The sequence below is a fragment of the Ptychodera flava genome, chromosome 20, assembly GCF_041260155.1.
Source record: "Ptychodera flava strain L36383 chromosome 20, AS_Pfla_20210202, whole genome shotgun sequence".
NCBI classification, from domain to species: Eukaryota; Metazoa; Hemichordata; class Enteropneusta; family Ptychoderidae; genus Ptychodera; species Ptychodera flava.
Genome location: NC_091947.1, coordinates 32,431,538 through 32,489,311, shown reverse-complemented (window position 1 = coordinate 32,489,311; position 57,774 = coordinate 32,431,538). Strand labels below are relative to the sequence as shown.

The 57,774-nt window shown below is 36.8% G+C and overlaps 1 protein-coding gene across 2 annotated transcripts; it reads right to left on the bottom strand.

Annotated features, from left to right (window-relative positions):
• Nucleotides 1-6,516: 6,516 nt before the first annotated feature.
• On the bottom strand, nucleotides 6,517-52,317 carry LOC139120687 (uncharacterized). 2 transcript variants are annotated; one of them, XM_070685218.1, is made up of 28 exons: nucleotides 52,225-52,317; nucleotides 39,923-39,992; nucleotides 38,521-38,681; nucleotides 34,237-34,352; nucleotides 33,771-33,847; nucleotides 33,293-33,457; nucleotides 31,638-31,691; nucleotides 30,981-31,157; nucleotides 29,832-29,923; nucleotides 28,824-28,880; nucleotides 27,874-28,078; nucleotides 27,489-27,563; nucleotides 26,492-26,596; nucleotides 25,704-25,844; nucleotides 21,539-21,604; nucleotides 21,117-21,277; nucleotides 19,013-19,128; nucleotides 17,399-17,469; nucleotides 16,771-16,932; nucleotides 16,337-16,390; nucleotides 15,823-15,996; nucleotides 14,704-14,795; nucleotides 14,100-14,156; nucleotides 13,465-13,666; nucleotides 11,888-11,962; nucleotides 9,834-9,944; nucleotides 9,428-9,556; nucleotides 6,517-7,559 (listed from the first exon to the last, which is right to left on the bottom strand). In XM_070685218.1, exons 2-28 carry the CDS (start codon nucleotides 39,980-39,982, stop codon nucleotides 7,395-7,397), a joined length of 3,120 nt encoding a protein of 1,039 aa, XP_070541319.1. In that variant the 5' UTR covers nucleotides 39,983-39,992; nucleotides 52,225-52,317; the 3' UTR covers nucleotides 6,517-7,394. The 2 variants fall into 2 exon arrangements, with proteins under 2 accessions (XP_070541319.1, XP_070541318.1); XM_070685217.1 differs by lacking the exon at nucleotides 52,225-52,317 and adding an exon at nucleotides 48,058-48,265.
• Between the last annotated feature and the right edge of the window lie 5,457 nt (nucleotides 52,318-57,774).

Sequence of the window (57,774 nt, the reverse complement as noted above, 5' to 3'; positions counted from 1 at the left end):
TACTGCGCCAGGAGAGCACGCTAAAAATATTAAACATCAAGATATCTATGATATATATATATATATATATATATATATATATATATATATATATATATATATATATATATATATATATATATATATATCCCAAGTTCAGAGGTTGCCATAAAGCCATTATGGTGATAACCGGGAGGGCACATTGTATACATTTTGTGTGTTGTATATATATATATATATATAATAGATATATATATATATATATATATATATATATATATATTATATATATCTGCTCATAACATTGTACTCCGTTAACACCCTATTGTCCTTTTTTCACACCTGTACTTTCCCGTTGGCTGTACTTTACCCCTGGATTCTGTTCATCAGTTGGACCTGACGATGCCTTGTGAACAAGGCGAAAGCTTGTCACTGTAAGAACCATATTTTCAACATACAGATATCTCAGATATATATATGTCTGATATATTTAAATTGCACTGGGACGGAGCTCTGAAAAATATGTCTCATTATAATTTAAGTTACGTGCTACGTGCCTGAAGGGCGCGCCGAAAAATGCAACTGAATGATGAAATTTGTGGCTGGCACAATGCATTTTATGCAAGTATGAGCCATGTCGAAATTCAAAAACACACTGACCCACCTACTGGGCATTTAAAAACATGATGACCCCCCTTTCACCAAATTCAAAAGCAGGGTGACCCCCCCCCCCCCCATGAATCTACCGCCCTCCTCGGGCTAAAGAAACTGACCAGTCCCTACTCTTACATAGCATATTTAAGGTGAATGCGCCTCGGGGACCGTCTGACAAATATTCGGATTCTCAATTATCTTTTTCAATATTTTTCTGGTCCTGAACTTGCGGGGGCTCATTTTAAAGCTCTTGGCGTAAGAAAAATTTTCGTCGTCTCAATTTTTTAATAATAGCGTCAATGACACTGTAGCTCCCATCGTGGACTATTTAGTGTTTGTTCTCTGGTCAGATATTTGAACATGTGTGAAAGGGATAAAGTGCATGAAGTGAAAATACTTAATGTAATGTACTGGAGACAGTGAAATATGTTTAATGTATTTATTCAGCATATAAAATGGAAAGAATACAGAATTAGATATATGGAATACTGTGATACAACCATTAACTCAACAAGTCATTTACAATGACATAGTCCCCACTTGTAATAGGAGTATTAGTCTTGATGGGGCAGGAAAATGTGGTCATTAAGAAGTGTCACTGGAGTGTATATGTTGAGATCTATGGGCACATAGGTCTATGTCGTTGTTCCCAATTTGAAACACATGAGGCATGTCTAAGTTATGGTTCTAAATCGGGAAAAAGATCAGACCTCTAGCAGTATTGGCCAGTCAAGAAATACATATGCGCATTATAAATGAGGTACAAGATGTGACATCTTAAGGTCTAATATCCTATCAAAATTGGAGGGTATAGAACTTGTGGTTACTGAGATATGCATATCTATGTATAATCAAGGTCAAAGGTCATCGAGGTCACATGACATTTTAAAAAAAAATTATATTGCTAATTAATCCCTATATGCCAAAAAATCAGATCTCTAGCTCTATTCGCTTGCCCCGAATTAGATGTGTACATAATTAAATGAGGTAAAGTGTGTGTTGTCATAAGGTCTCCCATCCTACTAAATACAATGGACATAGCACTTGTGGTTACTTATTTATTGACATAAACATATATTTTAGGTAAAAGGTCAGCGAGGTCACATGACATTTGGTCAAAAAATTTCTCTCCTATAGTTATCCCTATATACCAAAATCAGACACCCAGCTCTATTGGCGTGCTCAGAATGAGATATGCGCATAATTAATGAGGTACAATATGTGGCGTCATAAGGTGTCCCATCATACCATACATGAAGGGTGTAGCATTTGTGGTTACTGAGTTATGGACAAATATGTATATTTGAGGTCAAAGGTCACCGAAGTCACGTGACATTTTGTCAAAAAAATTGTATTGCTAAGTTATCCCTATATACCAAAAATCAGACCTCTAGCTCTATTGGCTCGCTCAAAATTAGATATGTGCATAATTAATGAGGTACAATATGTGGCGTCATAAGGTGTCCCATCATACCATATATGGAGGGTGGTAGCACTTGTGGTTACTGAGTTATGGACAAATATGTATATTTGAGATCAAAGGTCATCAAGGTCACATGACATTTTGCCAAAATATCTGAGATATCTGCGTGAACGGATGGACTCACGGATGGACGAACAGACGGACATGACCCGATCTATAAGCCAATGGACTTCATCCGTGGGGACTAAAAATTGTGTCACTGCATCCTTTTTGCAATGTGAATACGATGAGAAACTAAATTTTTATTTTTCGTGGCCTTATACATGGGAGTCTATGGAGATCTGCCTTATACATGGGAGTCTATGGACATGTAAACTAAAAATATGCAAATTTCACCACGATTTGCCCAAATTTGGGAAAGGTCACTCCTATGCACTTCCATACCAAGTTTCAAATCAATCGGACTTGTGGTTTCAGAGAAGAAGATTTTTTGACCAAAAATGGGAGAAAATTACAAAAAAAATTCATGAAAAATAGCAAGTCCAAAATACTGACCCAAGATGTGCACAATCATTCATGTCAGCCCAAAGTACTTACATGCTAATTTTTCATGTAATCTGCTCAGTGGTTATTGAGTTTTTTTCAATTTTGACTGTTTTTAGATTTTTTCACTTAGGGACTGGTCAGTTTCTTCAGCCTGGGGGGGGGGGGGGCCGGTGGATTATTTTTTGCCGACGTCAAAAACTGGTTGACCCCCCTATTCCAAATTTTGAAAACAGGGTGACCCCCCTATTCCAAATTTCGAAAACAGGGTGACCCCCCCCCCCCCCCCGGCGCGCGACATAGGTAAAACAAAAGGTGGACATAAAATATATATATTATATATATATATGTATGTATATATTATATTTTACATTTTACATATATTTATATTTTAAATAGTCATTCTATGTTTTAATGAAATTGTTGACATGTCAGTTGTAAGATAGGAATTTCAAAATGTAAATCTTAAAGTTTGAATACAGTACATTTTGAATGAGCTGTATTTTGAATGAGCTGTGAATGTATTTCACACTTTCTATGCTTAACCAGATGTCCTGAACTGTTGTACAGAAATGGATGTCAATCATTAATATCAAAGAGGAAAAAGCAGTGAATCAAAAACTTTTATGGGTGTTAAGACTTGCCAACCATCCAATTAAATCTCCTGAGGAGCCATAGAGAGCTTTTTTAGCCAAATCTGATGTGTACAGTGTCTGAGAGGACCTTTTCTTGTAACATTGAAACCATAAAAGCACAGGTAATAATGACAAAAACTGCCTTTTTTTAACTGTTATTTTGTTCATAAAAAAGCATCTTTCTACAGAAAACCAGTGACACAAAGGAAAATAATTGCATCAATGAGAAGGAAAGATATCTTGTCATTTTTCTATTTCTAAAATAAGTCACTGTATCAAATATATTGTGAAATATTTGTGCATGTTGCTTTCTCATACTGAATTCTCATAGAGAGAACAGAAAAGTATCAGGAATTTGTCATCCTTTTCATATGAAATGCAGATTTCATAATGGTACACTTTCACTTAGCAAACATCAAGATATCTCTGAAATATTAAAGTATGGCGCCCAAAGGGCGCGATGAAAAATGTGAAACATCCTGATATCTATATATATATATGCCTTGTATATTAAAGTCATGCACCTGAAGGGCATGCTGAAAAATGTCTGATATATAAAAGTAATGAGCTTGAAGAGCACGCTGAAAAATATTGAACATACAGATATCTCTGATGTATGTATGCTTGATATGTTAAAGTTGGGCGTGCTGAAAAATATGACTGATTATTAAAGTTATGCGCCCGAAGGGCGCGCCGAAAAATTCAACTGAATGATGAAATTTGTGGCTGACACTAGCATTTTAGGCAATGATGAGCCTGTGTCAAAATTCAAAAACACACTGACCCCCCCTATTGGGCATTTCAAAAACATGGTGACCCCCCCCTATCACCAAAGTCAAAAACAGGGTGACCCCCCCCCCCATGAATCCACCGCCCCCCCCCCAGGCTGAAGAAACTGACCAGTCCCTTAATTTGCATATTTTTGAATGACAACTTCATTTGAACAAATCTCATCTACAGCCCATCATCCATGTACACACCAAATATCAAGATGAATGTTCAGCGGTTTTGGAGTTTTTGATGTTGACGGACAGACATACAGACATACAGACATACATACATACATACAGACATTTCCCTAGCCTATAAGAATAGCTTCCATCGCCATATATACATATGGATATGGGAGCTAAAAATCGAAAATTTAATTTTTCTACACAGCCTTACAGGGATTACCGCCATTTTGAATTTCAAATATCGATAAATGTTCAGTAATCTGTTTCTCTAGTACCAAACTTTACACGGTGACCTCAGATTTTTATTCTCGATTTGGTAAGAGAATGGTTGAAGTTTCACGGAGGAGAAGTTTTCGTGGCGCATAGTACCTCAATAGTAGTACAGACATTGTGATCTCGAATACAGTCACACTATCGGCCAGTGCAGAATGTTCGGGACTTTAATGCTTACAGTCTACATACAATAATTTGCAGCATTATCCATAAAGTGCCATGAAAGGTGACCAAAGGTGTGGGCTATAAAGTTACAAGATTGATTAGAACTGGTGGCTCTGACGACTGCCAGTGGGTATTAATTCATAACTGTTGGGCCTAATCTCCTTCACTGCGGTTTTCCCATCGATCACCAACACGGATCGAGGCTGATCGCCTTGACCAAACAACACGTTAACAGCTCTTTTTGTGTGTACGAATATGAAGCTAGCACGTTTCAAGTGAGAAACCTTCACTGTACTTTCATTGATTTTGGACAAGCTTTGACAGAGTATATGCTTGATAAATGTAAAATAATTATATGCTGCTTTATAACTAGTCTTAAAGGCATCATACTGAGGATATCGTCGTCGTTGATACGAGTTATTACTCCTCAGCGATGAAACCTGTTCACAGCACCTGTCGTCAGATTTTTTTTACGTGCCAATTTGGAGTACAATAAGGAAAAGTGCAGTACTTCATTTTCATTTATTCAATAATGGTATCGTTGATGCACAACGCGAATATGCCGGTGTTCTCAACCAAAACATTATTTTATCTGCTATTCGCAGTTGATCTTGCTACTTCTATCGGAGTGGAATTACAAGTACGGCAATCTGTCTACACATACCAAAAATATTTGAGACTTAAATCGAACACAAGTAAATCGGTAGTTGTAGGTTGTGAACATAGTGGAAGTCTAAAATCCTATCAAATCCTAAGAAAAATAGTATTCGGTCAAAACTAGAGATCATTTGGTTTTACAGCTACTTGGGTTGTTTATTGTCATGTTTTGGTACGAGGAGTCCTACCTACAGGCAAAAATTAACTTGCTTATGTACACCTATGGGGGACCAAGAAGTCTGGCTGTTGTTGTTGGTTGTATTGTTGTTGTTGACCAATAAAATGCAACGAACATAACATGTTGTTTCAAACGTAATGCACATGTCATAAGAAACACTACAAGTATTTGACCCGATGCAAGTCTCTCAAAACTTAAGCTTACACTCTCTTCCTCAACTCAGAGAGAGTGGACATTGGGGAGAATTACATTGGGTCAAATAATGATAGCGTCCTTAGCGTTTCTTATGACATGGGCATTACGTTTGAAACAACAACAACAACAACAACAAAAACACAGTAGATATGTTCGCTGAATTTTTATGGTCAAAAACAACACGACTAATATAAACATAAACAAACAAACAACAACGACTAGATTTCTGGATATTCCTGTAATATTGCCAGTACGGTTTCCATTCACAATTCACGATTTTTTGAGGGTGACGTTATTCGACCGACGGTCAGATTTTTTTCGTGAAAAATGACCTTTTCGAGCGGTACATGCCCGTATATCCGGGACTGATGCATTAGGCAATGAGACATATGACTCAGTCACATGGTAATTCGCCATGTACAGCTTCCGCTTACAATAAACATCGTAAGTCGCTGCCGCAGTCTATGGCTGAGTTTAATGTCTTTTTGTGTTAATGCGAGTTGAATATTCCCACAAACCATTTACTTTTCACTTCCGTGTGTAACATAACTATTAAATTGATGACGTGAATGCAATATGAATGCAATATGTAGTAATTTCATCCTACCATTTTCAAAATGATCATGTAGCGTCCCTGACGACCATCGTTTTAATGCATACATGATCACCGGTTTTACAACAACTACAACACTATATAGAACAAAAACTACGGATTCTGATAAAATAAAAATATGAAAGTCATGCAATAAACATCATCTGTAGAAATTCAATTCAATTCCAGTACGGTGAAAAATAAGCTGACAAACGAACAGAATGACTTAATTGCTGATATTCACCAATAAAGAGCAGACCCTGGCGTGAAGTATTGAAACAATAAGATTATTAGTTTATTTATTTATTAATTAACAATGACTATCGCAGTCGAGGCCATTCATGGAAGAATGTTAATAAAATACAGATACACGGTTTAGAAAGAGACAAAAGAGATGATTTGTAACAATTATTCATAAATAGAAAGTTTTAAAATATCTGTTCAAAGTCACTTTCAGTGAGAAAAAGAGATTGACGTTACTGTTGTCGTACACAGGTTCATGACATTGCCTCGATATTCTGCTAGAAAACCCGTTACGAACACGACTAACTTTAAAAACCGTACACTGAGTTTACAATCTTGCATGAAGACCAAACAAAGAAGTTATAATAATCACATTAATCATCACACGTCTACATCACACATATTCAAAAATTGAATTCAAATGACAATAGCTATAAGTATACTTAATATTTTCATTACTTAATCCATAAAACAAGTATTTCTTTTCATTCCTCCTCCTAAAGAATATTGAAATACAAACTTAGCATGCAAGTCTCAGCAAGCACCACCCGTTATTACTTGGATTTTCCACAAACAAGTGCAGAATTGGAAAGTTGCACTTTGCATTTTGGACATAAATTTGAGAGTAGGACTAGAAATGGTATTCTACAAATCAATAATTACGGCGAATAAATACATCAATAGGTCCAACTATTGAAGCTCATAAAATGTATATCTTGGACATCAAAGTAATCATGCCATGAAATCCCAGTTTTGAATCTTGACTGCACCAGTTAGTTAATTCTTCTAAGCGTACAAATCATAACAACATTATATCAAGTCGATTAAAATTTCTTCCAATATATGGGGTACACACTCTTTCTCATTGACAGAAAATATGGGTTTATTTATCGTTGCGATTTTATTCACTTTCGGAGAACAGTTTCTTCTTGGCGCCTTCAGGTTCGTCATTTTCACCTGGAGGACCACGACGTTTTGAAGGTGGGCGTGGCATACCAGTCTGCGATACTGGAGGTGGGGTGGTCGGCATCATAACATCCTGTGGAGTTTTTGCTGTCCCAACATCCTGTAAATCAGTCAACAAAATGGTAACGATGCTTGATTTCAGCGTCAGGAACCTTACTTAACAATTATGTTACACGTAGTAACGTATCTTTATAAAATAATTTAAACATTTATACTTATTATCTATCAAGTATATAATATTATGAGGTTACTTATCCTTGATGGAAAGAGAAGGGATGTGATGTTTACAATGTGGACGAATTAATCAGCAATGGAATAGCCAAAATCTAAAAAATGATATTTTGCAAAGGTACAGAAAATACTTTTAAATACTTAAATGTCGTTAGTAATTTATTCTATGCACTGCAGGTGAACGTTTTATCCCGTTTTTACATAAACTTACTTCTTCAGAAATATAATTAAATAACACTATGAAACTATAGGTTGAAAAAAGCGTGTTACCGTTAATCCCTTCGCACTCGAATCCTTTTCCCGATAGTGTCAAAACATGCACGAATTTGATGCTCTTTGTTTGTAAATGCCCACCAAATTCATTGATTTCCATGTGATAATTGTAAAGGTATAAAATATACGGAGAGTGTAATAAATGTAGCAAAAACGACGATGATATTATCTGATTTTAAGTGCAATTGAATCAGTGTAAAGGAACTGAAAATAAAGTTTTGACTTTTGATGATACGAAAACATGTGCAAGTTCCATCATCCTTGTTTAAACAAATCAGAGTAAAGTTGTCTCTAGGAAACTGCAAATCAACTGATAAGCTCCTCACGCCAGCATTTTCAGAAAATCTGAGGTGTTGACTGCGATAGCAAAAATTTACTTCTCTGAATTTAATTATCATAAAAATAACCATAAAGAAACCAACGCAAGATAAGTGTGAAGTATATTTTAAAGTCATAAAACCAGCGATTTCAGAGAAGATGTTGTTTTGACAAATTATTAGAAAGGTATGGCTCATAACTACGGCTGAAAATTATCATTAGTAAATCTGAATTGGGTTATCGCCGGAAAGTTAAACCGGAAATTGAAAGCTATCGGTCAAGTTGTTTGAGAAAAGATAGTTTCTGACAAAAAAGTGACGAACTCAATACACATGAATTTAGGATATCCCCGAAAATACGTTAACCAAACAACTAAGAAATTACTTGATATCACAAGCAATTTGAAAATTTCTTTAAAAATCACAACTATGAAAATATCTTTATATGTTAGCCAATACTGCAAAACTCCCCTCACTGCAGCTTCATACACTGTACCCTGACAAATATTGAGCAGTATAGCAACAACGTAAATTGGACTTGTTTTTGGCATATCTAAAGTCAGAAACCAGGAAGCTATATCTATATATATATATATATATATATATATATATATATATATATATATATATATATATATATATATATATATATATATATATATATATATATATATATATATATATATATATATATATATATATACGTACCGTACTCTCTGTGCCCAAGTTCAGAGGTTGCCATAAAGCCATTATGGTGATAACCGGGAGGGCACATTGTATACATTTTGTGTGTGTATATATATATATATATATATATATATATATATATATATATATATATATTATATATATATATATATATATATATATATACAACAAGAACATCATATATATATTGTATACATTTTGTGTATATGTATATATCTATATCTATATATCTATATCTATATCTCTCTATGTCTCTCTCTCTCTCTCTCTCTCTCTCTCTCTCTCTATATTATATGTCATATATCTTTACTATATCTATATAATATATATATATATATTATAATATATTATATATCATGAGATACCCGTTTATCTTATTCAAACAAATACATCATTCCACATCCACAGCATTGTCTGACGGTCAGCAAAATACTCATACCTCATGTACCCATGGTGATTTCATCACCCATTGGTCTATACAGTCGACCGCCACGCTTCTATTTTTTTTGTCCTTTACATAAATAAACAAAAGTCGCTCTTCGAATGTTTTTGGAGCCAGTAGGGACACCTGCAAAATAAGCAACGGTCATTTATTCACGGGATATTCTGTATTTTAAAAGAATATCACATCTCTTTTTTTCAAATCAAAGTGTTACACGATGAACTTATTAAACAATGGTCGAAGTGAGCTGCATCTAACATCAACGAAAGGATCAGTGAATGTGGAACCTATTTACTTAGCAGTACTCCATAAACTACTGTATCACACCACTGAAATCAACATTGGCTAAAATTTTGGTGAGTCCAGAATTATTTGTATGACTCGTGTAAACTGCAATATGTACCTGCTCCTGTAGCTCCGAGAATGATTTTGGTTCATCAGGTTTGTCTTTGCTGAAGAAGAGAACACTGTCTAAAGGGTTTCTGTCCTTCATTCCATAGTCCAGTTCAATAACCTGCATCAGATACATTAAAGTGAATGACCACTTGTGTTACAATCAATTATTGATGATGGTTCTGTAATACTTGAGATGAAGTGTTGAAGACGGATCTAAAGAGATAATCTCAAGCATATGAAAGACGTATTTTCAATAATGTAGGGATATATCTCTTCCCCTTCGGCTTCGTCTGGTTGACTTATTAGCAGTGAGGCACCTAGTACTTGGATAAGTTTTGCCTTGGTTGTATATATTTAAATTAAGAAATCTCGTGTAAATAATGTGTGATGCACATGTGTTATTTACATGCAAATATTCAGTTTGATTCTGGAATCAGTATGGTGAAATGTTCCATTTACCGTCAGTAAATAAAATACAGTTATCAAAACAAACCAACAATTGTATGAAACATAGACAAACATACAGACAGACAGACATACACAGACTGGCACAAAGTGATGACATTGGCCCCTACGTGTGCCTTGGCCCATGGAGAGTGATAAAGATATAACAACAAGCGACCAAGCGGCCGATATAACTCCGCTGTGTTTATGTAGAGAATAACTATTTTTGACACATGTTGATGAAGAAGGTGGAAATCTTTGATAGCTCAATGCAGTGGCCAGAAAAAAGTGGCTAAAATAGCTGCAAAAATACACAATTGAAGATTTCATCATACTTTGCATATATCACATCGGATCATCCTAAGAACATGTCAACCAAAGCTATCTGATGAGTAGTTTTTTGAGAATAAAATTTTCTGACCAAAAATGGCAACAATTGCCCCCGAAAATAAAAATTGCAGATTTCATCATAATTTCATCAATAGAAACCTGTATACCAAATTTCAAAGCTGTTGGACCAGTACATTTTGAGAAATACATTTTTTAACAAAAAATGGAAAAATTGACCCAAAAATACAAAATTATAGATTTCATCAGAAATACAATATATATTACTTAGTTCATTTATAAAAACCTGTATACCAAATTTCAAAACTATCAGACCAGTACTTTTAGAGAAATACATTTTTTGACAAAAAATGGCAAAAATTGCCTTAAAAATGCAAATTTCATATTTCTGCACAATTTGAACAAATCTGAAATAGATCATCCCTGGGGACATATGTACCAAATATCAAAGCTATCTGACTGGTAGTTTTGAAAAAGAAGATTTTTGAAGATTTCTTTACCAAAAATGACAGAAATTGACTTAAAAATACAAATATGCAATTTCACCACGATTTGAATAAACCTGACTGAAGTCACCCTAAGTAAACTGCATATCAAATTTCAAAGCAATCAAACAAGCGGTTTCAAAGAAGAAGATTTTTTTACCAAAAACACCAAAAAATACCCCAAAAATGCAAATATGCAAATTTCACCACGATTTGCCCAAATTTGGGAAAGGTCACTCCTATACATTTCCATACCAAGTTTCAAATCAATCGGACTTGTGGTTTCAGAGAAGGAGATTTTTTGACCAAAGATAGGAGAAAATTCCAAAAAAGTTCATGAAAAATAGCAAGTCCAAGATACTGACCCAAGATGTGCACAATCATTTCAGGTCAGCCCAAAGTACTTAAATGCTAATTTTTCATGTAATCTGCTCAGTGGTTATTGAGTTTTTTCAATTTTGACTGTTTTTACATTTTTTACTTAATTTGCATATTTTTGGCAATGACAACTTCATTTGAACAAAATCTCATTTACAGCCCATCATCCATGTACACACCAAATATCAAGATGAAATGTGCAGCGGTTTTGGAGTTTTTGATGTTGACGGACAGACATACAGACATACAGGCATACAGACATACAGACACACAGACATACATACATACAGACAGTTTCCTAGCCTATAAAAATAGCTTCCATTGCCATATATACATATGGCTATGGGAGCTAAAAAAGTAAAATCACGTAAACAGACACGCAAGAAATAGAATCCTATCTATTTACCTTTACGTAAAGGTCATTGGCTTTAAGGTGGCCTTCATTTGCACTCCCAGCGACGATTTCAGTCCTTATGTCATCCTGTGACATGGAATTAAATGTGCAGTTAGAATACAGATGCCCTGTTCTTGCAAAAACATTTAATGAGGGGCTTAATTTTTGTTCGTCTTGATCTGCTATCCACCACCATTTGAGAGTTTAAGGTAGAATGCGCCTCTAAGCTTACCACTTGTGGGGGTTCATTTGGTGTAAGAAATCTTTTCCCGTGTTACTATAGGAGAATCGAAAATCTTATTTTCCTCCATAGACTTAACATGGAACCGGCAGCTATTTTGAATTTCAAATATCGGTAAATCTTGTTTAATTTGTTTCGGTTAAACCAAAATTTGCATGATGACCCCCGATTTTTATTCTCGACTCTTTGAAAGGGAACGTTTGAAATATTCTTTGAGGAAAGTTTGAACAAAAGTTTCAGTCTTTTATTTTCGAGGCGCATATAACCTTTAAAGTCATAACACACCACATGCTCACTCCGTGCTGTGACTCGCCAGAATAAATCACGTGACAAGAAAATAGCTATGTCTAGTCTCCACTGAATCGACAAAAGTGACGTCAGAGGGTATTTTTGTAAGACTTTCTCTGGGGAAAGTTTTTTACCAAATTTGCAAAAACGTCATCTCCAGCTTTGAAACGATGGCGAGTGACTAGAACGTAATGAGTGACTGGCATGAGCGACTTAAACAGCAAGATTTTCCATTTCAATAGCGTAGGAACTTGACCAGCTCATTAACGAAAAAATTCAAGTGCAACTAAGGGTGTTGCTAAGTATGTTTAGGATATTTTTGTGAAGATATTGGTACTACTGTTACCGCTATGGAGAAAACGCCACAAGTAAACATGTCAAAATGGATTGTACATGTTGCAGTGCATAATATCAAAACACATTAAAAACTACAACACAAAACAACATGAATGTGGTCTTTATTCTGGCTATAGCGCCCGTTCATTACCCCTCGTGGCAATGCTTTACCAGAAACACCTCGCCTCGGGGAAACAAACTGGCGCTACAGCCCTCATGACCAGGCAATAGGTCTTTACTCTACCTTCTTTCTTGTATATATCCTGGAATTAGAAATATGGCTGCAGTATCCTGTGTTCAACATGTACTCTAAATGATTTGCATCACATTGTGGTTCTCATTAATCAACATGACCACATTATTTCATTTTAATGGTGTATGCTGTCGAACAACATAATAACACACAATTTTAAGTGAAATAAACAGGCTGATATCATTTATATTAGAGGTAATTATGGTCACATTAATTCGTTTCTAGTGATTCCACTTTGGTAGAAACCAAGTCACTAAAACTTGAGTAAAAGATAGCGATCATTAGATTATAAACTTCCCGGTACTTGTCGCCATGCATTCTGGAGAGACAGTACCGCAGAAAAGGACATTTAACCTACGGGCAAGGGTCGAAACGTCCCCTACCTTGATTTTAATAATATGGTGTAGGGCAACGCCTTATAACAGAGCACGAACTCAAAAAGCCAATTGGTATATATTCAATGTGTGTTACCTCGTGTTCATTGGCACCTCTCTTCACCGGTATTCGTTTGATACACTTATAGATGTCTCTCCTCTGCATCCTTTCAAGGATTTGTCGTGACTCCTTCAAGTTTTCGTTGGAATATGAATGCAAGATCAAAGTCAAGATGTTGTCATCAAGTTGTCGATAGGCATACATATCTGTGACGGCATCTGGTATCGAAACGGTGGACCTGTAAAGCAGTTCACCATCACGTATATTTATGATAAAATTGTTACTGCGATATCTATTAACATTCAAACTCAACGCCTGGCGCACGACAAACACATATTGTTTTCTACATTCAGCGGATAAAGCTGTTCCAATGTTTAAAAACATTTAATTTATAACTTCTAACCTGATGTAAAACAATCTGGTTTGCAAAGTAGGTTAAAAGAATGCAAGCATCTTGCAAACGAATGGTCATATACCGTAAGTTTCGTTTGCATTTTAATTTTCAATGCGGTGGCGTAAAAGTCACCTTGAGTTTCTTAAAAAATGCAAAACTATACCAAGGTGGTTCTTGCATACAGAATCTACAATTGAATAACATAATCGTCTATTTAAATGTATCATAGTTAATTTCAGACATTATTTATATGTATACAGTGTGTTTTAAGACTTACCCATCCGACTTGGTTAACTTTATGTGGTCTACTGCAGCACTTAACGCATCGGCGATCCTTGAAGTTCAAAAAAACAAAAAAACAAAACACTAAATGAGAATACAAAAAATGAATTTTATCCATAATATCGTATGACGAGGGACCATAGACTTACGATGTCACCCAAACGAATCATCGAAGATTTGAAAATTTCATTCGGTAAATCACAAAGTTTATAGGCTTTTAAATACTTTGATTATCAGGATATAAAGATAGAATATTGATGTCATGAGTCAAAGATTTATATTTGCAAAATTAGATACCAGCCTTCTAACGTCTTTTCCACCGAGAGAACCCGGGTATAACGATATTTTAGAGTAATTGGCTAAGGTGCAAGGTTTAAAGTTTGACATCAAAGACAGTTCAATAATCATATCCATTCAATGTAAAAATATCGGGTCCATGAGAGTTTATTGCTCATAACATAACATTGGACCATCTTTTTCCTTGCACGTTGCAACATCCATATCAATAGGTCGCATGGTTTGGCGGCCAAATTCGTATGTTGCCAGGCATCCTAAGGAATAGGCTGAACACGGAAAGGAAATATTTGAAAAAAACATACATAGCTTCCATGCCAATGGTAACAGGATGATAACGCGCCATACGAAAGAGTTTGTACTTCGTATGAAACATTTCGAGTACACTTGATGCTTCCTGAAAAATACAGAAAAAAAGCAAGCGTACAAAAGAAATCTAAGGACGTGAATCAACCCCCATCGGTAATTGATAGTATGATGAATGTAACTAGTGATTATTGATGATGATTTGTTTGTACATTTTCGGTTAAATCGGCCATTTCAGAAACAAGATGACAATAGTATTTCGTGCAGATTAAGCTAGGTATAAACAGCGAGAAAACAAACTGCACAAAAGCTAAAGTTGTTGTTGGATTACATGCTCGGACAAAATTTACTTGACCGCATATGTCCCTTCCGTATAAAGATTATTCAAGTACAAAGTAATAATAATGTACTTGAAGTAATTTGTGTCATCATTTAGAACACTCTGCTTTTAGCGTACCGTATCGTAAACTAATGTTCTGATGTTTATCGTATCATATCGCAAACTGATGTACACGTACATGTACATCTTGTTAAAACTATATTGCTCGTCCTAAAATAGCGTTAAAACATATATGTGATAACTTAAAGACCAGCTAGAGAAATTAAAGGAAACCCACTGCTTTGATGGACATATATGAATGAATCGCCATTGAAGATACAAAATTATTCGGAGGAAAAGATTGACTGGAAGTCGTAAGGGAATGACTTTAGAAAAATAAGACAATGTGATCGCCTTGAGGCCGTGTCAGTGCACTGTTGCATTATCAAACAAGTCAATTCCACGTACATTTATGTGTACAATAGCAAACTGAAGTACTTATCAAGTTTGAATTAGATAAATAAGGCATGCTAAAGAAATATTGTAATGGATAAGTAATGAGGCAGAACAAGATAATCACCTGGTGACCCAATTCAGGTAACTGCGAAATAACGTTTTTATCTATCCTACTACACTGTTCCTGTGCCATATCATCTTAACTACATACACAGGTATTCGGCGTGTACTGATAAACTAGTGGCAAGACACGTATACAATACATAAAACACGAAATTCTGCTTTGGAAAATCATACATATTATTTTATAAATCCATTAGAGCAAAAAATGTGAGGAACTCACCTTGTCTCTGAAGCCAATATGGGTTTTCTGTTGGTCTTTCCTATCTTTGAGAACCTTTGTAAATTTGAGAAGGCGATCATGTATGAAGCTGCAAGGCACACCAAGGTGATAGCTATCCCTTGCCAAGTGATCCCATTTGTTGACGTCAATTTGATTGATGGAATTTGACACTATCTGAAGAGAAAGATGATCCATTGTTAAGAAATAAATGTATGCATCGTTATGAAAAATTGTCTCTACCTAATTTACTAGCCTAAAGTACAAGAAGAGTCGCAGGAAATACACATGGTTAGGTAACCATGATATAAACTATCCGGTCTGTGCCCGTTCGGCCTGCAGCTTTATGTGTACCGGTACTATTTCTCAAGTTAATGAGTTTGAAAGTACCCTAACACTGTTGGTGATAGACTGTGCAGTACCTAAAATGACGTAAAGCAAAACGTTGCCTGTTGCCTTGACCCGTTCAAAATGAACGCACGAATGGTTCAAAACAGAGTTATACAATTGTAATTACCTCATATAAGAAGTACCGTCTCCTATACTTTGCTTTGTATTTATTGTCAGTTGCCTAGAAAACCAACAAAATTAAAGTGGGGCATTTTAAGACTTTGTATCGGTAGGTTCATGCTGAAACACTCAATAATATCTTACTTAAGAAATGTCAATGGCTAAGAATAAGTAACGAGGTATATAGGATAATTATGAAATACATGATCATTCAAACTTTACTTTACCATCGTTAATTTATATGCTGTTCTTCGTTAAAATGATGTGTAGCAAACGTACAAGAAAGCTTTGTTGCTTGTCATACGAATGCAGCAATATACTAAGAGATATATAACATGAGATTGGGTTTATTTGACGTTGTCATTTTCCAGATTGGAACATTTTCTTGTCTCTATCACTTGTTCATATGCGTAAAATGTATATTTAGCGTACTAAAAGTACCTCATGGTATCCGGAAGTGCCGATCTTCAACGGTCCATATATCATTTCTTTGACAAAATGAATATCAGGATCTTCGAGTTTGTAGCCATGGTCTCTGAAAACCTTTACTAGGCCATACGTATTTACCATGTGGTCAAAGATCTTAATAGACCCCAATTTATGCTGTTATAAAGTAAACCAGAAAAATATAATGTCTTTTAGATGTTACCACAGAAGACAGCTAATATGTCACAGCAGCCCTCAGTAAAGTTCCCCTTTAAGCTTTTTTACAAGTTCCTCCTAATGCAGAATAAACAAAACTGCCTGTTTTGTTCAAATAGTGTATTTTAGATAAGCGTCACACACCGCCTTCTATGTAAGCCTTTTTAATTACAAATCATGGACAACTTTAGTTGCTTAAGATGATAATATCAACTCTGTGTATACCAGTAACCATCATGTATGCTGCCCGGATGTTGCAAAAACGTTGAATTAACAGACCAATGCAATGCTCTTATTGAAAGGCAATTTGATCTTGCAAGCCCTGCCGATAAGAATACACAGAAAGTCCTCCATATATAAACAGATATGACCTGTTAAATCAACATTTCGGTACGTAAAATTGTACAAGATCAGTGAGTGTAATTACCGACCAATTCCCGTCTTCTTCTGGTTGAAGTCGAGAACATTGGTTAAATACATTTGAGAATGGTCTGCAGCCTTCAGGTATAAAAACATAATTAAATTAGAGCGATTTTCTGTGGAATAAAGCTACTGACGATTCCAATTTCGTTCACTTTTCTTTATGGGAGACTCTCGATAAAAAAATAATTTCACAATGATTCCTACCAGCCAATATATTTCCACTGTTTCTGTCACTGTCTTTGGATACTTTGTTGTAAATGTAGGCATATTCAGTGGTCCTGACAACCGGCTAAAGGTATTGGATATTACTGCCAGCTGAAAATGTTTGCAATTATGAATAAGAGATTGTGTACCATCGGGATCATAAACATGGGGTCAAAGTCCCTGAAGCTACTATAGACATGGATACAAAATTAAGTATTTCCTGACTGTATGAAATTCTCTCACTAAGGTCATCCTAGCGACCTGTAAACCAGATATTAAAGCTGTCTGACCAGCGGTTTTGAAAAAAACAAGCGACCCAACAGTCGACAGAGCTGTGCTGTGTTATGTAGAGAATAACTTTTTTTAACATGTATTGATGAAGAAGGTGGATATCTTTGATACCAAATATCAAAGCTATAAGATGAGTAACTTTTGAGAAAAATATTTTAACCAAAAATGGCAAAAATGTCATCCAATTTCAATATATCACACTAAGACAACTCTTAGAAACCTGTATACCAAATATCAAAGACATCAGACAAGTTGTTTTTGAGAAACACAATTTTTGACCAAAAATGGCTAAAATTGCACCAAAAATACAAAATTGCAGATTTCATCATATATTCACTGTATCATAGTTAGTTTATCTGCAGGAACCTGTATACCAAATATCAAAGCTGTCAGACGAGCGGTTTTGATGAAATAAAGTTTCCACCAAAAATGACCGAAAAAATCCTTAAAAATACTGATTTGCATATTTCTTCACAATTTGAACAAATCTAAGTTGGGTTATCCCTAGGGACCTGTATACCAAATAACAAAGCTGTCTGACCAGCGGTTATGAAGATGAAGATTTTTTACCAAAATCACTTTTTTGGCACTAATTTGCATATTTTCAAGAATATCAAAAAATTAAAAAAAAAATTTCTAATAATCATATTTTCTATCTACACAACAAATATCAAATCAGTAAGTACTGCGGTTCTCAAGATATTTAAGTGGACGGACGCCTCACAAACGGACATACATACATACATACATACATACATACATACATACATACATCATACTGACGCCGGACGCCGGACGGATACCCATCCCAAGTCTATAGTAGCTAAAATCATAATTTATTTGTGCTAGGAGGTCAAAGTTGGTAAATGTAACGTTTGTAATTTGAATAGGAGGGAATAGTGTGCAGGTTGAAGCCGAGGTATATATGTAAATGGAGGTTTTTGGGTAAGGAAAGGGGAGAGGCTGCTAGATGTAGGCGATACTTTGCAGAACATCTGCGAAAATATTTCCTTACATCCATTTTTATGTCCTGGGAACTGTTTATGCACACCTCTGGGTACTCATTGATAGCTTGTTTTGTTTAAAATCTTGTTTTGGTTCACATTAATAAAATACCATTTACCTAGATCATGACAAAGTGCCGCCAATGATACACAGAAAATCTCTTCTTTAGTTATTCCTAGGTGTGGCTGTGTTTCATCGAGATGCCGAACCAGTCTCAGAGCTATATGACACGTTCTATGGACAAAAGTGACCAGGCGGGCCATTGTCAAAATTAATGGTTCGCATGGACTGTAATAACGCTGCAATAGCTATCGTTTGCTAAAATCCACCCTACTCATCTGGTGTTGGTAAGTCACAATAAGTTAATGGCCGTCTTATTATCACAGACTTGGCCTAATACACATTGGCCAGGTTTAATCATTCATATTCTCTTCAACGGGCAAGCTCGTTTTAAAATCAGGTAAGTCAACAATTGTTTTGAATGACTTGCTGTACTTTAAACAACTGTTTTGAACGACTTGCCCTACTTTGTGTATGTTTCCAAAGAACACATGCTTTGTTATATATTTTTGTTCAATGTACGTCTTATACCTTGACTCAAAACAAACAGTGATCAAAATATTTTAGTATGTCGATTATTTGTTTTCTAAGTTAATGTTTGCATTTTCTAACAAACAACATGTCGTAAATAACAAGGTTCTGATACCATACAAAAGGTTGTCAGTAGAATTTGTCCAGGCTGATACGCTAAATCCTGAAGTGATAGATTCATCAGTATTACAAATACAAATATTTCAAACCTATGAACACCTTAACTGAGTCTTCTCGAACGAGCTGTCTCAACCTGAGATAACAGCTAAGCTTATGCGGCAAATACAAATTACATTGTAATGTGAACCTTTACAGATCCGACAAATTTCTATCAGCAGTGTTTCTCATGCATAATAAGATCACAGATTTGATACGAGTTGTGTTAGCCCATTCATGTATTTACCATCTGTATTGTAGATAAATCTTGGCTGAGTTTGTGCTGGGAATAGAGTAACAGGATGAGATTATTGAAAAGAGTGTCCCCTCGCCACTTCTCTGACAGTGCACGAAAAGTTTTGCTTCAATATTTTCACTCATTAACAATGGACCAGTGTGGTGAATGGTTAGAGGTACTCAAAGCAAGAGGCAAATCGGAACGGGTGTCCAAGGTTATGTCGCTGACATCATTAATGCAAAAGACACTGGGGAGATCGTCATTCAGCACCTCTCCCTGTTCTGATTTAATCTCTAGTGCATCAGCTTGATCGTGCATTCCAACAGTGATGAACTATCGATGTTTGTAGGCAAGCCATTTCATCATTCATCCACCACTAGAGGGATATAAAGAAGCTAGTCTTCCTCTTGTCGTCCAATTTATGAAGGGGAATTCATTCCTGAGCCACAACAGCCCAAGTGTAATTTAGATTAAGTCCTGCATTTTCTCAAAGCTTGTTCTTCAGCTAAAGAGCCAACTGAAAAGTGCTTGATTATGGGGATCAGCAGTTTTACTTCCGAAGGTTCTGGCGAAGACGTACAAACGAGCATAGCAGTGGAAGGTGTCTACTTTGCTTGCGTTTCAAATATAGGGGAAATTTTTGTTGTACACTATTTTAATATCTGTTCTTTGCGTCAAATATAGGCGGTTTTCGTTCATGACTCATGTGTCTGGAAAACCAGTTTCCTCTACCATAATTGCTACATGGCTAATGACAGTTTTAGTTGGGGTAGTTATAGATGATAGATATTTCGAACATTGTACAATGTCAACAGGCACTTTACAATCCAACACATCAAGAGTGCTTTATTACAACAGAATATAAACTTGGCAAACTGGTCATCGTCTAGGACTTTTGCCAAACATTATCAGTATGATTTCAAATCTTATCTCACTCTTTAATTGATACCCATAGCAAACTTACAGGTAAGATGGATTTTAAAAATGATTGGAGTCACTGAATAATGACGAGAATAATTGGAAATTATACCACACTTACTAATTAAAGATAATTTAAATTATTCTCCTGATAAGGAAGTCGAACAGAAGTACATGGAAATTTAATGGAAAATGGTATCGAAACCAGCAGCAAATGATTCATGATTTTGAAAACAAAAAACATTTATATCCCTGCATTTTAACTAAACCACTTCTGGTCATTTTGCTCTGTTTGTGGGAGAGGGCATTTATTACTTACCCGATACTGTGTTCAAATCTGGTATGAATTGCACCAGGATAAACGAAGTTAACAGCTCCTAAATGTTTGAGATTCCGTAGGCGTTGGAATTCTGGTGTGTCTATGACCTTCATATACACAGGGTCTAGTTCGATGGATCCATGAATTGGGTCTTGGAATACCTAAGTTTAAAGCAAATGATTGATGACTAGTAAAGCTATTGCAAAAGAATTACATACATGTCATTCTATACAACATTTTAAAGATCCTCAGTAACATAAGTATCGAGTGAGTCAAGAACGTACAAAAGTAATATGTATTTTAATAAGCAAATTTCTCAATTGATTCACGCAGATTAGTCACGATACTGTGGATCTACAAACACATGTACGCAATGTAATGACAAGTCTGTTATTTTGCTGACTTTCAGATGTAACACCAACCTTGGTTTCACGGATTCTGCTTTCACTACCTTCTGACATGGATTTTACTGTTGGAATATCTGTGCCCTGCAAACATCCAAATGATGTAAATAAACATTTTTATGTGATTTATATCGAATTTCTAATTCTGCTGGTTTTAATAAAATTCATACTAAATTTTCGATGTCTTCTGATTTAAAAGAAACAATAAAAATTAAAACTGCAAGCAGCGATGGCGTTGCCGAAGCGGTTGCCATGGTTTCAGGTGCTTTCAATGATGATACTATATGCAAAATTTGAGTTGTAAATGGTCTTTTGGTTCTTGCAAAACAGAAATCTGATCATGATATTATGGTTATTGTAGGTTTCGCTGGTAATTGTAGGGTTTTCACAAAAACCAACATGACCGTCAAACTATGTAACCGTTCTAAATGTCTGTCGCAAACTTGAAACTGCTCACACTAAGGATGACACAAGTAAAATATCAGTTCAATCGGTGTGTGTTGGTTCTGGAGTAAAAGATTTTTAAAGACAAAATTTGGATTTTCGCAAAATCCAATATGTCGGCCAAACCAAGGGACCGAATCAAATGCCTTTTGCAAAATTGAAAGTGCTCACACTAAGGATGATATGAGTAAAATTTCAGTTCAATCGATGTGTTGGTTCTAGAGAAGAAGATTTTTTGAAGATTAAATTTGGATTTTCGCAAAATCAAACATGGTGGTCAAATCACGTGACCATCCTATGTCCTTCACAAACATGGAAGAGCTGACGCCAGGGATGATTCGTGTAAAATGTATGTTCAATCGGTGGGTTGTATCTGGAGAAAAAGATTTTTGAAGATAAAATTGTTATTTTTCAAAAATCAAATATGACGGCCAAGGTCACGTGACCGCACGCAATTTTATTTTTGAATTTTAAAGACCTCACGCTTTCTATACAAAAGATTTTAAATCGACTAGCCCCTTGGTCATCAGGAATAGCCATTTTAAGGTTTTTGAAAAATCCAACATGGCCGCCAGGTCATGTGACCAATCGAAATTTTTAGAGTCAGGTGCACGAATACTCATATGTACCTATTAGCTCTGCAAGTTTGAGAAGTTAACGTCTAGAAGTTTTTGAGTTCTAGGTGAGCAAAATATTTACGGAAAGAGAAAAAAGCTGCAGACGAATATTGAACTCCAACAAAACCAATATGGGCCCAGCCGTTAGGCTTGGGCCCCTAATGAAAGGTTTTGAAATCTAAAGTCGCTCATTTGATCTGACACGTTATTGTCAATGCATAATGCCCGTGAGCTGTTCAGATATTCTGGGCTTCTAGCATTTTATCCAACAGTCGTTTACAGTTTTACAGCAACATTAATTTGTGACAGAATATATATTTTAGGGCAAACAAGGGGCTATGTACCAGAGGGCATTGGCCCGACGTCACGAAGGCAAATGGTCTCCTATCTCGAGGGGACACAGTCGCTCATAATATTTCATTACATGCCTTTGATGCATAGTTTTTCGTCTAAATTATTTTTGGTTTATTTGCAAATGACAATCATATACTTTTTTCCTTGTTAGACGAAAGTTCGTTTACAGTAGAATCATTTTTATCATCGAACGGCATATTCACTTTCACATCATTGTTATACAGTTCATCGATTTTGATTCACAATTATCTAAAAAAATCCTGATTTACGATGTAAATATGTGATTTGATCATTTTTATATACCGATGTTGTCAAGGTGAAACTTGTTAGGTTAATTTAAATCAAATTATGGTTATGTGGCCCACGACGTCATCAGCTTGTTACCAATGGGGCACAAGACGTTCAATGTGTGAGGCCTCTGTACGCTTTGGAGTTAAAGTTTTATTGTCGTTTTCAAACACTAGTCATATTACAAATAAAAAGACTATAAAACATTGAAAATATTCCATGCCATGTGTTTCAATTGATTAGACTTTATTGTTTCTGTGAATTTGTGCATGCAGTCTGATTACGATGTTTTAGGAGCATACATATTTCGATTGAGGCAATTGTATTTGAGTGGCGAACGACCATTATCAAACTTTTGCATGCACTTTCATTTGATGGTTATATCTACATCTTTCAGCAAATTTACATTAAATATTTTAGCTCACTTATTTTAATTGGCCTTATAATTCAATAAATATGGCCTAATGACACACTTAAAATGCATGCGGCGCATTCAAGCATGGCGCATGTTATTATTGAATATCTGTACTTAATGGGATATAGTCGTCGGAACTGCGCTCAAAGGTCGTATGGGACCCATACGACCCATAGCAACAATGTATCCAAGGCACAATGGTGATTAAAGACAGTTAAAACATGTCTGTCATAATCTATCATCGTATAATTAAATGTTGCAGCTCTGATGATGAGGTGCATATTGATATCGTGCACGAAGTACATTGTTTGTAAACAAGAAACTCGCACAGGCGCAGTTCCGACGACTATATCCTTTAATGGTGTACCAGTGGTTATCCATGATCTCGGTAATGCGGCATGATTTGTGCGATGCATGCAACAACAACAATGTTGGTTCCTCTTACGGCCGGGAACTGCTTTCGCAGAGAAAAATACAGCCTAAGTGTGCAAGTGTACATGTATCATTGTTAACCAGAATGTAAATAACTTTTCCCTGCTTATCGATTTATTTTAGAATAATGCACCCCCTCCAGGCCCATAATGGACGAAAGCAAACTTTGCACGAGCCGAGTACATTATGGAGTGCAAAGTTTGCTTGAGTCCATTATGGGCCGGGAGGGTGTGCATTATTGCTATTATTTATAGTTTTGGCTATGCCAGTGAATTTGTAGTTGTAGAAAACGAATAAAAAAGGAAATTAAACTGAGTTTGAAGCCAGTGAGCGTCCTGACTCTGCACACATCACATGCACTCCACTGCACTGCACTGAACACGCACGTTCAGCACAAAAAATGACCAACACTTTCACGGTTCAATTTTGAATTGAAAAACGATATATTTTCGAAGGAAATTAAAAGGAACTGCATCCCTACCGTCTATATAAAACTTGAAACATCACCTTTAAATATCATGCCATTCAAAAAGCCGACACGGTGAAATACTAGAGATGAAGAAAACGGAATATTCATGCATCGACATCAGCATGATCAGCGAGCTGCATATGGTATCAGCTGATCAATACGATCATTATTATGTCGCTAGTAGTACAGCATTCATTGCAAACGATATCAACAGAGTTCAACATTGTTATCCTAATGTTTATTTTCAATAATAATGGTGTCTATAAATTTAATTTTCGATGGCTTCTTGAGAAGAGCTATTTTATTTCGGCGAACGAGAAAACTTGACCTAAACGGGTGCTTGAAAGGTACAGGTTTTCCGTACCGTCGCGATATCGAGAACAAGGTAAGGTAAAACCACAGACAAGGAGAAAGAAACGATGAATGAAAGTTGTCTCCGATTACAGTCAGTGCATCAGAATTAGGTGGCCGAGATGTTAGATCAACGGAGAGTCCACGGTCGTCATGATTGTTGGTAGTAGCTGACCTTGGACCGAGACTTTGAATGGCTCCGTAGTAATTTCCGTAGACACTTCCGGTCAAGGTTGATGACAGCAAGCTGCCGTTGTTGGCCCGTTTTACGGCTGCTTCGAGTAGCCTTTCACGCTTGCATAGTTACATGGCCACTGACATACATAATATGCCATGTGTCAAACCAGTATCGTCTTGGAGTTTGCAAACGTACTGAGATCTGTTTCACCTATACGGCAACGAAGCGAACCATGTTGTAAACAAACGTAGTAGTACAACCAGCGTATCGGACGGGGACTGCATGCTGAGCGCCAGCCAGACAGACGACAAGTGCATGCGTGAGGACTCAAAAATGTGATAAATCGTACAGTAAGACATTATTATCAATATTGTGCACCATTATCAAGATTTATAGTTTTGTGTATTACATGGTTTATCCGATACTTTCCCTCCTTTGAAATGCGCAGTCCTTTTTTCGTTTTCAAAAGAAAAACTTGCTCGCTGTGGGACCGCAATGCTGAATAATGGAATACATTATCAGTAATAATGTATGGATATGACGTCACAAAATTCACTGGTATTGACAAAGCTATAATATAATTTGCAATAATTGCTGTGTACCATGTCAGGCAAGGATCAAACAAATAAACTTACCACTTTTTGTTGTACCCAGGAAGTCTTCTTTCTCCATTCGGCTACACACTTTTTTGCTCTGTCTCTGTATCTCTTGGAGGCATTTTTTACGAAAATAAACACCTGACGTTCTTGAAATGTTTTTGGAAGAAGGTGAGACACCTATAAAATGCGCATTGGATAAAGAGGGTATTCTTTAGTGACTATATATCTGCCAGAGTAAACGGAAGTTAGTCATACTTCAAGTAAAATCTAAGCATCTAAGTGCTTTGTTAAAAAAATTATTACATCTCACAACTTTACACTGTCCAGCTGATTCATATAATTGATGAGGCCGGACAGAAAGTACTCGTTCCCTGGCGTGAGCATGTAAATTTCTTCTGCCGCGTGGAAAAGTAAACTCATGTGTTCAATGATAATATTGGCAACATATGCTTTTAAGTCGGCCTAAGTTTGTCCAATCTATATCCATGGGAGGAAAATCATGGTCATTATATTTTGTCACTCAAATTAATGTCAACATTGCTAAATCTACTCAAAGAGATTCTTAGACTGTGCATTAAGGTAGAAGCAAATTTGCACATTTACACAGGACATGTGAACTACATATTTCTCATTGATGGTGCAAAAGAATGTTGTTCACGTTGCCGATTACGGGCCGGACGAGGTTCACAGGACCGAAAAAGTTCATAAATGTCTTTATATAATTCAATACAAGTGTAGTGTATGAGCGTCTATGTAAAAGTATGTAATAAATTTAACAAAGTATCATACTGAATATGTTTCATACTTCAACTTTGGGACCCTACCTCATCTTGCCGTATGGGTTTTGGCTTATCAGGATCTTCTTTGCTGAAGAAAAGCACGCGATCAACAGGATTTTTGTCCTTCATTCCATAGTCAATTTTAATGATCTGTGTGTTATAAAAGAAACGTTGAGATTAAAAACATAGCAGGTCCTAATTGTGTATGTTACAAACAATCCTACCGAATGTCAAAGTGATGGGTGTGGTTTGGAAGCAAACTAGAATCTATCAAATATACAAAAGAAAAATAAACTCATATTATTACTAATAGTGCAATGTTGGGTGGTGGCTATTCACATAGACTACTTAATTATGTTAGCGTTTTTTTGTTTTAACGTTTTGTGGTATGGTCTGATTGTTTATCAGTTCAGTGATTTTTGTATAGTGTATTGTATTGGTTATGTGTCGGCTATTTTAGCCATGGCGACACGGACCTGGATCGGTTATGTCTGAGACTCTGTGATCCTTTGCCACTTGTTTCGGAACCCTAAGCAGTTACTTCGTCATTCACTTGCACGTTTTGGGGGGGGGGGGGGTTATGGTCAACGGTTGACTGATTTCCTCATCAACAGTGTCATTAGAATTTCTATTTTTTGATTTAGCATGGACCTAAAAATAGATTAGTAAGGCTAGTGTTGAAGATGCCGTAATTGTTGTTCGTCTGTTTAGTCTTGTCTCAAGTTATGTGTATTTTATGTTTTTGTGTCTTCTCATCGGTTGAAATCTGCAATCGTAGAATGCTTTTAATCAAGATATGAAGATCCTGTTTGTGTAAGTTAGGATTTTAAAATGCCGTGGTTAAATGCTTACATGCCTTGACAGTGCCATGTCGATAAACAATCGTCAATACAGTCGAAAATCACTGGTGCAAGTCGGACAAAAAACAGCAATTCTTCTACACTCACTAAGGCAATACTTATGGAATTTCTAAAGAATATAAACAATTTTCCACATCCACAATCTCTACAGATATAAAGTATTGGCATGCAGTCTCTCTTACCTGTACTAGAAGGTCATCAGCTTTCAGGTGCCCCTCATTGGCTTCACACTGAACGATATCTTCCCTTATAGTATCCTGTGCGCATTAAAATAAAATATTTAAGGCTCTGCAAAAACACTTTGAACTGGCTTTGTTATCTAACAAAAGCATCATAAGCTTATCAAATTGCCTGATTCAGGTACAGTAGTCCATATATCAGAAGTCGCTAAGTGCGTAACACGTGTACAATAGCTCTTTGTACCCAAAACATTGTGTATACAGCGCTACCGAAATATTTTCTTAATATTATCCCATGTTAGTACCAAAGAAATTGATCTATTGATTAAATAATAAAACATCGATATTGCAGTCAACTGTGGGCTTAACTTTCTGCAGTACATGTTACCTCTTGCTCGGGATCTTTATCCTCCTTCACAGGTATTCTGTCCACACACTTATAAATATCTCTTTTTTGCACCCTTTCAAGGATTTGTCGTGCCTCCTTCAAACTGTCGTTTGAATATGAGTGTAGGATCAAAGTCAATATGTTATCATCAAGTTGTTGATAGGCGTCCATATCACTGATGGCATCTTGTAATTTGAAGGTGGAACTATAAAAATTTCAAAAAGAAATGTAAATTTAGTAATCGCTTTATGGCGAACTGGATTATTAGGCATTATAGGGAACATATACAACACAGGTACAGCAAGTACTTGTCTTTCCATATATCGCAAAAATATCGAACATAGCGTGATATTACACTTTATTGCCTGAATACATTGGTTTATGTGCCCGAGAGCGGGTGACAAATTTGCTAGACGCCAGGATGGCAAATTGTCTCGTGCTGCGAGAGCACATAAATCCATGTATTTGGGCAATAATATTTTTATTACATGCCTCTTCACACTTAACGCTGTATGACATTTAGTTACATGCAGGACATTCTCAAATAATTTTACCATTATCGACCAGCATCAAACAGATTTTTAAAAAAGTCACAATAACAATACTCGTTTGGATATTTTACATCTGGCGTTAGGCGTCTACCTTGACATTGAACGGCATGGACCGGAAAGTATGGAAACCGGTCCGTATATCATTCACACGGCCCGCTAAGTTCCGGATGGTCCTATTCAAATCAATGCACCGATTTGCACTCACATTGAGACATGTAATAAATGTTATATTTTTCGTAAATAATGCCTACATGGCATATTTCTGTTCGTTGAATAACAGTAGTCTTTTGAGTCGACGTAACAATCATATTCGAAGTATCGGATGTATTTTCCGACATTTCCGACATGTAGGACATGTAATACTTTCGAAGTCATTAGAAATTGTTTCTATGTACTCACCCATTGCGCTTGGTTAAAGTTAAATGCTTTGCTGCTGCCAGCAGTGCGTCCGTAATCCTACAGTGACAAAATGTGAAAAAGAAAGCAATGACTGCTTACGATCATATACCGCGAGAAACGATCATATACTACCAGAAACGACAGGTTAATTTTGATAATATATGTTAATTTATATGGCTCTTTAGGCTTTTTTGTTTGTTTTATTGGGTCGTCGTCGCTGTTTTGATAAAAGGCAACCAGAAATATAATTCACTTCAACTTCGGTTTTGTTCGAGGCGAGACTGTCAAATGACTTTCTACAGCGCTTCAGAAAATAAAATATCACAGCCATTTTGGATCATGACAATCGCTGACCCTAACCCTAGGCCTAACCCATTCTAACCCTACGCTCACCTTGGCCCTTATGTGATATCAAGAAGACTTTCACTACTTGAATAAGTAACTCGGGGTACAATATGATCAAGGTCGTAATAAGGTCAAAATTACCACTTTGTTGGATTCGGATTATTTTGTATGTGACCTCTCGGCAAAATGGATTTTCCCTTTTCGACTTACTTACCTATGACAAAATGTATGCCCTAATATAAGGGAACGCTGCTATCCTTATGTATATGAAAGGTACCGACAATTAAGATTTCATTTCAATAGCATATCATCTAAACATGCTTGTAACTGTGTTACAAACATAATGTAGACGCATGTAGACAGTTGAACACTTATTTTTTCAACTTGACTTTTTGGTATAAACCATAACATATTTCACTGAATATTTAATCTTGTTTGGCTGCCAGCAGAGTCGAGGTTGTGCACAGTTGACCGGCATTTCCGCATATTTCAAGAAGTCAAACAGCGCAAACTACAGTTCATAAAAATAAAATTAACGAAAAGAAGTTCAAAGAGCGATTTTGTCCCTTAAGTGAGGAGAACACTCTCTCAAAAATGTACTGGCTGACATGTTTGTCTAACTGATATTATACGAAATGAACAAAATCAACACACGAAACTTACATTGCTTCCATGCCTACTGTGATGGGATGATAGCATGCCATACGATACAAAGTGTATCTGGTGTGAAACATCTGATACACGTTAATGGCTTCCTGGGTGACATCAAAGGAAATAAGTTAACAAAATCTTCTGGCTGCAAAGTCATATATATATAGCCATGCATTTTTTGATACAGAAATGCACATTTTATAAAAAAGAAGAGCCCCCTTTCAAGTGTAGATTTCTGTGCACCTTGTTGGGACTAGAAAATAAAGTAAAATTTTACTGCTGCTGATTCTCTTTATAAATAGCTGAATCATATTTACTGTAAAGGAATTTCATGAGAGATCTAAACCACAAGTTTTAAACTGATTGACCAGCGATGCCATACAGAAAATATTTGTAAATCTTAATTACTTTCATGTATAGCCATATCGGTCATTTTAATTATGAATTAATTACCTAGATGTCTTCATCACTAAAGATCTAAAATCAACTGGTAATGTAATTTAGACATGCATATTCTAGTAAGGAAGTACGCGCCTCGAAAGCGAAAGGCTTAAACTTTTGCTCAAACCTTCCTAAACGAATACTTCAACGATTTTCTTGCAAAATCAAGAATAAAAATCGGGGGTCACCTTGCAAATTTCGGTACTATAGTAACAAATTACTAAGATTTACCAATATTGAAATTCAAAATGGCCGTCGTCCCTGTGTTAAATTTATGGAGAAAAGTAAAATTTTAACTAATACTGTGAAAAATTTCTTAGACTAAGTGCTTTAAAAATGAGCCCCCACAAGTGGTAGATCAAAAAAGGATTGTAAAAGTTACAGAGTCCGAATATCTGTCCCCAAGGCGGTTTCTAAGAACACACTATAGCCACAAAATGAAATCAACGAAGTTTCTTCAAAAATTTGAAATTGCTTATCTGAACGAAGTCACTATGACCTGTACATCACATTCTTAACGAATTGACACTATTTGTTGTGTGTGTGTGTGTGTGTGTGTGTGTGTGTGTGTGTGTGTGTGTGTGTGTGTGTGTGGTGTGTTAGAGAGATAGACAAACAAAAATACAGGGAAAGTATGTGTATCTGTTTGTCTCTGTGTGACCGTGTGAATGTGTGAAGGGTGGTTTTAAGTGGTATGTGCAGCTGTACGCACGTACTTACTTTGTCTCTGAAGCATATTTGTCTTTTCCGCGGGCCTTTTTCGGAAACGTTTAACACTTTAGAGAACTTGATGAAACGATCATGTTGAAAGGTGAAGCGCACACAGAGGTGATAGCTATCCCTGGCAAAGTAATCCCACTTGTCGACGTCTATCTCATTTGTTTTATTGGAAATAATCTTTGAAAAAGATAATCATATGATATCATTAACGTTAACTTCAATCGGTTTGATTTGCCAATACCATAGTCAGCTACTAGAGCGCATAGATTATAACCGTCTTTAAGCTTAATATTACGGACAAAACCAACCAAGAGGTAAAGCTGAAAACACCTTACAAAATAACACATCACAAGTTGCTAACCACAAGTAGCTATAGATGCCATTATGAAATAACTACGTTAAATAACAAAGCGAAATAGACAAGAAGGTTGTTTTGATCTTACTGAAGTTAAAATTATAAAGATTGATAAACACATGCCTCGTTGTGGGACTTGCCTTCCTTTTATGTAAAATGCACATATCAAATGCAGGTTCCTACATACAACATTTCTATGTCATCTGAAACTTAAGGGACAGACATGTGTGTTTCTTCTCCGATTCCCTTCATCGTAGTCACTTTTATCCTATCAATTTTACTTGGAATTGGAAAAGACTCACCTCGTATAAAAAATGTTTATCTGGATCTTTTGCTTGATACTCTCCGTCATCCGGCTAGTAAAATATGAGGAAAAATGCAAAAAAGTTTTTCTAAATGTGAATTCCACACATTCAACATTATGTGATACGTAATATGAAGTTGCACTTTGGAATACTTTGCAATGTCTTCATGTGGTTACAAAATAGAATGGTTAAAGTAGATCAACTTATTAAGATTTTATCAATCGTAGATGTAGAAGTCGTACTTTCATTCTCTGCCACAATCAAGGTATAATCAACAACACTGAAGAGGTTCTATGAAAAACACGCAAGACACAAAAAGATCAACTCCAAACAAGTTCATTTTCGGCCAACGTGCGGACCTGGCCCACGTTATATACCCTGTAGTTGGTACATGTTACCATGTTTTAAGTCTCGAATAGCCATCTTCTGATAGTGAATCCATTACTCTAGACTTACCTTTTGTGTTTGTAAGTGTACAAGACTGTGTCTATAGACTCATGTATGTCTCCTTGACAACTTTTTATGTCAAATTATAGCTATAAGACATCTAAGCTAAAGTTAAGGTGGTTGGTATATGGTACATTGATGTAAAAATAGAACTTGCCGTGATTTTCGCATTGCAAAAGGATAGGTTCTTGATAGCAAATCATTATTTTTCTGGAACACAAAGCTTTCGTAATTAGACTTGCACAATGTGTAATTTCAGCTTGCATGCAGTTACTCTGCAATTATACTTCGTAAGACTTTGAATTATTTTACAACCATATAGTATTACTCTTTAAAGGTCCAGTGATACTAAAGTTAGCTCACTGTATATATTTCATGAATTGTCTACATAAATTCATACATACACGGACACACTACAATTTGATCGGACTTCGGGGGTATGTAGAACATAGGTAGGTTCCATTATGGTGAGATATTGATAAGCATGGCATACTGCTAATTGCCCATTCGTATTTGTGATGAATGATAGTCACAAGGCAGTATATCGAAACTGCGTATATTATATTTTGTTAGATTTCAGAGACTGACTGGCTGACTTCAACTTCAATCATACAAACATGCAATAGAAATGAAATAGAGGTCATTGAATCTTATTAATCATATTTCATATATCATGACTTTGTGTACTGAACTTGATAAGACTTCAGAGGTTAAAAGGTATCAGTTGGTTTACTTGCACATTCCAGAAAACAACCAAATTCGAACTTTGCAATATCTCTAAGAATGCTGTGTAAATACCAAAATTGTGCTAATTGATTTCTTATGCAATTAAACCTGTCAACATCTTCATCACATGTATTATTGAATAAGTACATCCATCGGATAAGATCATCGTCATCGTTAGTGTTTCTAATAAAACTGCAACTCTGCAAAAACTACGATTTAAAGGTGTATGCCTCAATAAGACAAGCTATAAAACAGGCATGCACGCACGTCGTGCACAGAAAATCTGTCTGTCTTGCCACTCGTCTACCCGATACCTACTTCAAAACCGTAATTGATCGCATGTACATGCGTGTGTTGGTGCGTATATCAAGATAAACATACATTTTTTAAACAATAATTGATCTTCCCTTAGCTCATTATTTGTATCCTTTTACATCTGTGCAATACAGACTAATTGTTTCTTCTTCTCATAATCCTACCTCTTTGTATAATTCAGGATTGTCCATACCCAGTGGTCCATATATCATCTTTTTGACAAAGTGTATGTCTTCTGTAGTAAAATGGTATCTATACCCACTAAACACTTCGATTAAGTCATACCTTTCAACCATTGAGTCAAAAATCTTGATGGATCCTAGCTCATGCTGACAGAACAACAACAAAAATACTCAATCAGGCAATAAGAGTCTGAAATGAAATACTTAGTCGGAAAAACTCGACTAGTATAAAAAGTCACATTTTCAGTCAGTGATGCCTCAAAGTCTTTCCGTTCAATAAATTATTATCAAAAACGCAACAGATTTGACAATTATAATTTCTTCGAAAAAGTCAAAACAACATCATATAGTGCATCAAGAATTCGGTTCGAAGAAGTTCAATTACCCTATTTTATATAATTCCTGTGTGTAAAGCGACGTCTCTGGTAAAAAAGAATCTCAAAGAAATAGCTAAACGTACCGACCAATTCTCATGACCTTCATGTTTGCTTTGTGGAATTAATATCTTATCAAAGGTATGAGAGAATGGACCATGCCCTTAAAGAAAAAAAAATATGTATTTGTTCATTCATCATTTGGAAAAGGTTAGTGATACACAAAATATGTTAGTTGCTGTTGATGAAATATTAGCAAACTCTATATTTGCCTTCATTTGTTTGTATTATGACGACAGAACGTCAAAAGAAATCAACGACATTTTTTTTATAAATCATTGTTGAGTCCCAAGTATCTTAATTGTTGTTGGAAGGCTACAAAATATCGGCAGACACATTCTGGCCGTCGTTGCCCTGTTAATTATGAAAGATCTCTCTGTAATAATCACATTCCAGATTCCTGTACACGTGAAGCCATAGCTGCTTGTTACAATTTTAGTCACTAATCTCCAGCTTGTTTTGACCCTCCCGTGTCGAAATCGTATTGTATACCTAGATCGTGACAGAGTCCTGCCAATGCTACACAAATCTCTTCTTCCTTAGTTATGCCCAGATGTGGTTGACTCTCCCTCAAATGTCGAACCAGCCTCAGAGCAAGGTAACATGTCCTGCAGATGAAGGTAATGAGTCTGGATACATCGTTGTAAAACATACATAGAAATGGTTGGAACAAAGACAACCCTTAAAATGCAATACCTGCCATAGATATATTTTTCGTTTTGGGCCAAAGCTGCGAGTAATTTGGGCAGTCGCCTAGTATGAAACCAGAACTATGGCACGGCAGGTGCCATATTTCAAAGTCAATGGGTTTGTGTAATCCCCACTGGTGACGAATACGTATGTGTATTGGCCAAAGCACGATACTATGCTGTCGTTTTTTCTAATACAGCACCAAATTATTATAGTAACTGCTGGCAAAAGCAGTGAGATGAACTACTTTGTACTGGGTTGATAAAGATCACCTTGTTCTGGGCTTATATAGATCACTCTGTGCTGGAGCTTATACAAATCACTCTGTGCATGGGCTTATATAAATCACAAGTGCTGAGGCTTGTTTTGATTACTTTTTCCGGGGCTTATACAGTATACGACCGTCTCCTAATTTATGACTCCTTAAAGACCCCCTGGCTAAATAAGGAGAAGTTACAAGTATACAGCAACGCCAGGGCCGTGAAATTTAGCTATTTTGACCGGCTACCCTGACGGAGCTGACAAAGTCTCAATTGGATACAGTTTTTGGATTAATGGATCAACCTATAAGAATGACATTATCTATATTTATTTATGTATCCCCCTGATCGATTTTAGGGGAGTCCTTTAGGTTAAATGACAATGCCATACTGTACGACATTTTGACACAAACTTAACCTATGAACCTGTATAACAATAGAACACTGCATACCATCCATCTGCGAATTACCGTTGGCGCTGACAAGAGCAACACCAGCACTTGTCTGATGATCGTGTAACAGCGTGAAACTCTGAGTCACAACCGAACGAGTTCATCATTACTTAACTATAACTGAGCACTAATTATTATTACTTTTAAATCCAAAATAGTGATATCTGTACATACGTTTCACAAGTCTAGAAATTCTTTAGATGCATGAAATTTAAGTAACAGATATCATTTCTTTGTATGTCGTCATGTCTGTCATCATTTTTAACACTATGTTTTTATCATCTTGGGCTGTAATTTTCGACAAGGACATCTATAAACTTATTTGTATATTAACCAGTAATTTGGCAAAGATTATCACTTCTGGAGGGTTTCATTCATAAAAAAACTCTGAACTTGAAGTACAAGAGCTCCAGCATTAATAACATGATGGTCAAGCATACGCGAATATGATATGATGTATTGACAGACCATTCCAGACCATGGTTTTATTCACAGAAAATCTATATGTCATTGTATTGCTGTGGTTAGCATGAATTGCATTTAAGAACGATGTCAACATCAAACATGTCCAGTATGAAGGTGAGAGGAAGATTGACCACTAATTGGAAGGTGATTATGATATATGAAATGCATGGTAGCTACTACATGGCTATCACTGATGGTTCAAAGTCACTTACATCATCAACAATAAAATAGAGAAGACAATGGTCTGCCTCTACCAAGATGTAATGTTCACGTTGCCATGGCTTTAGTGGGATCAAAAGGGAGCAATTTATGTGACTTCAAGACATATTTTCACGAAAACCAAGAGCTGCAAGAATTCATCAAGCCACTTGATGTACCGGGGTCCGTTCACCCTGGAGATGCATTCATTGATGGTAGAACCAATGCTACTGGACTTTTTCATAAATGGGGTGATAGTGAATAAAAAATAACATTTGTCAACAAGTAATGTAAGTAATCCATCAAACATCCGTCTACGAACATCGTACTACCTATTTCATTGTACTGTGGTCAAGCCAAATGTCAATTACTTCAACCTCGACAACTCTTCTTTCCTGTCCTCAAACCCGTCAGAGTGCATAGAAAGTTGACGTTTTCCCTTTACAGAAGTTGTGCAGACACAAAACCTCAGTCACTATGTGAATATGATAATGAGCAAAAATCCTTAATGAGACTTTGAACAACATCGGAGTAAGCTACAGCTGTTAAGAAAATGTTTGACTGTGGCACAATAGATAATGTTAGGTACACAACAGTGAATCATACATGGATGGGCTCTTTACTAGTGACATCAATACCTACTTAAGCTGAAACGAGAGAGGATTGGTTGGCCTCCATGGTGCCATGCGGAAGATGAACAAGATCGATTCATCCGTACGTTCTACGAGAGAAGATCATCTTCTTCAAACACTAAGCTTTACCGAAATCCAGGTCAATGAGCATTCGCTAAACTGGTGCTGAATTCCATGTGGGGCATGTTGCCTCAAAGTAACAACTTTCCATAGCTGCGATACATCGAAGAACCCATAGAACCCTTCCGTCTATGAGTGACAAAACATTGTGAAAAAGTTGTCTTCCATCAGCGACAACATGGCATCTGTACAAGATACAGTTCGGGATGAAATTGCCAAGGGGCCGTCGATATCATTTTTTTGCTGTTTCTGCACTCACCACGAACGTACAGCATTTGCTCGTTTAAAGTTATACGATCCTCTTGAAGCCATCGGCGAACGGGTCTTAAACTTTGACACCAATTCAGTCATCTTTGTCGCAAACTAGGCCAGTTGTTCATATTTAAACACCCTTTTTGATTAAAGGTATACAGTCACCTGTAATCTAAATATGCCCATATATGGTCAAAGGGGCGTTCCTTGGTATTCAAAATGTCCACGTGAGGGCGCTGTTTTTAAAAAGCGGCCACCTGCTTAAATCTGTGATTGGTTAGATTTTCTCTTTCCATGGTGACTGTGGCAAAATTGGAACAGGTGACAGTATACCTTTAAGGTATGCCATGTTAATTTATGAAGAATTCGCAGTCAGTGTCATGGTTGCTTCATAAATGCTTAGCACAATACATTTCAGTCAATGCCACTGATCCGACTTCAAATTCATGTACTTCTTTGGTGGTATCAGTTCTCCACGAGCCGGGTTTCTTGAAGACTTTCACACATTCAAATTCATACATATTCTTATACATCTGCACACTCATGATCCCATATCTCTGTGTCTTACAGAAGAAATATAAATTCTCTCTCGCCTACTTTTCTGGTGGTGCCAGACTTAGAAAGTTGATGGACAAAAGCAGCATATGATGACTGACTTGACTGAGTCTGAACAGGCAAGGGCACTTCCTGAGGAGGCTCTGGCAAGTTGGGGCTATTCCTTCCTGGAACGTCGGCAAACCTTTCGTCTTTGTCTCCAGAGACTGATAATGGCAGTGTCCAGATACTGGTGTTTGTCTTTACGTTGAAGAAGTAAGGTCATTCAGCATTCCCTTAATACCACTTGCCCATTCATCTTCACGTAGCCTTAGGGACAGTATATATTGGAGTGGCCATAGTTGTTGTTGTGCTGGTGACTTCTTTAGCTAAACTGGCCCTTACTTGGCCCCCTCACAACACACAAACTATCATTTTTACATATATTACCCAACTGGGCGATCAGATAAGCATATGAATACCCCGATATCCTTTGCAGCATTTAAATGGATTAAGGGGAAGGGCTGATTAATTTCATTTCACATACTTTGGGTCCTTAGGGTCACGACCTCAAAACTTGTGGACTATACAAGCCCGAGTAAAAAGTGATCTATATTTATTTGCCTCCTCATTTCAGGTGACATAAATCAAAGAAAGTTCTTGATGAAAATGTTTTCCCTTGTATTGAAAGGACGTGGGGAAAATAATTCCACAACCCAATGGATTGTGATGGATGCCTCACAATCATATATGGGGAATTTCTATCTCACATTAGCCTGAGACTGAAATTCCCAAACTCGTGTGATGAATTCCATCTTAGTCCATCGGGGTTTGATATTCTATAAATCTCTGTTTTCTACGTAACATGTGTAACTTTTTAAACTGTCCGGACATTTAGAGTGAACAGAAAACCGTGTAGGGTTTGGTGTTCTTTCACAAATGAATGTTGTCAGGACATAGCTAAAAGTAATATCGATTAATCGGTAGGATTAAAAACGAACAGTTCAACGAATGGTGTTCTTTGACAGATAAAAATTTAAGACAGTTACAGCGCACGGGCCGTTACCAATTTACCTATAAAAGGAGCGAGAACAGAGAATGCATAGTTATCAAAGGTGTAATTTCTGTTCATAGTACACTCAATATAATGTATTTATTTATAAATTTATTTACCCTATGCTGTGTTCAAACCTGGTATGAACTGCTCCAGGATAAACAAAGTTGACTGCTCCCAACTGTTTCAAATTGCGTAGACGTTGGAATTCTGGCGTGTCTATAACATTCATGAAGATATGGTCCAATTCAATATGTCCATGAATAGGGTCATTAAATACCTGTTAACATGCAAATGGTAGAATATCCCACATTACCATACATTAAAAAGACGGCACATGGAAAAACAAGAGATAGGCTGTTCTGTACAAAAATAGGAAAGAGATTATTAAAATTGAATATAAATTTCGATGATGTCCCTGACAGATTCTCGAACCACTTAACTTTAATCCTTTGAGTGTAAAGGTCAATTTTTGTCACGTCTATAACATATAACGCAGACAATTTTTTCAGATCCAGACGATTTTTTCAGATTTTTCAAAAACATTTGAGAAAAAACTGTTGCCAACAAAAGTTGTGTCCCTTTAATCCAAAATTATCAAAACCATTTAGGAAAAATTCATAAAAATTGGTAAAAAATTGCACTAACATTTTGGTGGGAAAAATTACAGCACACAAAGGGTCAGAAAGGTCCGGGGGTATAGGGGAACCCTCCTTTATTGACAAGCAATAAATTGGAAATATTATAATAACTGCGCAAGTCCATAAAACAGAATGCGTGATGAAACCTCTAAGCACGTGACACAGATGACATGCGACACATAAAGCTTTCTTATAAGATGGGGCAACCCATGGATTATGCAGCGTCTTTAAATTCTATTGATTTGCCGGTACAAGTGCAAAAAATCTTGCATTATTGCAGCTTTCTTAAAACTTTTTAAAGATTCAGTATGGAAAGCCGTATCGTGCTTGATTTCAAAGGCAATGTTAAGTTTATCACATTAATTATAAAATATGAAACGATTCCTTCTTCAGGGTAATTTGCAACTTTTCGCGCAAGAATCATTCTGTATATTCTTCTCTTTGTCTCTTTAGCTTCCATCACTGGATTTAAAAACCCATGTATAGAGGAGTGTTTTAGAACTTCACGCCGAGAGGCAAATGAAATACTTCAATATAGACGAGGCCACTGCTTCATACAAGGCTGAAGTTTGTAGTCAATTAGTATTATAGGCTCACAAAATCAAAAGTTAGGATGCATTTCTATGCGTTCTGCCTCAAAATTTAGCTCGGAAACACTTCATCGTGTCATCATTTTCTTGTGATTTAACTTCTCCCAAAGACCCTATCAATGGGTTCAATTTGATAAGTTTCAAATGTAGTACGAGATTTATCATAATTATATTCCAGTTCCATCATTTCGTAAAGATGTGGAAACAAATAAATCGACAAACAAAAAACGAAAAATCGATTCGAAGCAAGCGAGGCTCGAGGGCTGTTTTCATTTCATTGAAAAACCTACCTTGGTTTCGCGGTTTATTGAAGGTGACCTCTCGGCTCTGCCGTGTGTACCTTGTGACATCCTGCTGCACCTTTGTATCGAAAAACGTAAGCGTAATATATACAAATGATTTGTTTATGTACCCTTTGAAATATGTGCATTAATGCAATAGTGCTTCTGATCGAAAATATTTCTTATATTCGAGCTCCTTATAGCTCATCTTATTCACATCATTCTTTTAAAGAATTGCAAAGCGGACAGAACGTGAATATTATTATATATTTTTGCCTGAATACATGGGTTTATGTGCCAGAGAGCAGGTGACAATTTGCCCTACGCCAGGAGGGCAAATTGTCTCCTGCTGCGAGAACACATAAACCCATGTATTCAGGCAATATTATTTTTATTACATGTCTCTTCACAGTTAACGCTATATTACATAGAGTTACATGCTCGGCATGAACCGGTAGCACGGCACATACCCTTGTTCGTCATTTTCCAGGGGGACTTTTCTGGTGAAGTCTCTAACTTTAATGGTGAGACATTGTTGTGTAAGTCTCTGACTTAGATGACTATTTCGGAGGCCAGAATGTGACAGCATACGAACTTGTGGCCTCTTATGTTAAAATAGTCTGAGTGACATACACGTTTTAGTTGTTGAACGTTGTGAATGATTAACTTCTGAAAGCACTTTAAAATATATTGTGCTCTGTTAGGCCAAGAAACATAAAAAGTTTGTTTCTGATCCTCGCGCGCGTCAATTGTACCCGTCACGTCAACCTTTTTTCTGCTCATGAGGATATAAAATGAAAAAAAAAACCAGCAAAAATACACGACTATACAAAAAACAGGACTATAAACAAAATAACTGACACTAACATTCCATTCAGAACTGTACACATATGTCAATGTTAAAGCTTGTGCATTGCTGAACTAAAAACACAGAACTGTTACTGTACAAAAATACTAAAGCAACACTGCTGTGCATTTATCTCTGCGTGCATTTCTACGTTGTTTTTAGTTTTTTTTATGTTCTTGTTGGTTGAAGAAAAAAATGAGAAGAAAAGAAACCGTGTCACCGCATCATTTTCACAATATGTCGAATGTGAGAAACAAACTTTTCATTTTCCTTGGCCTTACTAGTATCGTTCAAAAGAAACCGTGTCACCGCATCATTTTCGCAATATGTCGAGTATGAGAAACAAACTTTTCATTTTCCTTGGCCTTACTAGTATCGTTCAACTGTTTCCACCACCACCGCCAACAACAACAACAACAGCAACAATAGCAAATATAATGCCCGTGTTCCATACGTTACTAATATATAGCAGAGAAGCCATCATTGTCTAGACTACAACCTGCCAAAATGTTAGCCAATGAATGTAGGCATTTTATCAAAATTCATTGGTTTAATTGGGCCACTGTAATATTTGATGTTGTTCTTGGACATGTATTTATTCAAACCTAGGGTGAACAACTTGTGACGGTAGGAGTACTGGGAAGAGACTAATAGAATCCCACACCCCAACGGGTTGGGATGGAATGTCTCACACGAGTTGGGGAATTCTGTCTCACACGAGCTGAAGGCGAGTGTGAGACAGAATCCCCAACTCGTGTGAGACATTCCATCCCAACCCATTGGGGTGTGGGATTATTTTTCTCACGTCCCTCCAATATCTCAAGAAAATTGCATTTTATTGTGGTAGGTTTATACTATCAAGAACCAGCACCCGATTGCACTTGTTTCATTTGTATCATTCCGCAAAGAAAAAGAAGTTCCGTTCATTGATGAGCATATCAAACACGTTACATATATATTACCGATATGGCAATTTTGTTTTGTTGGTCAGCCACGAAATTCTCCAGGTCATCTGAGGAAAATGTTGCGAAACAGCTCTGGTGGCCATCTGTTGATGACATTGCGTGAAAGCTGTCGTCTGCTACAGCCTCGTGTGCAAATGGCTCGCTCATCGAAGTCTTTCGCTAACTGTATCGCTGTCAAGTCAGTTCTTCTCCAGAAAATATGTCGACGAGCGTATAGCCGATAGGTTTGTAATGGCCTGAATTCTCCCGTTACAACATAAAAGCGGTCATCCTCCGTGTATTTGTTGCCGACGCCGCGCTGACCGTACTCAAATCTAGAACAACCTGTTCACTCTGCGGTTCAGTCGTCTGTCCCCTATAGTGCCAGTTGTACATTACGCGATGTTCTATTCGTCAAATAATTCGTACAGAGAACTGGGCGCTGAGCAGAATTGACCAATCAACATACGTTTCACATACGAGGTGTTCGGTCGCGCAACAATACAGAGTGTGAGAACAATTGTTCTCACACTGTGTTCTCACACTCCCAGCGCACTGGGGACGTGAGAAATCATTATGTCATCAGTGTGGTGGATGCACGCGGAGCATAGCATGATTTGTTGTGCCCTTGTGTCTAGAGCAAAGTTCACAAATACCTCTGCATGGGAGAACCAAGAAAATTTCCTCTGATTTATTTATGTGACCCCCTAACATTTTTCAAGTAACCCACTCCTACTTATGATTATTTTGAAGATGTCGGTATAAATCATGAGTCAGTCTTTGGATGTAGTGGCAGACCGAATCCTTCAATTTTTGCACTCTAGGCAAAGCAAAGTAGAAACTATCTGACTGCCTCTCACCTGCCGGGAAAAATTTGTATGATGAAAATATACAGAAACTACTGTGTATCTATTGAGGTATTCCAATTCAGGGTTCTCTAAAATAATGTTATTAGGTGGTTAGGAGAGACACCAACAGGTAGTCGCATTCTCGCGAGCCAGAGCATGACCTGCTCCACGAACCAACGCAAAAATCAGGAAACGCAAAGCTGTTGCCTTAAAGTGGCATGTGGTTTACGACGATGAGTAGTAGGCTTGTTTGTCACACAGAGGAAGGTTGAAAAAAGACACTTTGACGCATTGGGAGCAATTTAAGTATTAGTATACAATGAAAACTGGGACAGACTACATTACCTCTGAATGTTATGATGACGATCGCCATAAAAATGCAGTACTGACACATTTTTGTAAATGGGCTCCAGGAATACAAAATACAGTAGACTTAATAATAATGATAATAACAGGAGACGTAGGAAGCGAACCCTGGAGGCGGTGTGTCTTTTCAGGTATGTGAAAAGATATGGTAATTTGTGAAAGCTGGACATATGGCCTCCTTATTCTCGATTGGGTCAGCCCTGACATCTGACAACGTAATGCGCCGATTACTGATGGCTGTTTCACGGTGAATACGCCAATAAAATGATTTACTATGTTAGGATATGATTTATATATTGCCTATATATTGTCCATGTTGGAAGGTCTTAGTTTTATTCTCATTCTGCCAATTCTTGCGCTTTATCTGGTCACGGCGATTTCAGTCTATGCAGTCGCGGAGGTATTATACTAAAGTTATAACGGGTTTATACGTCGAAAAAGGAGCAGGGTCGAAAAAATGATGCTCGCTGTATGACAAAATTGCATTCTGTAGGAACATCGAAGAGGATGTGTATCATATGATGTAATCTGAATTGGTATTCAAGAGATATCGATACTCAGAAGTACTTTTTATCGCAACTTGATCGACAACCGTTAAACGGGGTTTTGCTCAGATGCGATCCAGATGATTGCAATATCGGTCGTATGTTGAGCACACCGATTGCAGAAGTAGGAGGACTAGAAGCATTTCAACGAATATCTCGACGCCGATGTTCAATGTTCTGAGAACTAATACAATGACGTTTCGATCAAAGAAATTCACAGCGGTTTGCAAGACTGTGGCCATTTGGAAATCTCCGAGCTTAGCGGAACTGACGCCGAATGCAACAAAACAAACCGGAACGCTGGTATTTGTTGCGTACATCTCTATTAGAGCAAAGGGACTCAAATAAATAGTGGTTGCACATACGCAGACGATGTAATATTGTTGACCGCTTCATTCACATGAACGAAACCTAAATAACAATGACTAAGAATTCCCGCGTTGAACTTGTGTTTGACAAAATCACTGAATGAAACTTCGTATATTTAGTGCGGTAAGGCTACATTTACAAACACCTCTGGAGGGGATTGACGGCTGACTTTAAAATATCAAGGGTATATTTGGGGCACTTGAAGGGGAAACTTGAAACAAAACTGTCTCTGATAGATATGAAATATCTGTTGGGGGTTATCATTTTAAGCTATAATGTTTGGTTGATTTTTGGGTGGTTTTGTTTTGTGTATCCACCACTGCAGTGTCTTGTTCTACTCTCTGAAGCGTGATGAAAAGTCAAGCACCGTCATATGTGTACGGTTAGCATTGTTATTGTTTAAAATTGAATTCAAATTCAGACAAGAACTCATTTGTGATCTACAACAATGATTACGGTCTTTCTTTACACTTGCATATACAGAGTATTTGCCAAACTGAATTTTGTTATTCTAGCATGCTGTGGGGAGTAGAACAAGAAACCGCAGGTGAAACACAAAACAAAACATAACTGATTGGCCAATAGGTATTCAATGTCCCTTTTGTACAAATATGTAAATTGTGACCAGGTTTCCTGAAAGGTGAGGGAAGCCATCCTGTATCAAACCTTTCCTGTTGGATCGCAAAAGGGACATTAGCTATAATGTTACCTTCATTATAGTTTGGCTTGATATTTTACAGACAGCACTATTATTTTTTATCGAGAAACTTATTTCAGCCTAAAAGTCAATATTTAACATATGCGCATATATATATACTTACATATTACAGATATAGCTAGCTTTGTCAAGGAAAACATTTAATAGTTTTAATGTAGACTACCATGAGAAGTGAAATAATAATTTTGGGTGAAGTACCAATATCATATTTGTTGTCCACATCTGAATTTGCAAACACAGTATTAGAATCAAATACATTTGTATCAGTTGTCAAACACTTATAAAAGCATAGATTTAGATAGTTGATTGTCGTTTTCATAGTTTTCTCATAGACTACCATGGAAAGTGAATCAATTCTCGATGAAATCCAAAAATCAATTTTTTGTACACACATGCACTTTACTCGAATTCATAACATTTGAATTTTTTCTAGCTTTCATTTCATTTTTTGAATGTTCAATTACATTTAAATTATAAATTTATTTATCACTATGTAACTTAGTTTAAAATTTACGGTGAAGTTGACTTCAGGTTTCATTTCCCTTTTGATTTCGTTTTCACAGCTCTTTTTTATTTCTAAAATTCATAATATTTTCGTTTTGATTAGCCTGTAGCTAAGTTACGACGTCGCTTTATGTCCCTGCAAAACCTTAACCATTGCAGTGGGCAGTATATGGCGAGCATCCGATCTAGCTGTGTAGGGCTGTGTTGGCCGGCAACAGTACACATCCCCGCCATGTAGTGCTGGCAGCCGATCCTGCTCCTGTGAGAGCATCGCGAAAGCCGTAGAGCGTACGTGCGCTCTCCGGGCACACTGCACGTATAGGCTTGAGATTAGCTGTAGTGCACAGTTAGGAATGTTTCGATACATAGCGGCCGCCGCGTGGTATGCATAGAAAAATATTTTCCAATTTTTCCCCAAGGGACAACCGAACCGTGCTTTTGGACAAGGCACCTCCCCCCTACTTACTCTCATTCATATGAGCTCATGAGCAAAATGAGCGGTGGTCACCGTGAAGCCACAGACATGACAGGAACCAGAGAGGAGATTGGGCTAAACCTTACTGAATTCGCGCTGTTATGCTTAATTTATACAGTATAGATGTCACCCTTACAGCACATACAAAGGGCGCTTAGGTTAGAAGCTTGACAGTTTATGAACGAAAAGATCTTCACCATGTCATGTTCATGTGTCTCTGCATCGGAGAAGGGCCGGCTTGGTCGAGAGCACGGCTATACACGTGCGTACAGCACGTCGCCACCCCACAGGTTGGCTATACTGTACGTGAATGGCCATGTGCACTCCCAGTCCCAAGCTCAGTTATCCTCGATCATTTATTATTACACAGATACATTAGACTTGTTATTGGGCCGAAGATATCATGTGACAATCGAAAGGTTAAGGGTCAAATGTTGAAAAATGAAGATGAAAACGAAAATGAAAACGATTTTGATTCATAAATTCGGTGAAATCGAAATGAAAGTGAAAGTCATTTCGAAAATGAAGACGAAATTCATTAACAGAAACAAAACTGTATTCACAGTCATATCGAGAGAAAAGGGCTGTAGAAAAGGATTTTATTTCACGTGAAGATCTGGTATTTTTCGTCATAACCTTTACAATTAACTCACTCAAGAGTTCTTTGACGCCTTCGTCTTAGCTGAGTTTATCTAGGTTACTATGAGCTGGATGGTCACAGTCGTTCCAATTTTACAAACGCATTACTGTTTGTCTTCACTTCAGTACAAAATGTGACGTAAATTGTCAGTTGTAAAGGTATTAAACATTCTAGTCACGATTTCATGACGCATTCTTTATTCCCATCACAGACTTTACAGGCTTCCACTGATAATGCAGGTGCCACACGTCACGCATTATACACGAATGCTATTTTATAGTAAATTCGTACACATAGATTACTCCTATCATCAGTTAAGCAAACTGTGATGCATTACGGCCTTACGGCTGCTTTTCGTAGAATCAGACCTGACCATTTAAAATTCAAAGAATGAAACTGGTGGCTAGGCAGAGTGGAACAATTCTATATCCGAAAAATTTTGAGAAAGGCTTTGAACATAACCGCTGTGTGTAGGTGTGTCTGGGTATGTGTTTAGATGTGTAAGTAGATGTATAGGTAGGTAGTAAGGTTTAAGTATAGGTATATATAGGTAGGTATAAGCAAGTCTTGGTCTCTATCTATGTAAATACAATCCCAGTATTTGCGTATCTTTACACTTGCCTCGTTTTTATGACAGGATACATACTGATGTGTCACCTCTCTACTCTCGCCTAGTCTGAAACCGTGTATAACGTCGCTCTCAAAAAATGATTTGTATAGATGCGGGACAATACAGCCTTCTGTTTGAAATCTCTTTCATCAAATCGCCAAATTTATTGACCAAAGCGGGAACATTGCTAAACCAGACTGGGGCATCCACGAGAAAATTAATTTTCGGTCGCTGAAATAAGCAATTACTATACCATGACGTAACTTGTTCAAATATATTTCAAAAGATGCCAACCGGGCTTTGTTCATTTTCGGTGGGGTACATTTTAGGTTTGAATGCATAAATCATTACAGTGGTGATTTTTTGTTTTCTCATGAACACGCATATTCGATTTCTTACAAAATTCATCGGCTTTAACTCTATACGATCTTTAGTTTAGTAATCCCTCACAACCACGTCGCCCAAACTCTTCTACAAAAAAACCCAAAACAAACAAACAAACAAACAACAACAAAAAACCCTGCGTAGTTGTGACATTTGTCGGACACTCCATGTATATAATTATCCAGTGTTGTTGCCCCATATGTTTTCTACATCAATAGACCTACTTTCATTGCCAAAGCTATAAAATAATAACTGCAAAAATACACCTCCTTTGGGCCCTAAATGAACTCAGGCAAATTTTAACTCCACAATGTACTCGGCGATTATGTGGTGAAACGTTTGGTCTCGTTCATCATAGGCCCTGCCAGGAGGGGAACATTATTGCTTTAACATCCCACAGATTATGTCTTCCGTAGCTTAATACTGAAGACCGGACAGATCCGCAAGGCAAACATATGCGAAATGAATGTTGACAGTGTTGATTCTTCCGGGGGTCGTCGATCATAAAAATGTAGGTGTGGGTCTATAGCTGTGGTGTTTTCGGACTGCTTTTGACTTGAACGTTTTAACCCTAAAACGTAAAAGTAAAAGCAGCCCGTAAAAGGCAGAAATCCCGTCCGAAAACACCACAGCTATGGACCCACGGCTACTAAAAATCATGCAACTATATATAACCACGTATTTTTTTGTTTTGGGGAACTGCTCTCTGTACTTATTTAAAACAAAGTCTGCATCTCCATCTGCCAAGCACAGTCACTTGTGTTCATAGGCGCAAAGCGGAATAGAACAAAGGTGACTGTGCTGCCAACCCGCCATCTTGGATATCAATGTTCCATGACCAGTCTTCTTATACGCCGATATCCTTGGCTATTAAAGAATAAACGATTAACTCACCCAAGAGTTCGTTGACGCCTTCGTCTTCGCTGAGATTATCTAAGTTACTATGAGCTTGAGGGCCACAGTCGTTGCAATTTTACAGACGCATTACTGTTTGTCTTCACTTCAGTACAAAGTTTGACGTGAACTGTCAGCTGCATTCCAGTCACATGATTCCATGACGCATTCTTTCCTCCCATCACAGACTTTACGGGCGTCCACTTATAATGTAGGTGCCACATGTCACGCAGTATACACAATTAATATTTTATACAAACGGGTCACTGCTATCATCAGTGAAGCAAACCGTCATGCATTACGGCCTCATCACGGCTGCTTTTCTTAGAATCAGACCTGACCATGTAAAATTCAAAGAACGAAACCGGCCAGGCAGAGTGGCACAATTCTATATCCAAAAAAATTGAGAAAGGCTTTGAACATGACCGCTGTGTGTAGGTGTGTCTGAGTAGGTGTTCAGATGTTATGTAGATATATAGGCAGGTATATCTAGGTAGGTACAAGCAAGTCTTGGTCTCCATCTATGTAAACAGTGTTATATACAATCCCATTATTTGTGTATCTTTACACTTGCCTCGTTTTTTGACAGGATACACACATGATGAGCCGCGTCTATACTCCCGCCGAGTCAGATGATTTGTATAGATACGGGACAATGCAGCTTCCTGTTTGAAATATCTTTCATCATTTCATCATTTCACCAAATTTGTTGACCCAAGCGGGAACATTGCTTATACCAGACTGGGTCATCCACGAGGAAATTAGTTTTCGGTCGCTGAAATAAGCAATTACTATACCAGGACGTAACTTGTTCAAGTAATTCAAAAGATGCTAACCAGGCTTTGCTCGTTGTCGATAGGGTACATTTTAGCTTTAGATGCATACATCATCACAGTTGTGATTTTTTGTGTTTTTTCCTGAACACGCGTATTCGATTTCTTACCAAATTCATCGGCTTTAACTCTAGACGATCGATCTTTCGTTTCGTAATCCCTCGCGAACACGTCGCCCAAAGTGAAGTGTACGGTCACACCACACTTTTCTCTAAAAAACCCCTAAAAACAAAAACAAAACAAAAAAACAAAAACTAACAAACAAACAAAAAACGCGTAGCTGTACGGGTAGTGCTTTTGAGCACATCTTGTAATTATACTAGTTTGCCAATTTATAAAGAATGTAAAGGCACGGGGCCTCATAAGTGGCTATTTAAGTCAATATTAGAGCGTTTTTCTTTATTTTTCAATGTTACAAATAAACGAGCTGAAGAGCACAACACTTGTGTAGCTGTCTTTTGTGTAGCTTATATTGGCATGTATAGTGAGCCCTCAACGGGAATGTGATCATATGTAAATGCGACCTTTAGTTCCATGACCTCTAGCCATGCGAGGACAGGAAGTAGGCATGGCTAGAGGTCACGGAACTAAAGGTTACATTTACGAGGACGCACTATACATGCCAATACAAGCTACACAAAAGACAGCTACACAAGTGTTGTGCTCTTCAGCTGGTTTATTTGTAACACTAAAAAGAAAGAAAAACGCTCTAATATTGACTCAAATAGCCACTTATGAGGCCCTGTGGTAAAGGTCAAAGGTTTCAACTTCCGACTTCCTGCTTTACGGACGTCCTCATGCCATGAACTGCACGCAATGCACTGGCAGGGTTTGCACTGTTTGCGACCATTTAAACGTTTGAAATTAAAGTAGCTGGCTCTCCTCGGCCATCAAAATACATTGGTTGCAGTAAATTTTGGATAAACGGTCATGACTGGCTGCAATTTGGTTATTTCTGGACACATTTCAGGAGAGCTTCTTACCTTTTCGTTTTAGTAACCTTTCCTATCTTTCGCGATGTTGACCAACCCATAAAATCCTTGATAAGTCCACGGATTAGCATAATTAGTTGTGTTGACTAATTAATTACAAGATGTGTATATCAGAGATAAACGTCCTTGTAATGGAATGTAAAACGAATAAAGAGTCAAGAGGCTGGGTTAGGTTATATAACCATTTATTTTATTTACTCCGATCAGTCAGAGCATGAAGACACACTCCCTCTATCCATAGAGGGACTGTGATGAAGAAAAGGATAGAGAAAACTGTGAGAAAATCTCAATAATAAGCTTATTAATAGTGTCTGGGCCGCCTGTGATTGCACCCGCAGCGAGAACGCAAGGCACTGAGAATGGTTCACGCGTTCCATAACGATTTGCACAGATTCGGATTATTAAAGACCAGACTGGCTCGCGTCGCTTGGCTTTCTCTGCAGCAGTTACTGACTGACCTTGCAAGGTTCACAAATCTGTGGGCCACGGTGCACACTCCACGATCTGCATAACATCCTACCACTGATGTGAAAGTCTGCTGAAATTTATTCCTTATGCTTTGTTTTTAGCTACTATAGAAGCTATTGGGATGGGTATATCCGTCTGGCGTCCGTCGTATGTATGTATGTATGTATGTATGTATGTATGTATCAGTATGTATGTATGTATGTATGTATGTATGTATGTATGTATGTATGTGTGTGTGTGTGTGTGTGTGTGTGTGTGTGTGTGTGTGTGTATTTGTATGTATGTATGTATGTATGTAGGTAGGTATGTATGGATGTATGTATGTATGTATGTATGTATGTATGTATGTATGTATGTAAGTATGATGTATGTATGTATGTATGTCCGTTTGTGAGGATGTCCATCCATTCAAATATCTTGAGATGTGCAGTACTTATAGATTTGATTTTTGTTGTGTAGATGCAAAATATGATTATGAGACTATCTTATTTTTTGATAATGTTGAAACATGCGAATTAGCACAAAAAAGCGTTTTTTGGTAAAAAACTTCTTCTTCATAACCGTTGGTTAGACAGCTTTGCTATTTGGTATACAAGTCCCTAGGGATAACCGACATAGATTTGTTCAAATTATGATGAAATATGCAAATTTGTATTTGGGGGCAATTTTTGCCGTTTAAGGTCAAAACAATTATTTCTCAAAAAGTACTCGTGTGATAACAGTGATAAAACTTCAATTACTGAAATTTCAATTGGTGTTTAACAATCGTTAAAAGCCATGATGGTAAAACAAAAGACCATGTTGATTTCAGTAGCCTAAATCTTAAAAGCATAGTAGTGCGTATGCAACGTCTGCCGTCGTCCTGCGATTACACTGATTGAGTTTCTTAGGCTTTGTTCAGTGCAACTTTGTACTTTTTTTGTTACCTAAAATATCTCGAAGTCAGACGCTAATCGATAAATCAAGAGTTACAATGCAAAACGAAAGGAAAGGTACCGAGCGTGTGGTCTCGAGTGGCTACTACGAATCTGAAATCAAAGCGAGGCCATTCGGGAAAACCTCGGCCACCTGTCAGCTGTCAATTACCGGCTGTGTATGTCTGCAAGTAGGTCATATATAAAATGATACTGGGATATTAAAGAAGGGGAATAGCGCAAAAAGAGTTTAAAAACATGGAATATCAATTAAAACCTTTTGTGAACAAACATAAATATTTCATCATGACTTAATTTATTTCAGTATTACATTTTCAAATGTCTTCCATGCTCCCATGAACATGAGCAGTTATCAAAAATCAACCGTTATCACAAATCGAATAAACATTCAATCACAAATTAATCTTACAGCCAGTCAGTAATTCATAAAGAAATTGCACATCTAAATTATAGGCCTGTGTTGGCGTCTGATGCCTTTTGCAAGGAATTTCACTCACTAGATTACAATTTCAATGGAAAACAAAGGCTATGACACTCCATAATCCCCTTACAGACTAGAACAAACTTGATCCCGGGGATCAAGTCACTGGCCTTTTAGCACACTGCACCGTGAGACCCGGCTGTGAGACTAACCATGATAGGCCACTAATATTATATATTGCCTAATGGTACATACAACATCAACTGCTTGTTGCAGATACGCTGAAAATACAATTGATGCATTACTGTTCATCCGTACTTTACAGTCGTTGAAATACAAAGCACTGGTTATATTCACTGCGCACCAAGCTTATAATAATATCTGGGCCATGACTGGCGACGTGACCTTTGATCGTCAGATGTCTGCTTTGTAAAACTCGCTATCGGAGACACAAATGCTGACATGGAAACACACAAACTTCACTGGGAGACCAATAAAACATAAACAGTAATTCCTACCTTGAAAAATGCTTTGATTGCCGGCGTCGCCAACAGACGTCCGTGCGTGTACAAGCTGAGCTTTCATCAGCTGGCCGAGGCCCTTCCCAAGTTGCTTCGCTTTTGTTTCAAAATTTATAGTGGCCACACGAGGGCGTAAGACTTATTAAACGAGTGAACATTAAGTCTATAACAGAGAGAGCGTAAACATCAACCTCGGAAAAGATGTACATGAAAAGTGGCCGTTTTACGTTGAAAACGACCGCCAAAGGACAAGAGAACGCGTGGCATCATCAAAATATGATAAGAGAGCGAAGAGAGTGATGAGGTGTCACTTCACTTCCCGTTCACATATGCAATCTTAACCTCTCCAATATCCACATGTAAAGAGGGTGATGCGACGATTGTACATTTCCATTGTATGCAAATAAGCGCTATATATAAGAGGTGTGTTTACAAGTACAGAGGAAGCATAGATGGGAGAAGCAAGGAGAAAGAAACTACAACACATCCATGTATAAAAAATAAACGGTGTTATTTTAAGACTTAGAGCCACTATATTCCTGTATCCCAACGTCCTCTCGCTAGCTTTTTCTCGAAGGGAGATGCCGAGCATTAATACTAGGTTGAGAACCTAGTGTACAGAGAGTTTGAAAAGGTATCAATGTGTGAAATTGTAATAAATGATGTGAAAATCCGACAGCTATGAACAATTTGTTTCCAATATAAAATTGACAATGTCCATGCATTTACAGATTATGGATAATTGACATAAATGTGCTTGTTGTAATATAATTGTTACACGTGCATATGTGTTTAAGAAATTTGACTTGCATTTTTGAAACATTCTTTAAAATATTTAATTTTTGGTTAAAAAAAAATATACTCAAATACAACCTGTTTCTTAAACCGTGTTTGAATGTTCTTAGGGGTATTCTCTTTCGATCAGATTTACTTTACTGTCCCAATTACACTGAGAAATTCAGTTCATATTCAATGATTAAGGCTCACTTGTAGATATTTGTTTGTTTGGGAAATTAATCACCCAGTATGTGATACAATTGTATGCCAGTGTCTAAGAAAATTAAAACACTACATCTCTTTCATCAGAAGAATTCTAAATAAACATCAGTGAACTTAGTTTACTGAAGTTTTACTTCAATAATATATATATATATATATATATATATATATATATATATATATATATATATATATATATATATATATATATATATATATGTATGTATGTATGTATGTATATATGTATGTATGTATGTATGTATGTATGTATGTATGTAGGTATGTAGGTATGCGTGTAATATTCCAGAGAATTGACCTCGATGCCACACTTGAGTAGTCACAATATAACATTTCCACTACTACAATCATATGAATCATATGGGGCTGTGTCTCGTTTAATGTTTGATTGTATTTGTGTTTTATGTCTTTTTGTGTCTCGACCTCCATGAAAAGAGGTTTTCGTAACCTATGGAGTTATCGAGATTAATAAATAAAGTTTAAATAAAAAATTCCCTTCTGAAAACTTTGTGACCTTCCCCGAATACAGTGCAAAACATATGTACTGCTCTGAAGATGGAGGCTGGCCTGTGTTCGTCAGAAATATTGATCATATGAATAATATCATTTCGCAATTTCACCATCAGTAAGATTAATTCGGCAATATGGCAATCTACTGATCTGTAGACTGCTAGGCTTAGGCTGTGGGAAGCAAGGGCGCGTACTTTCATCACACTCAACACAGTCTGCGAAAACGAAGTAAACCTCATTGATTATCCTTATGTATGCGATTATCTACTACAGTGAAAGGCAACATTCTTTCACATTCGTATTTAATAAATCATCAAATATCATACTATTGAAGAATGTTCAGTTATCAATCATTACATTTAAAAGCTAGCAAGACTTATCCAACAATGATGACATTGTTATATTTAGATACCTTCCTCACCCTTGAAACCATGGGGTCATGTCACACTTGTAACACGACTACGACTCAATAGAGCAATTGAACTGCTTTATTGTAGTTTGTTTAGTGTTGCTTTTGCAATCCTTTGAAACGCAGGTACAAGATAAATTAGGGAAAAAATATCTTGCATATTTCAAAGAGAAGTGCGTAGACTGTTGCTGGCGATGACACTGTTGACTGTGCGTTTTGTTACAGTGCGCATCATTTCGCGCATCAAAAAATTGTTGTTCATAACTCAGTCTAACTAAATAATAATAATAATAATAATATTTATTTCTTTAAAGCGCACTACACATACGTCTCAGTGCGCTTTACACATTTAAAATTGATAAAATACCAGCAAAGCATAACAAACTAAAATGTAAAAAACAATCAAATTAGGCTAAAAACGTACATGGTTAAAAATGATGAAAATTTCTGCAGAGTAAAAACAGTCAAACTACAAAAAACATTATTAAAATTCTACAAGTACCAGAAAACGTTAAAATAAAACAAGCATCAGCGGTTACGGTAAATGGTGACCCTTCCAAAACATTAGTAATAGTGCTTTACAAAAACATCCAGATTTGTCGATAAAATCGACGTTCAGAGTTACACGGAACCCCTGTGTGTAGGCCCTGCTAAACAATACTCTTCTGCAGATGGACAGTAAGTAAACTTGAAGGCAGCAAAAAAATCATTATTTGTCGGTCATAATTATTTAGTAGCAAATGCGAATCTGGGATATGAATATGGGAAATTAATTTAAAGTAACAGTGTTCTGCGTTATGTCCACCGGTGCCGGGTGTCCCATGAGCTCTCACCGCTGAGGTACCGCTCTCCCCTGCTAATGTCACTGTCACCGAATACGGTCCGACAGCAAAGTTACATCTACATGAATCTTGCCTATCGAGTATTTGTTTTCTGCATAACCGTTATCATTTACATGTTTTATCATCCGTATTTTGACCCAATTCCTTTAAGTGAATACATTTTCCTTCAATTAGTCAAAAGATTGTTCGTTTGTGTTTATCAATGTAATTATACGTTACTTCATTGACCCTAAGGATCTATATTTACTTGACTTTCGGACTCAGTTGTCCATTTGACGTCTCGAAGAGACAATAGTTTTTTTGTTTGTCTCATTGTGTTTCTATGCCTGAGGGGACGTTCAGTTATTATGGCCGCGGGTGGGCCGGCAAATTATTCGTGCGCCTCCATCGAATTAATGGAACCCTTACCCACACAAACAAATTTTTGATCCCCTTCAGAAGATAATAAAAATGTAATACCCTACTCCCGCCTCCGTTGCGTTAAGCACTACTCTGATCTCTACCTTGTTCATATGTACAGCAATCCAATTACATCTCCTGAGCGTTTGTTTAACAGCATAGATTTGTCAACATTATCAATGCTGACAAATCTACGCTATTAAACAAACGCTCTGAGTTGGTTTCAAAGTGTCATCTCCAAAAGAAATATTATTTATAAAATTTTAACACCACCTACAACTAGAATGGTACGACGTCTAAAACATATAACCAAGAGTGTAGGACTAAGAATCCTTTGACTTCAGTCTGAAGATTGCAGGATGCATGAAACTTAAGTAGAAGATATTATTTCTTTGTACTTAAATGCTTTCGGCATCGAGCACTAATTTCCCACGAGGACATCTGTATACTTATATACTTATATATATATTATATATATATATATATATATATATATAATATATATATATATATATATATATATATATATATACACACTTGTGCGTGTGTGTATTTCACACTTTCTATGCATAACCAGATGTCAAGAACTGTTGTATATAAATTGATGTCAATCACTATTATCAAAGAAAGAATAACAATAAATCAAAAATTTCTGTGGGCATTTCAAATGTTGCCAGCCATCCAATTACATCTGTACAGTGTTTGAAAGTATCTTTTCTTTTATCATTGAAACCCTGAAAGCATAGCTAATAATGACAAAAACTACCCTTTGTTAACTATTATTTTACTCATGAAAAAAACCCTTTTATTTGAAAACCTATGACAGGGAGAAAAAGAGTTGCATCATTGACAATGAAAAATATCTTATCATTTTTGGATTTTCTAAAATATGTCTCTCTATCAATGTACTGTGGAATGTTAGTGCATGTTACTTCCATATGCTGAATTTTCCTAGGGAAAACAGAAAAGAATAAGGATTTTGTCATGCTTTCCATATGCAGTCCAGATTTCATAATGATTAGTACACTTTTTAAAGCAAACTTTTTATTCACAGGCATCAAGATATCTCTGCACGAGATACTATCTGGTGCGCACAAGATAGTATCTCGTGCCCACGAGATAAAAATATTTTTTTTTATCACAAAAGTGTACCTTATTTCATATTGATATATCTCTGATATATTGAAGTTCTGCGCCCTAAGGGCGTGCAGAAAACTGAAACTGAATAATGCAATTCGTGGCTGGTATAATGCTTTGCAAAACAGACTTTCAATTCGCAAAGATATCTCTGATTTATTAGTTTGATATGTTAAAGTTACGCGCCGAAGGGCACGCCAAAAATGCAACTGAATGATGCAATTTGTGGCTGTACGATGTATTTATTATACATCTGACTCCCCCTTCTATCGGGCATTTCAAAAACATGGTGACCCCATTACCAAAGTCAAAAACAGGGTGACCCCATGAATCCACCGCCCCCAGACTGAATCTGAACAATCCCTCTAAAAGTAAAACAGCTACAAACGCCGATTCATGAACGGAAAAGAACTTCAAACACTGAAGCATGTTTGTGTCTGTACATACAAATAGATACAGCCACAAAGCAATTTCTGCGTTTATGATGACGTGATATCATCTGACACTTTTTGAGATATTTTCACTGCACCATAAGGAAATTCAATTTTTTGAGATCTTGGGACATATCCTGATACAAGAAACGACTTAAAATTAGGGAGCATGTTTTTCTTCACGGGGAGGGGGGTCGGTAAAACTATCAGGGGTGGTTGACTTGTAAAAACAGTTGGGGTCAAATTTTACAATCATATATTCATCCCCACTATTATAAGGCCAAACATTTGTTAAGCCAACAATATTAAAATACAATTTTTATATATTTTTTTAAAGTTTTTGTTCTCTGTGTCAACTCCAATCTCTTGTTTTACATCTTTATCCTGTTGTATTCAGCCTGTCAACACAGCTTGTGTTTGTGTAATTTGCATTTGTATCCGTGACAGGTGAATTTAGCTTTGGACTCAAATTCAATCATCAACAAGAGTATATACATATAAAGGCTTTGTTGACAATTGAAATTGTCGTTGATACATTAAACAGAAATATTGAACAAAATTATCAACAGTTGCAGCTAGTTTATGTCCGCTGTCACAAGGTCCACTTGTTGTTTTTACTTGCGAAAATTCAAGGGCACTTATATTGTTTTAGATTGTTTCAAAATAAAAGTTATGAAATGCTATAAAATATTATTATTCACATTAGAGGCATAGGATGACATAACAATGTTATTCATTCATTTTTTCAATTGAATTATCCACCAACCTGTGGACTCTGAAAAGGTAAAAAAGGAAACCAAAC

Excerpts from the sequence above, each read along its gene's own strand:
- LOC139120687 (XM_070685218.1), bottom strand. The coding sequence starts at position 39,982 with ATGTCACAAGGTACACACGGCAGAGCCGAGAGGTCACCTTCAATAAAC. Across the intron at positions 25,845-26,491 it reads AACCCATACGGCAAGATGAG|GTGTCTCACCTTCTTCCAAA; the intron begins GTAGGGTCCCAA and ends CGCATTTTATAG. Across the intron at positions 9,945-11,887 it reads CCAATGACCTTTACGTAAAG|GTTATTGAACTGGACTATGG; the intron begins GTAAATAGATAG and ends TATCTGATGCAG.